The sequence below is a fragment of the Crinia signifera genome, chromosome 8, assembly GCF_055691185.1.
Source record: "Crinia signifera chromosome 8, ASM5569118v1, whole genome shotgun sequence".
NCBI lineage: Eukaryota > Metazoa > Chordata > Amphibia > Anura > Myobatrachidae > Crinia > Crinia signifera.
This window is the reverse complement of record NC_139224.1, coordinates 157,325,148-157,397,236: the sequence shown is the minus strand read 5'-3', so window position 1 is coordinate 157,397,236 and position 72,089 is coordinate 157,325,148. Positions and strand designations below refer to the sequence as shown.

The following is a 72,089-nucleotide window of genomic DNA, read 5'->3' as shown; positions in this document are numbered from 1 at the left end:
CAGTGAAGGAGTATATGGGTGCGCAGTGGAGGAGTGAGTATGAGGGTGTGCAGTAGAGGAGTATGTGGGGGCGCAGTGGAGGAGTGAGTATAATGATGCATGGTGAATGAGTGACTATGTGGGGGCGCAGTGGAGGAGTGAGTATAATGGTGAATGAGTGACTATGTGGGGGCACAATGGAGGAGTATGAGGGTGCCCGGTGAAGGAGTATCTTGGGGCGCAGTGGAGGAGTGAGTATAATGATGCATGGTGAATGAGTGACTATGTGGGGGCGCAGTGGAGGAGTATGTGGGGGCGCAGTGGAGGAGTGAGTATAATGGTGCATGGTGAATGAGTGACTATGTGGGGGCACAATGGAGGAGTATGAGGGTGCGCGGTGGGGAGTGATAATAAATGGGTGATCAGGTTATTAGTAGGATGAGATCCATGAAAGGTAATGCTTCACTGTATGTGTCATTTATAATCTCATCCATTATGTGGAATAAGAATACAGGTTGAGTATCCCGTATCCAAAATGCTCGGGACCAGGAGAATTTTGGATAACGGATTATTCCGTATTTCGGAATATTTTAATATTTCAATGATGTATTTTGAAGTATCTTGCATTTATGCTGTATAAACACATAATATACACACAAATATATTTTATTACCACATAAAATACACACAAACATATTTTAATTGTTCAAAAAACAAGGTTTCAAAACGTGAAACAAAATGTGTGTACTATCTTAGCACTGAATTTGAATGCCAAGCAATCATTGTCTTGCACATATATAGTGCCAGTTACATATCATGTCCCCAGTGATGCTGTTACATATGTCCCCAGTGAGTTTTTAGCAAAAAAAATTTTTTTTTTCACTTTCTGGAATGTCCGTATTTCGGAATAATTCGGATAACGGATATTCGGATACGGGATACTCGACCTGTAGTTGAATATTTGTTACCTATCAAGGAACAGGGGGGTCAGTTACCGAAGTAACTGGAGGGGCGCCTGTATGAGTGGCCTCGACCAGCAGCTGTCAAAAAAGGGATTGTCAGTCCCTATAGAAAATGGAAAAAAGGAAGGTAGACTGCGCTCATTGATGACAGAGTGAGGATATTTAAAACAGAGTATATTTTAATACTACAATAGCATGTATAAAATACAATATAAATTCACAGTAAAAAAAAGGGAGGGGGGAAGGAAAAGGAATAGGCTGCATCCACTGAATGATTGATATCACCTTTGTGTAAGTCCACAGTTCAATGGAAACCCAAAACTGGTTCGATCCTGTAGTGCTTGGCCACAGCGGTGCTCTGTAAAACTTTATCCAGATGTGTTATGGGGGTAGCGAGCCTCCCAATTCGGAGTGGAAAGTTAGGTCGAGACGTCCGCTGGGTGACACTGGGTGGGTGTTAGATAGGTGGCTTGCCTTCAGAAGGGGAGTGCCTCACTCCAGGTCAGGTGTGCCGGTGATGTTTTGCAGCTTTAGGATCTCCAGTTGGTTGTGGGTAGTAGATGGTGATGGTGAGGAGCAGCGTATTCAAGATGCAAATTGCAGCCTGGACCAACGCGTTTCGCTGCAAACAGCAGCTTTTTCAAGGTGGTTTGAGACAGGCAAGGAAAGGGGTATATATACCAGTAGTACTCAGGTGGATTGTATGCACCTGTGCGCAGAGTAATTAACTTTGCATAACATAAAAACATATAAAATGGCACCTCATAATGAGCAGGAGACATAACTTCATAAGCCCTATATATATAGGGTGGAAAACGAGTATTATTTTAGGCAGAAAACACTAAAAACATTCAAAAGGACATAGTATTAGAGCATAGCGTCATGTCACTTCCGGGTATGCACTTCCGGTTAGTGAATGAAACGCATGTGAAACGCATAGCGCTGTTAATACAGCGCTATGCGGAGGACAGTAACAAATGATTGCAAATGATCATTTGTTACTGTCCTCCGCATAGCGCTGTATTAACAGCGCTATGCGTTTCACATGCGTTTCATTCACTAACCGGAAGTGCATACCCGGAAGTGACATGACGCTATGCTCTAATACTATGTCCTTTTGAATGTTTTTAGTGTTTTCTGCCTAAAATAATACTCGTTTTCCACCCTATATATATAGGGCTTATGAAGTTATGTCTCCTGCTCATTATGAGGTGCCATTTTATATGTTTTTATGTTATGCAAAGTTAATTACTCTGCGCACAGGTGCATACAATGCACCTGAGTACTACTGGTATATATACCCCTTTCCTTGCCTGTCTCAAACCACCTTGAAAAAGCTGCTGTTTGCAGCGAAACGCGTTGGCCCAGGCTGCAATTTGCATCTTGAATACGCTGCTCCTCACCATCACCATCTACTACCCACAACCAACTGGAGATCCTAAAGCTGCAAAACATCACCGGCACACCTGACCTGGAGTGAGGCACTCTCCTTCTGAAGGCAAGCCGCCTATCTAACACCCACCCAGTGTCACCCAGCGGACGTCTCGACCTAACTTTCCACTCCGAATTGGGAGGCTCGCTACCCCCATAACACATCTGGATAAAGTTTTACAGAGCACCGCTGTGGCCAAGCACTACAGGATCGAACCAGTTTTGGGTTTCCATTGAACTGTGGACTTACACAAAGGTGATATCAATCATTCAGTGGATGCAGCCTATTCCTTTTCCTCCCCCCCCCCCCCTTTTTTTACTGTGAATTTATATTGTATTTTATACATGCTATTGTAGTATTAAAATATACTCTGTTTTAAATATCCTCACTCTGTCATCAATGAGCACAGTCTACCTTCCTTTTTTCCATTTGTTACCTATATCTGATCATTCCTAATACAGGGTATATAATAGCTCCTGACTTGTCCTCTTTTCCTGACAGTAATCTGATCGGAGATGTGTGCGTCCTGGAAGATATGACGTCTCACTTCCCGCTCATTGAGATCCGGATCACTGAGTGTTTTGGTGAGTGGCCATAAGAACCTTATCACAGTGACACATCAGCTGTGTGCAGGCTGCTGTCATTAGCTACTTGCACCTGTCACACAGCCTGTAGATGGGAACCTGCAGTACAGTAATAAAGTGCCAAACACACTTATCGAGTCCGGCCAATGCCAATATTGACAGGGTTGTGCGAAAAATGTCATAACAGAAAGTGAAAGCAATTTTTGCAGGGACACGGATCTTTTTTAAACTTGCTGGATATAGAGAAAGGGAGCTGTGAAGAGGAGGTAGGAGCAGATCGGGACAGGGGGTGGGGTGGAGAGTTTGTGGGCTAAAAACTGTCACAGCTCAAACAAAACATTGCAGAATCCGGGCTTTTAACTAGTAAATACATAATACTCTTGTGATTTATCCCTATGATCCAATACAACAGCACCACCTGGTGGCCATCATTGTTGACTATTTTAAATAAAAAATTTTTTTTATTTAGGAATGCATTTGTGTTAATCTGCATATAGATTTGCATATATTTAGAATAATAGGAAAGTCACGTTTTACAAAGCATGTTTCATTTGTGTTTGTTTTCTAGTTTTTATAATTTTTCAGTAAACAAATTAACGGCATTTATGTGTACGGTATTTTTTTTAGTTTTTTTTAATCGATTTATGCATTATGTTATTAGAGGACACAGGATACCATATTAGGGGGGCATTCAATGCAGGGTCACGACTGTCGGGTTGGCCTGTCAGCTGTGACCCTGTCCTATTCTCGGCCGGCTCGATGCTGAATCGGTAGGCGGGATTCAATGTCCGATGCCGAAAAGGGGGCGTGGCCTCGAGATGCGACCAGGAGCTCGTCAATTCCCGTCCGTTCTCGGCAGGAGGTGCCCGACTGCTTGTGAAGTCAGGCACGCTCTTCCGAGATCCCTGTTCTATGCTGTCGGGGAAGACAGCATTGAATAGGGCCCCGCCGCTATTTCCCCTGTCGAGACTGTCGGCAGGAGATTGAATACTCCCCCCTTAAGGTTATTACAGCTACAGTAATGGAACTCGACTTGGAAGGGAGTGGCCCCTGATCTGGAACTGAGGGATAAACCTACAATAAGAATTACAGCGTCTTGTAAAACGCTTTTCCTTCCGTTCCCGCACGGTCAGGCTATAACGTAACCTCAGGAATTTATTGCATAAGAACCAGTTACTTCTCCTGCAAGCTCTCCCCTATGTATCAGTATAGGTGTGATTCCTCACGCCTTCATGCCGATAATTCTTTGTTCTGTCTCTTTAACTTCTGTTTGTTTTAGATGAAGGAATTGATGTCAGAATACATGGGATAAAGATTAAGTCCTCCAAAGAGAGAGATTTAGGCCTGACGGCGGACATGTTTCACCCCCCCAACCTGGTACGATACCCACGTCTAGAAGCTGTTGATCCAGACATCCTCTACCGGAGAGCCACGGTAATCCAGAGGTCAGAATATACATAATGATACACTTGTTTGCCTCCCGTATGCTGCAATACCACTCAGCGCATCTGGTTGGGGGGGGGGGGGGGGGGGGGGGTAGTATGTTGGATGTGATTCTAAAATAGTATCTATAAGAAATCTGGATGTCATGTATAATCTAATGCATGGCGGGGCCTGGTCTAAATACAAGTGGGAATTGTGTATATGATCAGCGTTTTACTACTCTTAAGCTGGCCATACATCTACAGTTTAATTGTCCCATCTTGCTGGTTGGAACAAAATCCTGGTAATGGATGAGAGCAAATGACCGTTGACCATTTGCTTTGAAATGCTGGAAAACTGCCAAAAACTGTCATTCAGATATTACCAGGATTTTGTTCCAACCAGCCAGATCTGACAATTGATCTGTAGATGGATGGTCAGCTTAAGTGAGGTTGAAAATGTGTTTCTCTGCCACCATATATGCAAAATGGGTCCCACTATTGGGTACGGTATAACTCGCCATCAGTTGGGATTCCAACAATCGTTTCTCAGACATATGCTACCCATACACTTGTGCGATTGCTTTCGATGCGATATCGGGTTTGTTTTCCCTTGAAGCTCACCTTGCGATAAATCGCATTGACAATGGATTTTTTTGCTTTGTGTTGTGCATACAAATATGCGATTTATCACATGCCCCTTTCGATAAAAAAAAAAAAGTGGGTGGGGCCAACTGCCAGGAGCCTGACCAGTGGGTGACCACTTAGCTCCCCAAATATCAAAGCTCCAATGGAAATATTTTGCAAGTGGGCGAAAAGCTGCATTAACACCTCATAAATGATTCCTGAAAGCTGTACAGCGGCGTCCCCTATAGCTGATGTAGATGGCTTCCTAGGAGATTTGAGGATGAAACGTTTGACATTGATCATTGTCCCATTCTTCTGCCAGATTCGTCAAGCTGCTAGATAACGTTCTCCACCACCTCGTTCCCACCTGGGACCACAGTGTCGGCACGTTTAACCAACTAAAGGTAAGAGATTGGTGACCAGTGTTAGATGCTGAATTGGAATAATACCGCTAGTAGGAAGTATGTCCATCTAATATTCTGCTATATCCAAGTCTTATATATCTTGTTCTATACCGTATAACAAGGCTTCTGAAACTCGGTCCTCAGGACACCACACCATTTTCAGTTCACCCGGCAGATGCACTCATTACTCATTGACACATTTTAAAAGATCCACAGGTCGAGCTAATTATTACACTTGTGATTCTGTGAGGAGACTTGCAAAACAGGCATTGTGCAGGGTCCAGAGGACCGAGTTTAAGAACCTGTGCCTTATAATATTTGGTACCAGTTAGTAAAGAAGTGCTATCTTCTTCTTTCATCCTGAGCTGCTTGTAGACAAGTGATCTGCCAGATCCATCTGCTCTGCAAAAGGTTTCTGTTTCAGCATCATATTCATGATTCTGACCGGAAATTATTTATTTATATATATATATAGCTCAAATATTTTCTATATTCTGGGTATATATAGCACAGTATTATTCAGGAATGTGGCAGCCCAGTCTATAAAAGCAGCAGTATTGTATTTAGTAGCTAGGATACAACACATGTTTCTCCATCTGCAGTAGGGTAACAAACCAATGGATTGTGCTCCACCCTCTAAGAGGCGGGGCACTGGACAAAGCACTATCCCCTCCTCTTCCAGTCCGCCCTCCTCCCAAGGCCTTCAGACACTGTTTCCTTTATCTTGCTTAAATTTAGTTCAATTGTGAAGATTTCATTGTCTGAGAACGCAGTCTGATTACAACGTACTCACATATAGTTTATTACAATTAGGTAGTGACTGTGCACCTCTTTATCCTATTACAGTACATTAAACAGTTCCTGCTGCTATCCAAACGCCGCTCCCCGCTCATCACCCAGTGCCTGAAAGACTCAGAGACCAGTAAACCCAACTTCATGCCCCGTCTGTACATCAACCGGCGGTTGGCGGTGGAGCACCGGGATAATCCAACACTAGACCCCACCTACAAGAAGACCGTCTTCAGCCAGGTACTGTGCAGACCCCAGACAGAATAAGTTTATGCTTAGTTAACTATAATAATGGGGGTTATTCTGGTTGGTTCGCTCGGATGCAAATTCGCATACTTAAGAGTCAACCTAACGCCGCCTTGCGAATGGTGGTACGTCGGCGACCTTCGAATGATGTGGAACGTGCGTGCATATGTAAGCTTGCTCTGAGCATCCTACATATGCATGCACGTTCTGAAGGAAGTGGGTCGGGCAGCTGACATCCGTTGATGCATGCACCCAGCGAACAGACTATTTGCAGTATACACATGCGCAGTAAGACCACATTGGTCCCCATGCGTATGAAGGGCTACTGCGAACGGACCTGAATAAGGTCCAATGTTCCTTGTATAATGAGCTAACAATCCTGCAAAAGGTTTGCAGGAGAAATGTCACAGAATCAAATCAGCCGCCATACAAGAAAAGGGCGATACCAAATCTAGCCAACATTAAAAGGTTGTTCCCCTATAAACAAGGTCATACCCGCGTAGTACATACAGAAGCAATCACACTAGGCCACCCTAGGACATTTCCACAGAAGATGCCAGAGGTGAACAGTGGGAACAGGACATTTAGGACAGAAGTGGAAGACCCACCAACAGTCCTAAGATGTTTGCATCAATTTTCTGCCTCTAGGTGTACGAAGGCCTGAAACCAACAGATAAGGCAGAGAAGCCCCTGGACTACAGGTGAGTACTGCTCCTTATTATCTCTACTGTCCGCGGTATCACTGCTCTTTCTCACATCTACTGTCCGCGGTATCACTGCTCTCTCACATCTACTGTCCGCGGTATCACTGGTCCTCACCTCCTACTGTCTGCGGTATCACTGCTCCTTCTCACCTCTACTGTCCGTCGTGTCACGGCTCCTTATTATCTCTACTGTCCACGGTATCACTGCTCCTTATTATCTCTACTGTCCGCGGTATCACTGCTCCTTCTCACCTCTACTGTCCGCGGTATCACTGCTCCTTATTATCTCTGCTGTCCGCCGTGTCACTGCTCCTTCTCACCTCTACTGTCCGCCATGTCACTGCTCCTTATTATCTCTGCTGTCCACGGTATCACTGCTCCTTATTATCTCTACTGTCCGCGGTATCACTGCTCCTTCTCACCTCTACTGTCCGCGGTATCACTGCTCCTTATTATCTCTGCTGTCCGCCGTGTCACTGCTCCTTCTCACCTCTACTGTCCGCCATGTCACTGCTCCTTATTATCTCTGCTGTCCGCAGTGTCACTGCTCCTTCTCACCTCTACTGTCCGCGGTATCACTGCTCCTTCTCAACTCTACTGTCCGCGGTATCACTGGTCCTCACCTATTACTGTCCGCCATGTCACTGCTCCTTCTCACCTCTACTGTCCGCCATGTCACTGCTCCTTCTCACCTCTACTGTCCGCCATGTCACTGCTCCTTCTCACCTCTACTGTCCACTGTGTCACTGCTCCTCCTCACCTCTACTGTCCGCCATGTCACTGCTCCTTCTCACCTCTACTGTCCACTGTGTCACTGCTCCTCCTCACCTCTACTGTCCGCAGTGTCACTGCTCCTCCTCACCTCTACTGTCCGCCATGTCACTGCTCCTTCTAACCTCTACTGTCCAATGTGTCACTGCTCTTTCTCACATCTACTGTCCGCGGTATCACTGCTCTCTCACATCTACTGTCCGCGGTATCACTGGTCCTCACCTCCTACTGTCTGCGGTATCACTGCTCCTTCTCACCTCTACTGTCCGTCGTGTCACGGCTCCTTATTATCTCTACTGTCCACGGTATCACTGCTCCTTATTATCTCTACTGTCCGCGGTATCACTGCTCCTTCTCACCTCTACTGTCCGCGGTATCACTGCTCCTTATTATCTCTGCTGTCCGCCGTGTCACTGCTCCTTCTCACCTCTACTGTCCGCCATGTCACTGCTCCTTATTATCTCTGCTGTCCACGGTATCACTGCTCCTTATTATCTCTACTGTCCGCGGTATCACTGCTCCTTCTCACCTCTACTGTCCGCGGTATCACTGCTCCTTATTATCTCTGCTGTCCGCCGTGTCACTGCTCCTTCTCACCTCTACTGTCCGCCATGTCACTGCTCCTTATTATCTCTGCTGTCCGCCGTGTCACTGCTCCTTCTCACCTCTACTGTCCGCGGTATCACTGCTCCTTCTCAACTCTACTGTCCGCGGTATCACTGGTCCTCACCTATTACTGTCCGCCATGTCACTGCTCCTTCTCACCTCTACTGTCCGCCATGTCACTGCTCCTTCTCACCTCTACTGTCCGCCATGTCACTGCTCCTTCTCACCTCTACTGTCCACTGTGTCACTGCTCCTCCTCACCTCTACTGTCCGCCATGTCACTGCTCCTTCTCACCTCTACTGTCCACTGTGTCACTGCTCCTCCTCACCTCTACTGTCCGCAGTGTCACTGCTCCTCCTCACCTCTACTGTCCGCCATGTCACTGCTCCTTCTAACCTCTACTGTCCAATGTGTCACTGCTCCTTCTCACCTCTACTGTCCGCTGTGTCACTGCTTCTTCTCACCTCTACTGTCCGCCGTGTCACTGCTCCTCCTCACCTCTACTGTCCGCCGTGTCACTGTTCCTTCTCACCTCTACTGTCTGCCGTGTCACTGCTCCTTCTCACCTCTACTGTCCGCCGTGTCACTGCTCCTCCTCACCTCTACTGTCCGCCGTGTCACTGCTCCTCCTCACCTCTACTGTCCGCCGTGTCACTGCTCCTTCTCACCTCTACTGTCCGCCGTGTCACTGCTCCTCCTCACCTCTACTGTCCGCCGTGTCACTGCTCCTCCTCACCTCTACTGTCCGCCGTGTCACTGCTCCTTCTCACCTCTACTGTCTGCCGTGTCACTGCTCCTCCTCACCTCTACTGTCCGCCGTGTCACTGCTCCTTCTCACCTCTACTGTCCGTAGTGTCACTGCTCCTTCTCACCTCTACTGTCCGCCGTGTCACTGCTCCTCCTCACCTCTACTGTCCGCCGTGTCACTGCTCCTTCTCACCTCTACTGTCCGCCGTGTCACTGCTCCTTCTCACCTCTACTGTCCGCCGTGTCACTGCTCCTTCTCACCTCTACTGTCCGCCGTGTCACTGCTCCTTCTCACCTCTACTGTCCGCCGTGTCACTGCTCCTTCTCACCTCTACTGTCTGCCGTGTCACTGCTCCTCCTCACCTCTACTGTCCGCCGTGTCACTGCTCCTTCTCACACCTACTGTCCAATGTGTCACTGCTCCTTCTCACCTCTACTGTCCGCCGTGTCACTGTTCCTTCTCACCTCTACTGTCCGCCGTGTCACTGCTCCTCCTCACCTCTACTGTTTGCCGTGTCACTGCTCCTCCTCACCTCTACTGTCCGCCGTGTCACTGCTCCTTCTCACACCTACTGTCCAATGCGTTTCTTATGTAACCTACTGTATGGATGTCTGACTTAGGTGGCCAGTGCGATATGACCAGTGGTGGGAGTGTAAATTCATCGCTGAGGGAATCATTGATCAAGGTACATGGAAATGTTTATATGTGTAATGTATTATATACAGACTGATGGATTTATACAATATCTAGAACTGAGGATATTTGGAGTATACACATATGTCCTCATCAAAGTAAGGAAATGCATATATTTCTGCTACAAATCTAACGTACCCCAAGTTCTAGTTAGGCATCAAAAAGTCCTAGTACATTTGGAAGTCTTTGCTATTTCTCCTTGGTAGCCAGATTGCTGTAGAATTGTTACATGGAATTGCCAATGGCATTTCTTCAGATCTGCAGTCACATCACACAATTACACACCTGCCTGTGCATTATGTACTTATGAGGCAACGGTGGTGTCTCTTGGGCCCTTATTCTGATCGGTGCGGCCCGATCAGAAATATGCGGTGATGTCCGTCTTGGCGAATCCCCGCCTTCCATACGGATCGCCACCTCCGTCCGTATACGGATATGTGGCGGTCCGCATGAATGTGCACGGGGATACGCCTCCTCCATGGTGGGAGCAGCCCCTGCATTCGATGGTCGCCGAACATCGAATGCAGGGCCGCACGCTCCACCAGGTCCCGCAACACAAGACCACACGGACACTTGTCCGTGTGAAATCTTGTATGGGGGCGGGCAGCTGACATCCGGCGATGTCAGATGCCCGCCCCGTACCCACGCGTCACGGCCTCATTACCATGCATACGCCCCGCGTTTGCATGGGAACGCCCATGAAACGCGGGGCGTATGCATAGGGTAATGAGGATAAGTAGCCCCTCACGCCCCTCTACGCCCCCTGTGCGGCGTATAAAGAATCCATGCGGCGAAATCGCCTGCACATGCGCAGAGTGACCTCTGCACATGCGCAGACGATAAACATCGGCGGCCCGTACGCAAGCGGGAATATCCGCACCGATCAGAATAAGGGCCTTGGTCCCTGGTCACTTAGAAAAGAGAGTGCAATAGAATCTCTTCCTGTTGTGTCCATCCCACTAAAGGGTTAAGTCCGACCAGAGAGAGGGCGTATTGCTGCCTGGAGCCACAACACCAGCTTACAGAGCGCTGTATTATACACAGGTCAAAGAACTCTGTTTTCTTATTATTTTGCATCATAGTGTACAGTGCTCTTATTTATACAGCCATATGCTGGAAATGGAGAGATCTGGTGAAGACGGGTTTCCGCAGTGGCGTTTGGAGCGCTGCAGTGCGCTGTTGGTAATGATACGGTGACTGTTGTTATTTTGTGTGATCCTTGCACCTAGGTGGAGGTTTCCGAGACAGTCTTGCTGATATCTCAGAAGAGCTCTGTCCAAGCTCGGCCGACACGCCGGTGCCGCTGCCTTTCTTTGTGCGCACGTCCAACCAGGTGAGCTCGTGCTCCTCATCTCCATCCTTAAATCAAGGGCGGAATTCAATCCCGGGTCCCGACTGTCGGGACCCTGTCACGTCTTCGGCCCACGCACCTGTTTATCGGCATGCGGGATTCAATGTCCCATCTGTTGATCAGTGAAAAGGGGATGTGTCTGCGAAAATGGGCGTGGATTGTCGAAATGTGGGCGTGATCTTGACAATTCACACCCGTTTTCGGCAAAATGTGCCTGATTGCAGCCGGGTCCGTTCTGACGAGATGCCGCTGAATACTTTCGGGAAAGACTGCATTGAGTAGGCGCCCGCTGCTATTTCCACCATCGGAAATAGCGGCAGAGGATTGAATACCCCCCTCTATGCCCATAAGCGGATGTTTAAGTTGCTTGTAACGTGGAGGTTTAATATGACACGAGAGGTGAATTTGGAAAGATAATGGTCTGAGCTCTTACGTCACCGCCGTCACACGGGATTCAGCAGCTCTGTGGACCTAATAAATCATGGTGGCCCATGTGCGTGGTGTTATACCGTCACTGGTCGTGGTGGCGTAAATGTGTCTGTTTTGGCTAGAGATGCTTTTCTCTCTGTTACAGGGAAATGGCACCGGAGAGGCCCGGGATATGTACGTCCCAAACCCGTCCTGCAGGGACCTAGCCAAATACGAGTGGATCGGGCAGTTAATGGGCGCCGCACTCAGGGGAAAAGAATTCCTGGTATTAATGTTGTGTACATAGTGTCCTCGTCACTCTCTTCTTACTGCTTCACACATATACTGTATATGTATTATTATATAAGAAGTGCAGGCGCCATACTGACCTCACCAGATAGATTGTACTCGCCCTACAATCACGCTACACTACCCTGATTCACGTCTTTCTTAGATTTAACTCCTGCTTCTCTACATGGAAATATAACATGAATAACCACTGGCACATAGTGGGCACTTCCTGCTCAGTCTCCTCCTACTGCTGACACGGCAATCTGGTACAGAGTGGTCACTTCCTGCTCTGTCTCCTCCCACTGCCGGCACAGCACTGACCCTTTAACATAAATAACCACTGGCACATAGTGGGCACTTCCTGCTCAGTCTCCTCCTACTGCTGACTGCTGACATGGCAATCTGGCACAGAGTGGTCACTTCCAGCTTTGTCTCCTCCCACTGCCGACACAGCACTGACCCTTTAACATAAATAACCACTGGCACATAGTAGTCACTTCCTGCTCTGTCTCCTCCCACTTCCAGCACAGCACTGATCCTGTAACATAAATAACCACTGGCACAGAGTGGGCACTTCCTGCTCAGTCTCCTCCCACTGCCGGCACAGCACTGACCATGTAACATAAATAACCACTGGCACATAGTTGGCACTTCCTGCTCAGTCTCCTCCTACTGCTGACATGGCAATCTGGCACAGAGTGGTCACTTCCAGCTTTGTCTCCTCCCACTGCCGACACAGCACTGACCCTTTAACATAAATAACCACTGGCACATAGTGGTCACTTCCTGCTCTGTCTCCTCCCACTTCCAGCACAGCACTGATCCTGTAACATAAATAACCACTGGCACAGAGTGGGCACTTCCTGCTCAATCTCCTCCCACTGCCGGCACAGCGCTGACCCTTTAACATAAATAACCACTGGCACAGAGTGGCCACTTCCTGCTCAGTCTCCTCCCACTGCTGACATGGCAATCTGGCACAGAGTGATCACTTACAGCTTTATCTCCTCCCACTGCCGACACAGCACTGACCCTTTAACATAAATAACCACTGGCACATAGTGGTCACTTCCTGCTCTGTCTCCTCCCACTGCCGGCACAGCACTGATCCTGAAACATAAATAACCACTGGCACAGAGTGGGCACTTCCTGCTCAGTCTCCTCCCACTGCCGGCACAGCACTGACCCTGTAACATAAATAACCACTGGCACATAGTGGGCACTTCCTGCTCAGTCTCCTCCCACTGCTGACACGGCAATCTGGCACAGAGTGGTCACTTCCAGCTTTGTCTCCTTCCACTGCCTACACAGCACTGACCCTTTAACATAAATAACCACTGGCACATAGTGGTCACTTCCTGCTCTGTCTCCTCCCATTGCCGGCACAGCACTGATCCTGTAACATAAATAACCACTGGCACAGAGTGGGCACTTCCTGCTCAGTCTCCTCCCACTGCTGACACGGCAATCTGGCACAGAGTGGTCACTTCCAGCTTTGTTTCCTCCCACTGCCAGCACTGCACTGACCCTTTAACATAAATAACCATTGGCACATAGTGGTCACTTCCTGCTTTGTCTCCTCCCACTGCTGACACGGCTCTCACCCTGTAACATAAATAACCACTAGCACATAGTGGGTGCTTCCTACTGCCACTGCCAGCAAAGCACTGACCCTGGAACATAAATAATGACTTGCACAGTGTGGTCACTTCCCACTTTGTCTCCTCCCACTGCTGGCACAGCACTGACCCTCTAACATAAATAACCACTGGCACATAGTGGTCACTTCCTGCTCTGTCTCCTCCCAGCATGGCACTGACAACACTCTGCCCACAGGTCCTGGCGTTACCTGGCCTGGTGTGGAAGCAGCTGACTGGGGAGGAAGTCAGTTGGAGTAAAGATTTCCCTGCTGTGGACTCTCTGCTTGTGAGTTCTCCATACAATTACATTGTTATTATATTACATTTATTAGCATTGTGTATCTTTGTTATATAACTTCTGTACTGTCGTGTGCAGTGTGTTGTACATCTTAGGTAGCAATATGTGGTCCTGTTATGTAGCATTTTGTATAGCTTGTGTTGCACCGTGTATATTGGGCCTAATTCTGGTTCACTCGAAAAAGCTAATTCTTCCCCTAATGGACAAAACCATGTGCACTGCAGGTGGGGCAGATGTAACAGGTGCAGATAGAGTTAGATTTGGGTGAGTTTTGTTTCTGTGCAGGGTAAATACTGGCGGCTTTATTTTTACACTGCAATATAGATATCAGTCTATAGTACAAACCCCTCCCAAATCTAACTCTCTCTCTGCACCTGTTACATCAGCCCCCGCACAGTGCACATGGTTTTGTCCATTAAAGAGAGAATTTTCTTTTTGCAAGTGAATCAGAATCGGGGCCATTGTGTGATATGTCTTGTATATTGAAGTGTGTGTAGCAATATGAATATGTGATGATATTGTGGGATGTATATCTCTTGCGTAGAAGTGTGTATATCTTGCATAGTGTGCTTTTGTTACTTGTATGTAGGGGATGCGGTTAATTTACCGGCAGTTGGAATCCCAGCGGTCATAATCCCGACCTCCGAAATCCCGAAACTTTCTCCCTCCGCGGGTGTCCACGACACCCATAGAGGGAGAATAAATTAGCGTGCTGAGTGCAGCGAGGCCGCAAGGGGGGGCCATCCACGTAGCACCTACCCCCCCTTGTCGGGATTTTGAACGCCGGGATTCCATACTGAATCCATATGTAACATTGTGTATATTTGCATGTAGCATTGTGTATATATTTTGTGGTGTTCCTCTTGTATGTCACATTGTGTGTCGCTTGTATGTAGCTTTGTTGCATCTTGTGTGTAAATCAAGTGTAGTGTGTTTATCTTGTATAGTCTATTGTGTGTAGCTTGCAAAGTGTGGTGTGTGTATATTGTGTGTAGCATTGTTGCATCTTGCGTGTAGCAATGTGGATATTGTGTATAGTAGTGTATATCTTGTGTAGTGCATTGTGTGTAGCATTGCATATTGTGTGAATAAATCCCAGTAATGTCCGTGTATTCATGGTATCATACTCCTAGTCTGAGTAACTGGGTCTCATAGCTCATGTGTAGCTTAGACAGGGATTTCCTGAATCTCCTGTCCTGCTGTATCCTGTCAGGTTAAGCTGCTGGAAATGATGGAGGTGATGGATAAAGATACGTTTGAGTCAAAGTTTGGGGAGGAGCTGACGTACACAACGGTCCTGAGTGACCAGCGGATGGTGGAACTGGTGCCCTGCGGCAGCAGCATATCTGTACCCTATGAGGACCGGCTGGCGTTCATCAAAATGGTGCAAAAAGCTCGCCTGGAGGAGAGTAAGGAGCAGGTAGGACGCTGCACTATACGCACGCACACACATTTCTATAGTAGCTGCTTTATTAAATGTCACAGAGTCCTTATGGTGAAATGCTGAAGGACGGTTGGTCCTGTCACACTTTGGCTTGGCCTCTCACTGGGTGGCCATCTTGGTTTATCTCTCAGGTACAGGCCCTTCGGGCCGGGCTTCTGAAAGTCATTCCTCAGGCAGTGCTGGATCTCCTTACGTGGCAGGAACTGGAGAAAAAGGTCTCCGGGGACCCCGAAATCTCAGTGGCAGCCCTAAAAATGCTTAGTAAGTATGAGGATGGCTTATCGATAACAATACATGTACCGTATATGGGTACAAATGGTGACTTTATTCATTTTACTGCTCCCCCTGTTCTTCTCTCTCCTTACTAATGTGCGTCACATCCTCTACAGCTAGGTTTGAGGATTTGGAAGCAACAGATCTTCGAGTGCAATATTTCTGGGAAGCCCTGAATAACTTCACTAATGGTGAGCAGTGCCCTCGAATATATGGTGTGTCTGGGTATATATGTAATGGTGAGCAGTGCCCTCACATATATGGTGTGCCTGGTTATATATGTAATGGTGAGCAGTGCCATCACATACATGTAGTGTGTCTGGGGATATATGTAATGGTGAGCAGTGCCCTCACATATATGGTGTGTCTGGGGATATATGTAATGGTGAGCAGTGTCCTCACATATATGGTTTGTCTGGGTATATATGTAATGGTGAGCAGTGTCCTCACATATATGGTGTGTCTGGGTATATATGTAATGGTGAGCAGTGCCCTCACATATATGGTGTGCCTGGTTATATATGTAATGGTGAGCAGTGCCCTCACATATATGGTGTGCCTGGGTATATATGTAATGGTGAGCAGTGTCCTCACATATATGGTGTGTCTGGGTATATATGTAATGGTGAACAGTGCCCTTTCATATATGGTGTGTCTGGGTATATATGTAATGGTGAGCAGTGCCCTGACATATATGCAGTGTGTCTGGTTATATATGTAATGGTGAGCAGTGTCCTCACATATATGTAGTGTGTCTGGGTATATGTGTAATGGTGAGCAGTGCCCTCACATATATGGTGTGTCTGGTTATATATGTAATGGTGAGCAGTGTCCTCACATATATTGGGTGTCTGGGTATATATGTAATGGTGAGCAGTGCCCTCACATATATGCAGTGTGTCTGGGTATATATGTAATGGTGAGCAGTGCCCTCACATATATGGTGTGTCTGGGTATATATGTAATGGTGAGCAGTGAGCTCACATATATGGTGTGCCTGGTTATATATGTAATGGTGAGCAGTGCCCTCACATATATGTAGTGTGTCTGGGGATATATGTAATGGTGAGCAGTGCCCTCACATATATGGTGTGTCTGGGGATATATGTAATGGTGAGCAGTGTCCTCACATATATGGTGTGTCTGGGTATATATGTAATGGTGAGCAGTGTCCTCACATATATGGTGTGTCTGGGTATATATGTAATGGTGAGCAGTGCCCTCACATATATGGTGTGCCTGGTTATATATGTAATGGTGAGCAGTGCCCTCACATATATGGTGTGCCTGGGTATATATGTAATGGTGAGCAGTGTCCTCACATATATGGTGTGTCTGGGTATATATGTAATGGTGAGCAGTGCCCTTTCATATATGGTGTGTCTGGGTATATATGTAATGGTGAGCAGTGTCCTCACATATATGGTGTGTCTGGGTATATATGTAATGGTGAGCAGTGCCCTTTCATATATGGTGTGTCTGGGTATATATGTAATGGTGAGCAGTGTCCTCACATATATGGTGTGTCTGGGTATATATGTAATGGTGAGCAGTGCCCTCACATATATGGTGTGCCTGGTTATATATGTAATGGTGAGCAGTGCCCTCACATATATGGTGTGCCTGGGTATATATGTAATGGTAGTAGTAGTAGTAGTACGTTTATTTATAAGGCGCCGCAAAGTGTCCGCAGCGCCGTACATAGCAAACAAAAAAAAACAAATTACAAGGTAACGTACAGGGTGTGTTGAAAGATACAGTAAAAATAGGGGTATAGCTGGTAGAAATAAAATCAGCATCAGTTCAGAAGTAGGTGTCAAAATTGTCAAGGAGACTGAAGATGAAGTAGAGGAAGGGAAGAACAGGACAGGAGCACAGGTGAGGTAATGAGGTGAGCAGTGTCCTCACATATATGCAGTGTGTCTGGGTATATATGTAATGGTGAGCAGTGCCCTCACATATATGGTGTGCCTGGGTATATATGTAATGGTGAGCAGTGCCCTTTCATATATGGTGTGTCTGGTTATATATGTAATGGTGAGCAGTGCCCTCACATATATGTAGTGTGTCTGGGTATATGTGTAATGGTGACCAGTGCCCTCACATATTGGTGTGTCTGGTTATATATGTAATGGTGAGCAGTGCCCTCACATATTGGTGTGTCTGGTTATATATGTAATGGTGAGCAGTGCCCTCACATATTGGTGTGTCTGGTTATATATGTAATGGTGAGCAGTGCACTCACATATATGGTGTGTCTGGTTATATATATGTAATGGTGAGCAGTGCCCTCACATATATGGTGGGTCTGGTTATATATATATAATGGTGAGCAGTGCCCTCGAATATATGGTGTGTCTGGGTATATATGTAATGGTGAGCAGAGTCCTCACATATATGCAGTGTGTCTGGGTATATATGTAATGGTGAGCAGTGCCCTCACATATATGGTGTGCCTGGGTATATATGTAATGGTGAGCAGTGCCCTTTCATATATGGTGTGTCTGGTTATATATGTAATGGTGAGCAGTGCCCTCACATATATGTAGTGTGTCTGGGTATATGTGTAATGGTGACCAGTGCCCTCACATATTGGTGTGTCTGGTTATATATGTAATGGTGAACAGTGTCCTCACAAATATGGTGTGTCTGGGTATATGTGTAATGGTGAGCAGTGCCCTCACATATATGGTGTGTGTCTGGGTATATATGTAATGGTGAGCAGTGCCCTCCCATATATGGTGTGTCTGGTTATATATGTAATGGTGAGCAGTGCCCTCACATTCATGGTGTGTCTGGGTATATATGTAATGGTGAGCAGTGTCCTCACATATATGGTGTGTCTGGTTATATATGTAATGGTGAGCAGTGCCCTCATATATATGGTGTGTCTGGTTATATATGTAATGGTGAGCAGTGCCCTCACATATATGTAGTGTGTCTGGGTATATATGTAATGGTGTGCAGTGCCCTCACATATATGTAGTGTGTCTGGGTATATATGTAATGGTGAGCAGCGCCCTCACATATATGCAGTGTGTCTGGGTATATATGTAATGGTGAGCAGTGCCCTCACATATATGGTGTGTCTGGGTATATATGTAATGGTGAGCAGTGCCCTCAGATATATGTCAAAAGAAAAAGGTTTGGTACCGTGTTAGCCAGTTGATAAGAAAAGTTTTATTGTTCCTCAGTATTTTATTATTATTTTTGTTAGCCATTAAAAGGTATCATATTTACTAGATTGCTATTTTGTTTTTCTCACTGAGGAACAATAAAACTTTTCCTCAGATATATGTAATGGTGAGCAGTGTCCTTACATATATGGTGTGTCTGGGTATATATGTAATGGTGAGCAGTGCCCTCACATATATGCAGTGTGTCTGGGTATATATGTAATGGTGAGCAGTGTCCTCACATATATGGTGTGTCTGGTTATATATGTGATGGTGAGCAGTGTCCTCACATATATGGTGTGTCTGGGTATATATGTAATGGTGAGCAGTGCCCTCACATATATGGTGTCTGGGTATATATGTAATGGTGAGCAGTGTTCTCAGATATATGTAGTGTGTCTGGGTATATGTGTAATGGTGACCAGTGTCCTCAGATATATGTAGTGTGTCTGGGTATATGTGTAATGGTGAGCAGTGCCCTCACATATATGGTGTGTCTGGTTATATATGTGATGGTGAGCAGTGCCCTCAGATATATGTAATGGTGAGCAGTGTCCTCACATATATGGTGTGTCTGGGTATATATGTAATGGTGAGCAGTACCCTCACATATATGCGGTGTGTCTGGGTATATATGTAATGGTGAGCAGTGTCCTCAGATATATGTAGTGTGTCTGGGTATATGTGTAATGGTGACCAGTGTCCTCAGATATATGTAGTGTGTCTGGGTATATGTGTAATGGTGAGCAGTGCCCTCACATATATGGTGTGTCTGGTTATATATGTGATGGTGAGCAGTGCCCTCACATATATGGTGTCTGGGTATATATGTAATGGTGACCAGTGCCCTCACATATATGGTGTGTCTGGTTATATATGTAATGGTGACCAGTGTCCTCAGATGTATGTACTGTGTCGTGTGTATGTAGTGATAGGTGTTAATGGTGAGCAGCGATAATCCTGTGTCGTCAGCCGCCAAACCCGGCAGGCAGCTGCCCGCCTGCGTTTACATGGAGATGCCCAGTGTTTTCCTGAGCACGCCAACAGTGTTTGTGGGCACGCCCAGGAAACGCCCACCTTGCGAACGCCCACAGTTGCTGAAGGCGTCTGCACAGCGGCCCTGCACATGCGAAGAGCCAAAACAGGTCCCCAGTGCGAATATGCCGGCGACCGGTCAAACCAGAATCATTCCCATAGTGTGGTTGGAGGTGGGGGTCAGGCACAGAATAGAAAGGGGTCACACATGAAATCTCAGCCTCACTAACAACCGTTCTCCCAATTCAGAGGATCGCAGCCGTTTCCTGAGGTTTGTCACCGGGCGAAGCCGTCTTCCGGCCCCAATCAACATCTATCCGGATAGATCACGGTGAGTAGTGCAGTGCATGCTGGGACGCGGTCACTTGGCCGTTCTCTACGTGATGATATTAATCAGGTGGGACAGTCCTTTTATAACTGTGGCAACCAATAGGGGAATAACAGTGATAACCTGTCGAACAACAAGTCACAGCATGCCTAATTCAAAGATCTGATTTATTATGTGAATTAAATAAAGCTGTCCTTGTTGAACACAGGGCCCGGTTATATGATTATCACCATCCTGGTGCAGAGCGTCTCCACTTCCGTAACTGTGTTTTCTTGTCTGCAGCTCTGATAATACAGATTCTCTACCGGAGTCATCAACATGTTCTAGCACCTTGTATCTTCCACTTTACCCCAGGTAAGGGCCTGGCCCTCCTTCCGCTGCACAGCTTTCTGCTAATCTATCATTCTTACACGCCTTGTACTAGAAATACTTCCTTTCATTAAAATAATGTATACTTATGGTGTGTACACACGGTACAATCCAGCATACAATTTTGACTATATAGTCAAAAGCGCATCGGGATTGCATGCATATCGCACAGGTTTTTTACCTTGCGATCCCGATGCGCGCTCACAGGACAGCACAAATCGAAACCCAGATAGACAGGGCAGCAATGACTATATAGTGGAAATCGAATGTAGATAGCATGAATTGTATGTAAACAGTACAGAGTTAAGGGGTGTACACACAGAGAGATTTTGGCAGGAGATTTTGACTTGTAGGAGTTAGTCAAAAACTCCTAGAAGGTTAGCCAAAATCTCCTCCTTTTTTTTCTCCTGCTTAGTCAATTTTGTCTAGCATAGATTGACTGTGCAGGCAAGGCAATTTTGACTAGATCCTAGACTATCATTACTCAATACAATACAAAATCGCTTAGTCAAAATCTCCAGTGCATCTAGCCAAAATCTCTCAATCATCTACTCAAAGTTTCTTAGTAAAAATCGCTTAAGGCCCATACACACTGGGCAACTTCGAGCTGAAAGTCGCTCAAAACAGCAGGTTTGAGCGGCTTTCAGCACAAAGCCGCCCAGTATGTATGCCCCGGCGATGAGCGCTGCTGCGCACTTCCTTAACATCGCCAGGAAAGCCGTTCATCTGCTGGTTATACCAGCAGATGAGCGGCTTTCAGGACGGCTTTGCATAGCGCTCCACTATGCAACGCCGTCCTCCCCCCACTCCGTCGGCGCCGGGCAGGGGGAAAGCCACTCAGTTATACACTGATCGGCTTTCCCCACAGCGATGACAGCGGTCATCGCTGTCCATACACGCTGGGCATAGTCGCCCAGTGTGCATGGACCTTTAGTCAAAATTGTCCATTAGCCAATATCTCACCATGTGTACACCCCTTAGCAAGAGTTAAGTTGAATAGCAAAGGAGTCTCAATGTGTGTACACACCATAAGTGAAGTGTAGCTCGCAGATTGGTCGCAGCCTAATGGTGTGTACACACGGTGAGATTCCTTTGCTATTCGACTTAAGATTCGAGTGCTATACGATCTTTGCTAACTCTGTGCTATTTACATACAATCCATACAATCTGCATTACATTTCCACAATATGGTCATTGCTGCCCTGTCTATCTGGGCTTCGATTTGTGCTGTCACAGGAGCCTGCATCGGGATCACAAGGTAAAAAAACCTGTGTGATCTTCATGCGATCCCAATGCGATTTTGACCATATAGTCAAAATTGTATGCTGGATTGTACCGTGTGTACACCCCATTACAGACAAGGGGCTAGATGTGATGGGTTGCGCGTTCGGCGGCTGTGCCGGATTCCGGCCGAACTAATTTTTTGTATATATATTTTTTTTGTGAGGGGCAGTTTTTGCATGGTGAAACTATGCCCTACAAGTGATTGTGCTTTAAAAAAAAAAAAACTTCAGAGGTCATGTGACAGCCACTAGGCCACCAGCAACACGTTAACATCGTTGTCATGGTAACTGTCAATGTAGTCAACATCGACATGCTGCAAGTAGATATTCCGACTATGTCAACTTTCTCATGTTAATATTGTTAATGTTGACATAACATGTGGGGACATGACCCACACCCACAATAACACTTGTGGGTATGGGTCATTGGGTCGACCAGTGAATGTTGACATTTTAAATAGGTCGACACACACATAAGGTCGACAGCGAAAATGTCGACATTAGTTTTTCACGTGTTTTTTGTCCCGAATGTCCACATGCCCCGCGTCCCCTCGCATGGATCGCTGTGCTCGGCACACTATTTTATTCTCCCACCATGCCGTAGTGGATGGTAGGTCATGAAATACCGCCTGTCGGCACATGTCGGCTTAAAAAAACAAAAAAAAAAAAACTGAAAAACTCATTGTGTACGTAGTGAGGGACAGTACCCAGACCCCCGTCCCTTACACCATTGCTATTGTATTATCCGGCGCCGTGTGATTGATTGTTCTGTGTTTTAGTGCCAAGATCTGCGAGGAGAAGCTGCGCTACGCCGCCTACAACTGTGTGGCCATCGATACGGACATGAGCCCGTGGGAGGAATGAGACGATCGGGTCTAGAGCGGGAAAGAGTTAATTAATTTCTGCATCTGATATGAACTTTTAATGAGGCTGAATGCATGAAGAGCTGAGTCTGCAGCACCGTACAGACGTCCCGGGAGGACACCATTCATGACATTACATTTTTATATGGCTGTGGCACTAGGTCATGAAATGCAAGAACTGAATATACCTGCTAGTGATGAACGATGGCACCCGCTGTCAGGGATGGCACCACCATTGGCATACACATCGCTGGCACGCCCTGCTGTTTGGGCCAGCACAGCATTTACAGAGCATGTATCCTATATTTAAGCAACAAGTGTCTGTCTAGTTTATTTAATATAGACCAGGTTGGATCTCTTCACTGCGACGCTGGTGTTGGTGAGTCCCTAGGAGGAGCCACCTATTGCTCAATACCAGCTTGTGTGGCCGGGACTATTACTGAGTCTTCCAGATATAGGTCTAAACATACTGTAATTAGCCCAATAACATTAAAGTAACAGGAAAACCTCTCACCCGTGGTGCCAGTCACCGGACTGGTCAGAGCTGGGATACCAGTGAATGCTGAGGGTCATCTCTGGAATCATTAAATGGCAGATGAGATTTCAGATCACTGTGTTGATTTCTGTGTCATTCTACCCATAGACAAAACTGACTGTTAAATCGCTTTCTTATGTCTTATCAATGAAGATGGGTTGGACGATTTGGGCTCCGTGAGGCTGTAGCTGTAAGGGGGGGGGGGGGGGGTGATGATCAAGTGCCAAGGTATTTGTCCCTGGCACCGCCATGGCGGGCAGCCAGATCTGCTTGACTGTCTCTTTCCTGCTTGGCACATTATTGGTAAGATAAATTGGATGGACAAGGTTCAGATAAGGATTGTAAGAAGTTATAGGAATTATTATTTTCTTATATTTCACTTTCAACCTTTATTTTTCTTACCCTGTGTACAGTCTCCGAGTCTAGCGTAATCTCATTCCAGTCAGTGTAACAAATGTGTACCTTCAGTGTCTTGCCAGCAGGGGGGGACAGATGCTGAGATATGTTACAAGAGCCACTGCTTATAAGCAAATATATGTGTGAGTGCATACAGTGTAGACTTATGGTGGACTCTGCCAACACCCATGAGAATGCAGCCTATCAGCTTACTAGGAACCAGTGACATCACTGCACCTCACGCTACAGCAATGCAAAATCAGATTGGTGCATTTTGCTTTTACATTTTTTTTATTGGGGCACAAGTAGAAACAGTTTTCAAGGGCTTGAAAAAGGACAACATGTAAAGTAATCGTGACAAATACTAGTGAGTTATTGGAGTTTTACTTATTAGTGATTTATTTTACTGTTAAATCAAGGGCAGGAGCAGTAACAGCCAAGACAAAGTATTAGGGGTGTATTCAATGCCAGGGGTGAGCGGTGACAGCGAGCAGGGCTGCCTGCTCGCTGTCTCCACTCCCCCGGTCAGAATTCAACTGACCCCCCTGCATACGCTGATTCCCTCTCGCTCCGTTTTTGGAGCGAGGGGGAATCTGCATATGCTGCTGCAGAAACACAGAGACTCGCGTCTGAACGCAGCGGGCTCCCTGCATTAGCCGCGAGCGGCGTTGTTTGGGGGAATCCTCGCCATCCTATGACAGTGAGGATTCCCCCGGAACATTGAATACGGTGAGGGGGTTCAACAGCGAGGATTGCTTGTTTTCTGCAATCCACGCCGTTTAACCCCCTCGCCGGCCGCATTGAATATGGGCCTTAGTGTCCCGCTGTTGCTCGCCATGCTTCGGGAACGGTGCCTCGCGCACTATTCTCCCTCCATGCCCACTGAGATGGTAAAATATGAACACGTCGAGTTAAAAAAAAATCTTGAAAAAAAATCATGTTGACCTTTGACCTTTGACCTTTATCAACTGTGCACCTAATAACCACATTCTGCTTGCCATTATATTTGTTTCACCGGGACACCTATGATATACACAGGTTCTGACTAGCTTCAAGTCTACATTTCACCTGTTTTTATTCAGCCACAGAACCCGTGTAAATCCGCATTAAAGGGACATTAGCCTAAAGATACCTGTCCTCAGAGGCCTGTATCCAAAGCTACAGCTTCTTCTATTTCTCCCTGTATAACAGTGCAGGCGCGGTGACATCACAGGGAGACAGTTTGGTTTATGTCCTCTGTCCAGGTACTGCTTGTGGTGTCAGCCGTCTCTGCTGATGCGACTCATCATTCTGATTCCATCTCTGTTGGAATATTGATTATTTCAGTTGGTTGTGTGGATTTTGTGTTGTGTTGTATTTATTTAATTATTAATTATGATGGAGATAATGACGCAATGGGCATGTTTAGTAAACGGGTTGTGTGCTTGTATACTTAGTAATGTATGCTGGTGCTAATTGAAGTTGTGACGATGTTGGGGTTACTTGTTCTCGCTTTGAAGTCTTTGGGTTAGGGTTACATTTGTAATTTCTCATTTTGGACTATTGTATGTCCCGATAATTTCCAGCTATAGGGCTATTTCACACACTCCGGCTCCTGCCGGGCAGCAAAACCCCACACGGCCAAGAAGGTGTGCCTCACACAGCAGGTTAGAATGGAGGGGTTGGCCACAGCCTGGCAGCCATCCCTTTCAGTGGTGGGACCCGGCTGCAACTGGGCGGCCGGGCTGTGGCTGTCCCATGTGAATGGACACAATCCTGTCCATTATTCACTACCGTGTGCGGCACTACTGCGTGCGGCACAGGAGCCGGAGCGTGTGAAATAGCCCTTATTCATCTAGAGAGCAGATGATTCCAATACCTGACTATGGCATGGTTGTGTCACTACCACAAGGACCGGGTATACACTGTGTACTGGTCACCTTAATGGGATCTGTATTATACGCTGGTCACTGTTGTGTATTGGTCACCTGAAGGGAATATATATTATATGTTGCTCGCCTGAATGGGATCTGATCACCTGAATGGGATCTGTATTACATGCTTGTCAGCTGTTGTGTACTGGCCAATCCGAATGGGATCTATACTATATGCTGGTCACTGATATGTACTGGTCCCCTGAATGGGATCTATATTACATGCTGGTCACCTGAATGTGATATGTATTATACATTGGTCACACTTGTGTACTGATCACCTGAATGGGATCTATATTATATGCTGGTCACTGATGTGTAGTGGTCCCCTGAATGGGATCTATATTACATGCTGGTCACCTGAATGTGATCTGTATTATACATTGGTCGCGCTTGTGTACTGATCACCTGAATGGGATCTATATTATATGCTGGTCACTGATGTGTACTGGTCCCCTGAATGGCATCTATATTACATGCTGGTCACCTGAATGTGATCTGTATTATACATTGGTCACACTTGTGTACTGATCACCTGAATGGGATCTATATTAAATACTGGTCACTGATTTGTACTGGTCCCCTGAATGGCATCTATATTACATGCTGGTAACCTGAATGTGATCTGTATTATACATTGGTCACACTTGTGTACTGATCACCTGAATGGGATCTATATTATATGCTGGTCACTGATGTGTACTGGTCCCCTGAATGGCATCTATATTACATGCTGGTCACCTGAATGTGATCTGTATTATACATTGGTCGCGCTTGTGTACTGATCACCTGAATGGGATCTATATTATATGCTGGTCACTGATGTGTACTGGTCCCCTAAATGGCATCTATATTACATGCTGGTCACTGATGTGTACTGGTCCCCTGAATGGCATCTATATTACATGCTGGTCACCTGAATGTGATCTGTATTATACATTGGTCGCGCTTGTGTACTGATCACCTGAATGGGATCTATATTATATGCTGGTCACTGATGTGTACTTGTCCCCTGAATGGCATCTATATTACATGCTGGTCACCTGAATGTGATCTGTATTATACATTGGTCACACTTGTGTACTGATCACCTGAATGGGATCTATATTATATGCTGGTCACTGATGTGTACTGGTCCCCTGAATGGCATCTATATTACATGCTGGTCACTGATGTGTACTGGTCCCCTGAATGGCATCTATATCACATGCTGGTAACCTGAATGTGATCTGTATTATACATTGGTCACACTTGTGTACTGATCACCTGAATGGGATCTATATTATATGCTGGTCACTGATGTGTACTGGTCCCCTGAATGGCATCTATATTACATTCTGGTCACTTGAATATGATCTGTATTATACATTAGTCAGTCTTGTGTACTGATCACCTGAATGGGATCTACATTATATGCTGGTCACCATTGAGTACCGGTCATCTGATGATGACCAGTACTTATTTTATTTATTACCAATGATTTATACAGCAGACACACAGGAATCTGGTGGTATCAATATCTAACAGGTGGCCAGGCATGCTAGAATATCAATTGCTCTGCTTCTGTTAACATCGCTAGGGTGACTGAGCCAGAGAGTCATGGGTAACATAGTCACACCCTAGGGGGGATCCTGGTGTCCCGGTGTCAGGCAGATGACGCAGAGTCTGTGTGCTGTCAGCACTCTCTGTACACCTGCAAGTCATCCAGCTGTATAGAGGCGCACCATGGCCACACACAGCCAAAGCCAGACACAGATTCCTGACAGCAATTATATCTTCCGGAGCGCTGATGGGGATTCTGCATGCACAAGATAAGAGAACGCAAGACCCCTCAATGGTGATTGATGTTACCAATATGACACATGCTCACAGAAGGACGTGGGTTCTTCCAGCATTGGAAGGGCAATTTACAGCCGCGCATACATGATGCAATTATCAGTCCAATGTGCTGATTACTAGTGGATCGGGTCATTAATCACATACTGTCAGTGAAATGTAATAGGGTAATAGACTTTACTAGACGAGTGTGATGCCGTCTGAACTAGACTATTTTTTAAAGCGGCAATCCAAGGCATGGTTTTGCCTTGTAAATTTTTGCTGCTTAAAAAAAGTCTGAGTTCATCCGGCATCCCACTCCTCCAGCAAACTCTGTTACCCTATTACACTACGCCGTGTATGTTCGCAAACCGATTATCGATCACTGGATGGTCAAACATAAGACATCTTGATAGTAGCAAAATAGGGTGGCCAATCCCGGGATCGGCGGGATCCTGGGATTTTCAATCCCGGTATTGGAGTCTCCAATCCTGGGATTAGACTGAGCATGCATAGTCTAATGCCAGGCAGCGTCTGAGCACTCGCACAGAAGCTGCTCAGCTTCTACCGCACCTGGCAGCACGGCTCTGCGCATCGTGACTAGGTCAGAGGTTACGCCGCACAGCCCGCCTGAGCCGCCTTGATCCTGGTTACTGTTCTTTCATGTCGGCTCCCACCTGGCTCCCAGCAGCCGGCAGCATCAGCCCGCCCACCTGGCTCCCGGCAGCAACAGACTGCCCAACCACCCACCCTTATGTAAATATGCGGGTGGCCAGGGTGTGTTTTTTTTTTAATTAGGGGAGCCATTCCCGGGCTTGAGCATTTTTCAATCCTGCATCCAGGGGATTGGCTTCCCTATAGCAAAGCCAAACCTAGGCCCCGCAGCCAGGCTCTGGAAGCCATCCGTTTTTGGATCTTGATGCTTTTCCGCATGTTAGGCAGACATAGTCACCATGACGACTACTATACATATTAGTAATATATGTGCTGGCTGGTTCCCCCAGGAATCGGGTGTGCATGTTACATGATAACATGTACGTTTAGATGTGCCAAGCCCTCCCCCCCCCCCCCCCCCCTCCCCCTCCATGTTCGGCCCATCAGCTTTAATTAGAAAACATTACAATTCCAGGCCCTGGAATCTTCATGCCGACATTCTGAACGCTGGTTGAGAATGAATGACTGTGTTATATGTGCATTGTATAAATGTTAATAATCAAAATATATGTCACACGGGCATCTGTCCGTGCAGAAATGAACACACCCGTCATTTATACATCCGTGCTCTTTTTCCTTGCACAATGCGGCAATAGATGGGGAATTATACAGACATATATAAATAGACACCGTCTTCTGGGAAGTGCTTGGCAAGGGCCCAGGATGGCAGGATAGATAAAAGCTCAGCCCTACAGAAAAATGCCCACATAAACTCGAATCATTTCCCCCAGGGTGAGACCACCCACAGAACGTTGATTTTATGCTAAAGTCCAAGTGATTGTACATTTCAAACACTGACATAAATGTGAATGTTACATTGCAGCGACTTATACAGTATTACAAATCATCAGAGGGGAAAGGAAGCTATCAGATACGTTACTATTTTGGAGACATGTCCCTAGAATTGGACTGCATTATAATGGGAATTTGCAGTAAAACTATGGAGACACGTACAGTACAAACACAGCCTATTTATTGTAGTTCAGCTGTCTGCTTTATCCCTATTGCATCAGAAACATAAATATTTACTTATTAAGCCATAAACAGCCACACAGAACGCAGCCCGGATTAAGGCATCAATTTATTTGTTTTGTGAGACTTATCCCCGAGGGACTGAGTGAAAGGGACCATCTGTGACCTGTCATTTGCAGCCTTATCTCTGACCGATGGCACAATAATTTATACTTCCCACAAATACATCGGTGACAGTTTTGCCTGCGGTTGAGAGAGGTGACATATAAACTATTATTAAATCCTGTGTTACTGTGGATCGGTGCACATATGTCAGACAAATGAGGGTAGATCAGACATGTCTAAATGATGGCCCTCCAGCTGTTGTGAAACTACAAGTCCCATCATGCCTTGCCACAGTTTTGCTAGTAGGGAATGGTAAAACTATGGCAAGGCATGCTGGGATGTGTAGTTTCACAACAGCTGGAGGGTCACAGTTGGACATGCATGTGGTAGGTGGAGCCTTGCAACTACTGTAGTCCCAAAGTGACTAAAGTGGCCACGGACATGTTCTCCATTACTGTTTATGGAAGATGGTATCCAGATGGAGGACAATGTCTAGGTCAAAATCAAAAGGCCGACATTGTCACAGACATTGGGGTTGGTTCATGATTGCTCGATGCGATCTGGATTTGTCCCCAGCCCAGGTCAGGGTTTGTGCATGTGCAAACCACAGCATAGAATGGCTTCGGCAAGTTATACCCCTTTTACACCAAAACGCCGGGTCGCACCCAGCTTTTTGGACCCAGGATCAAGCCGGGTGCGACCCAGCGTTTTGTCACTTTTACACCGGCGCCCCCCTCAGAGTGCAGGTGGTTCCTGAGCCGCCGCCGCTTGGAGATGACATCATCTCCGATCGCCGCCGCCGGGACCCGGACCGCTGCGCTGGGGGCAAGCCCAGTACTAAGGTAATCTTCTGGGCAGCCCCCGTGCACCCCCCCCAGCCGTCGTCCAGGAGGTGAATGGATGCCGCACACAGGCATCCATTCACCTCCTCCGCTGTTGCAGTGCGTGCCCTCCCGTCCAGCCTGTGGATGCTGCGGTCCGCATGTTGCACGACCCTATTGATGTAAACGGGAGCCGGGTCGGATGACCCGGCATACCCATTTACATCGTCCTTTACCCAGGCCCTGGCCGTGATCTACCCAGGTCAGGACCTGGGTAGAAGTCCCTAAAGGGACACGGCGTGTCCCATTTACACCGCAGATGATCCAGGTCTGACCTGTTGCTGACCCGGATTTTTCGGCGGTGTAAAAGGGGTATTATATACCCGTGGGGTCGTTCACTGTGGGGAGGGAGGGTTGGGGGCTTTGGCAGGGGAACACTCAGCCTTTTATGGGCATCGCCATAAAAATGTTGGGTGTTACCCTGGTAATGGCTGAGCGGTGCTCCCAGTTCAGGTGGGCTGATGTCACATGATGTCATGGCCCGCCCCCTCTCCGGCGGACTCAAGTTGTTGTAGACTGACTTTTATTTCTGATGCGGAGGGGAATCATTTGATGGTGGGAGAACATCGTATGATTTCTTTCCCCATCGGCCGCATACGAGGGGATGTGTTCGCTTACATCCCCTCGCATGGCACCATGGGGATGCGGCGGCATTTATGGGCTCACTAAGTAGAGAACGACCGCTGCTTAGTAAGCCTTGCTGAATCAGGCCCATTGTTAGCTGGTCCACACCCATGGTAGATGGCTCTGAATACAAATCACATAGGGGGTTATTCAGACCTGACTGTTGCTGTGTGATTTTGCAAGGTGTATAATTATCGAACGACTGCGCATACATGCCGATCGCAACGCGCATGCGCGCAGCCACTCAGTAAAAAAAAAAATAACTAAGTTGATTGACAGGAAGCCAGCATTTTCGGGTGTCACCTAGCCATTTTCTGGGAGTGGCGGGGGAAAAAAACAGGCGTGCCAGGGCAATTTTTTGAGGGAGGTTGTGTGATGTCAGCTCCGGCCCTGATCGCCCTGGTTCTATCTCACAGGCAGAGTAGATTCTGGGTTACGCACAGACTACACACAACAAATTATTTGAGTTGCGTATGGAGTAGCAGATAGCGGACATTCGGCATGGTCAGAGATCACTCTGCACAGCCCGCCGGCCGCACTGCTGCCGACAACTCACTCCCGGCATCACCCCTGCATCGCTGCTGCCCGTTTGGGGGCTTTTTCTTTTTATTAGGATGGTCAATAGCATGATTGAGCCTTCTTCAATCCTAAATCCCGGGATTGGCTACCCTAACTGCAATTGCCCAGGTTACATTATTGACTGAAGCATCATTATCATAAATGAGTCTACCCCAGGCCACTGCAGCGGTAAATAACCTGATACTTTTGCTTTAGAGCAGAGATGGGGAACCTTCGGCCCTCCAGCTGTTGTTGAACTACACATCCCAGCATGCCCTGCAACAGTTTTAGTATGGCCAAATAACAAAACTGTAGCAGCGCATGCTGGGATGTGTAGTTCAACAACAGCTGGAGGGCCGAAGGTTCCCCATCCCTGCTTTAGGGGAAAGGATTCTAGTCTAGTCCAGTGTAGGAGCTAATTCCAGTGAAGGTGCCAATTCTGGTGCAGGGGCTGGTTCCAGTGGGATACGGTCATTGGGTCTACAGCAAGTTGGGCGACAATCGTTAGGTTGACAGTGTCTAGGTCGACAGTCAAAATGTCGACATGGGGGTTTTCACTGTTTTTTTAGCCAACAGGCGGTATTTCATGCCCTACTCCACTACGGCGTGGTGGGAGAATAAAATAGTGTGCCAAGTGCAGCGAGGCACCGTGCCCAAAGCATGGCGAGCGAATGCGGTGCACTGGAAACTGTGTCGACATGCAGGTAAAAAAAACTGTGAAAAACCCCATGTTGACCTACACACTGTCGACCTAATGCTTGTGTCGACCTAGAACCATGTTGACCTTTCCCCATGTCGACCTAAAGATTGTCGACCAACTTACTGTAGACCCAATGATCCCAACCCCTTCCAGTGCAGGGGCTGATTCCAGTGCAGGGGTTGACTTCAGTGTAGGGGCTGATTCCAGTGCAAGGGGTGACTGCCAATTGTTTGGAGGTTCTGCTGCTGGACTGGCTGAAGGATTTTCTTTCCCCGACATCACTGAGGAACGAGATAGCGATCACTTACATCACTATTTGCTCATTAGATTACCCAGTTCCATATTGTCAGCGTATGACATTCTCCCAAACACTGCAAGGATCCATACCATTTATCAGGCAAAGATACACAAATCCTGCCACCCAAAGCGATGGACACACATCTGGGTCTGATTGTGTAAATACACACACAATTACCCATGTGCGGAGAGGCATACAATTATACAGCGAAGGTACACAAATACATCTGTCTCTCGAACACATAAACACAGACACACAAATAACCGGCACGCAGAATCATACAAACATATAGGCAAAGATATACAAAGCCCCCCCACCCCCAGGGTGCACAGATACAAACACACAGACCCCAGCCCTCTGCACTGCCTGGGTGGTCCCATCCTTCTAATGCAGTTTCTATCCTAACAGCTGGCACAGATTAACCCCTTCCCCGCTGGGTGGAGGATAGAGCCCCCTAATACTGACAAGTGTAGTCTCTCAATCACACATAGCTATCAATATAACTGTGATGGGGATAATAGATAATCAAGCATATATGCAGTGATCCCTAGACCCCCAATCCTCGCTGTCTCACTGCTATAATCAGCAACTGTACAGACCAGGGGGGTTATTCTGGTTCACCCACAAAGGCTCAATCACTCTCTAATGGACAAAACCATATGCACTGCAGGTGGGGCAGATGTAACATGTGCAGAGAGAGTTACATTTGGGGGAGTTATTTTGTTTCTGTGCAGAATAAATACTGTCTGCTTTATTTTTACACTGCATTATATATAGATATCAGTTTGAAGTACAAACCCCACCCAAATCTAACTCTCTCTCTGCACATGTTAAATCAGCCCCACCTAAAGTGCACATGGGGGTTATTTTGTTTCTGTGCAGGGTAAATACTGGCTGCTTTATTTTAACACTGCAATATAGATCTCACTGAAGTAAAACACCACCCAAATTTAACTCTCTCTGCACAAGTTACATCTACCCCACCTGCAGTGCACATGGTTTTGTCCATCTTAGAAGGAATTTGCCTCTAAGAGTGAACCAGAAAAAGGCCCATGGTTTGCACATGTTTTTTTTTCTCACCCTCCCTGCACAAACGTTGCTCCTTGAAAACACGGGTACGATTCTACCCCTGATGGCTTCCCCGCCCACAACGCTGTACCTCCAGACATCCAGGGGGAACCAATTCAAATTATTTATGGTCAATGTAATAGGCAAAATCATTGCGTGTGGCTTCCAGTTTTAAAATATGTGGATAAACAGAAGTGAATTCTGTCCCTCACCACATAACTGGACCTAAGGATGACATATAAGCACAACTTATTTAAATTAATATTGTTTTCTGAAATTCTCGGTAGCAAACATTGCGACAACTAGGGGTGCCTTGACAAATATTCTGATAATCTAGTGTGCCGTGATGCACAAAAGTTTGGGAACCACTGTCTTATAGGGTCCCTTTAACTTTTGAAAAATTGCAGTTATATTTCCCCGAAAACCGCAAGTACCTTCCGAATGTAAGACCGAGGGACCACGGCAGGTATCTTTGATCCCTCCTGCCCTGCTCATAGCCACTTTCCCATAGGTTTCATGCATAGCACCTGGCAAAGGAGATCACAGGGGTGGGCTAATTTCGGAGCCCCTGTACCCGTGTCTGCAGGGACATACATCCTACCAATAAGATTGCATATTGCAATGTAATCCTGGGTGGCACTGAGCAGTGATCTATCAGAGCTGGTGGCCACACCCCAAGTTACAATGTCACGTCACGTGATTATAGGATCAGGGTGCACTACTTCTCTATTACGCTGCTGCTTGTAATGGCCGTTGTACTGTATAATGCAGATAATATTCTGGTCAACAATGGGCCTAATTCATGTTTGTACGCAGTGGGCGATGTTCCCACAACAGAGCGATTATCAGGAGACATGTGCTGTGATTGCAATGCACATGCGCTAAGGTGTCGCTGTGATCCTGCTCGTAATGAGGATTTCATGAGACAGGAAATGAAAGTGTTAACAGGGTTAAGATGGAGAAATGCAGGAGTGTAATGGCAGTTTTTGGGATGTATCTACGAGCACGTGCAAAAAAAAAAAAAGCACCTGCGTCGCTACTAGCGGGTAAGCTTGCAAGCAGGGCCCTTCTACCTTTTTTTTTTTTTTTTATAGATTTTATTGAACCTCATAAATTACAACCAGTACATGTCATACGAGTGAAATAAATGTTATAAATGAGGAACAAACAACAATTTTCAAATGTTCCAACAAAGTAGTAAACACAAATATAAACAACTAGGTGATTCATCGCGCCCTACGGGCGCTCTTCACACCGTCGTAAGGGGCTGCGCCCCCTTAATTTGTGAACATTTGTATATGAGAAAGATAGTTAGAATTAAAGAATGAAAGATGGCCTGTATTGCAACTTGAGTTATAGGTGAAATGTGTTAAATAGAGAGCATATGATGTGGAAGGGGGTGTGTATTGTTTTGTTTAATTAAAAAGCGGTTACAGAGTAAGATATACATTGATAGTGTGGATGGTACAGTGACATTTGTGGGTGTGGGGGCTGTGTGTGCATGTTGTTTAGGTGTGTGTGTGTGCAATAGTATAGTAGGGTGTTTCTGAGTCAGCGGCTCCCCACTGGCAGAGGTCACGACACAGGAAAACAGGAGGCTGGGTAGTGATAGGGGTGTGTGGGCATAAGGGGGACTAAAGAGGAGGGTGGGAGATACTGTGCAGCTTCTGCCAGTGGGTGAGGGTCCAGCGTGGCACTACAGGAGTACAGGATGGTGGCCCTTAGTCAGTGTCTCCTCCTACTGGGTGGGAGTTCGGGTGCATGAGAGCAGGAGGCTGGGCTATGAGGCATGATAGGGGCATGTGGGCAAAACAGCGTCAGCGACTCCCCAGTGGTGGAAGTTACGGTTCAGGAGAGCAGGAAGCTGGGTAGTGATAGGGGTGTGTGAGTATACGGGGGACTAAAAAGGGGCTTAGGGGTGCTGTGAATTGCGGGAGGGGCGCGGGGGGTGCCGTGAATCAAGGGAGGGAGGGGGCGCATGTGTCGGCGAATCGCGGGAGAGGGCGGGGGTCCGCAAAGCGTGGGAGGGGGCGTGAATTGCGCGAGGGGGGGTTGCGAATCGCGGGAGGGGGGTGCGCGGGGGTCTGTGAATTGCGGGAGGGGGGGGGGCACGGGGCGCGATGAATCACCTAGTTGGTTATATATTATTGTAGAAGGATGGTAGGATGTTGCTGTCATTCAGAATGCATTTACATAAACAGTAATAGTAGCAGTAAAAGATCTGACTTAAAACACCTACAGTAAAACAGAACAGGTGTTATATATTATACAAAGAATTGGTTGATGATGTCTAGGTTGACGTGCACATAGTTCATAGTTGTCACTGGAAAAAAATTGCTACACAAAAAAATCAACACAGAAAGTTCAACACATGTAAATGTTGACATAAGTGTGGCACTTCATCGGTGTCCATGTCGACACATGAGAATGAATATGAAAACATTCAAAAAAAGAAAAATAAATCTTCAAAAACTCATGTCAACCTTTTTCATTGTCGACCATAGCCGTGCATGTGCCATTTAATCCTGGGATTGCTTTGAATCGCGCGCGGGGGTGGGGGGGGAGGGAGGAGGTGAGGGGTGTCCGCGAATCACGGGAGGAGGGGTCGTGGGTGGATGCCGTGAATTGCGGGAGGGGGTGTCGCGGGGGGGGGGGGGGTGCCGCGAATCTTGGGAGGGGGGGGGCGCGGGGGTTGCAGTTAATCGCGGGAGGGTGGGTCGCGGGGGGTTGCCGCAATGACAGGAGGGGGGGTCAGGGGTGGGGAATCGCGGTTGGGGGGGTCGTGGGGGGCACCGTGAACCTCGCGAGGGGGGGCCCGGGGGGTTGGCGCGAATCGCGGGAGGGGGGGGGTCGCGGGGTGCCGCGAATCGCAGGAGGGGGGGGGGGGTGTAACGGGGTGGGGCCGCGAATTGCGGGAGTCACCGGGGGTGCCGCGAATTGCGGGGGGTGTGCTGTAGATCGCGGGAGGGGGGTCATGGGGGGTGCCGCGAATCGCCACAAGAAAAAAATCAACACAGAAAGGTCAACACATGTAAATGTTGACATAAGTGTGGCACTTCATTGGTGTCCATGTCGACACATGAGAATGAATATGAAAAGATTGAAAAATAAATCTTGTCAACCTTTTTTATTGTCGACCATAGCCATGTCAGTATTTTGCATGTGCCATTTAATCGTGGGAATGCCGTGAATGGGGGGGGGGGAGGGAGGGAGGTGCATACCTCCCAATATGACCCTCTCCAGGAGGGATGCATTGCTCTGTTTCTGGACTTTCTTCTTAATTTATGGATTACCATCACCTGTGCTTAAACACCTTTCTTATCAATTACCCTGTTTAAAACAGGTGATGACAATCATAAATTAAGATGGAAGTCCACAAACAGAGCATTCTGTCCCTCCTGGAGAGGGTCATGTTGGGAGGTACGGAGGTGTGGGGCGCTCACCTGGTGTGTCTGGTGAGTAGCTGTGTCTTTGCTGTGTAACATGGAGAGGCAGAGGGCTCACTGGGCTGGTTCTCTGTCATGTGAGTCAGTCATGTGAGTCAGAGGCTCCACCCAGCGTTATAGCTTCAGACACACTTTGAGTGACAGATGTAGCCAAATATATAAGAGATTACAATATGGTGGCTCCTGTAATGAGATAGTAACAAGGGTAGCATACCTCCCAACTGTCACGCTTACCGCGGGAACGTCCCGATATTCGGGGACATTCCTGCGTCCCGCCCGGGGCCGCCATTGTCCCGCGGTGGGGGGGACAGTTGGGAGCCCCCCCAGCTTGCCAAGAATAGACGCTGTGTGCATGCGCACAGCGTCTATTCAGCGCCGACGAGCGATGAAAACGGGGGCGTGGCCGGAGTTTGCGTCACCCCGTGAGGCCACGCCCCCTTTTCTCGAGGTCGTGCCCCCTTTTTGGGAGCGCGCGCGGCTTCGCCGCACGAACGTCCCGATACCCAGTTTGTCTACAATTGTAAAGCGCTGCGGAATTTGCTGCGCTGTATAAGAAACTTTTAATAAATAAATAAATAAATAATACTGTTATATCCAGTCTGCAGAGCCATAGACCTACAGCCTCAGAATGTGTACGCAACTGGGATGGCTCCGGTGGACGTCTCTTTTCATATCTGTGCTTCAGCTTCACTTGCAACCAGCAGCTCCGTAGCCTAGAGATCACAATTGTAATTCATTTGTGTACAAATATGATCTAGGCCCATACTAGCTCATACTTCCCAGCCGCAGCGCCCTGCAGTCAGTCCAGAGGTAGGGACAGGGCACAAGCAGCCTCTGCCGCTCTCTGCCCTGCGTTGCAGACAGTAGCAGTGCCAGGGTTCACCACACAGATGGAGGTTGAGGGCAGCCCAGCAGCAGCTTTCCCAAGTTCTGGGCTTGTCCCAGTCATGATGTAGATACCCCGGGGTCCCAATGGGTGGATTTTCCAGTGCTTGGAGATGATGGCCTTAAAATCAGTACACCACGGTTGCCGGATAGGAGACTTTCAGCAGGAGCTTGGGGGCGGGGCTTAAACGCGACATCATTAAGCCCCGCCCCCATGAAGGAAATTTTCTCAATTTGCCTATCTCCGTGGAGGGGGCGGGGCTAAATGGCGCGATTATGACGCTTTAGTCCTACCCCCTCCAGGGAGATCTGCAGACATAAGGTAATTTAGATGCCGCGGTCGGGGGGGGGGGGGGGAGGGAGCGGGGGTCCCCCAAAATCAGGGTTGGCCACTCTTCCGGGGGGCCGGGAGGGTGACCCCGATTTCCGGGACCCTCCCGGCCATTCCGAGAGGGTAGGCAACCATGCAGTACACCTGTGTGAAAGGTGCCAACCCGGGAATATCCCAGATTGGCATGCTGTGTACCCCTTTTCCACTATGCAACCAGGGTTGCTCCCAGGATTTTGTACTCGGGTGTGACACGGCTTGCAAACCTTTTCCACTGGTGTCCCGACCCAGCATAAAGCCAGGGGAGGGGCGGTGCTGACAGATAAGAGCATCTCCCAGCAGCAGCTTTGTATTGCAGTGAACGGGACCAGTGTCTACAAGTTTCCACTGCCCTGGACCTGGGAGCATCTACCTGGGTTGGAGTCTTGCCTTGGGTGGATGCGTGTCCCCACACAAAATCCTGGTAATTTTTGTTAGTGGAAAAGGGATATTTAGGGGCTAATATCCCTAGTCCGACCCAGACTAGAACCGTGTTCCAAATATGAGGTCCGACCCAGGATTTTGGTGTAAAAGGGGTATAATATTAAGGGCTGTGAACAAAACTGCACAATTTAGAGACTGCACAATTTAGCTTTACAATATCTTTGTAAGTATAGTGATACTTAAGGTGCATTTCCACCGTGCGATGCGTTTCGCGCTCCCGCGGGCATCTCATCGCACAGTACAAAAAGGATGTGCTGCACATGCGTTGCAATTCGATCCAGACCAGTGGCATGTGCACGGGAGCTCACATTTTATCGCACCAGGCACGTGTACCGTGTATGGGCACCTTAACAATAGTGATAACAATGAAACTAATAACTGACAATACCATACCCTTCAACTGTACCGATTTAGCCGGTACAGTACCGTTTTTTTTAACGGACTGTACCTGCTAAATAAAAAATTTACCGATTTTCTGAGCCGGTGGCCGCTCCTCCGACTCTGCAGGCGAATGCTCCGGGCTTCTATGGATGTGATTAGGCCCAGTGGGGGTTAATATGTTCCAATATGCGGCTGTTCCGTTCCCAGAGGTGCCTTGTGCGGCAGCCAGCATTCACGCGTCACATGACGTCAGCACGTTGCCTGCGCACCCGTCATGCACACTGCCTGCGCACCCACTTTGATCTGACTGGCACCACAGGATTCGGTGCAGTCCCATGCTCCATAGCAGCCACCCAGCCACACTCACTCAGAGGCAATGAGCAGCCTGGGCCGGGTCTGCTCTGCGACAGTGGCTACTGGTCCCCTCACATCAGCCAACGGCTGGGCGCCCACACTGCCTGCACGCCCGTGGATCTGACTGGCGCCACAGAATTTGGACAACGGAGCATTCTCAATGGGGTACAGTATTTGACACAATTTTTTATTAATGTCCGTTCTCAGGTGGGGGCATGGCCACGAATATATGAGGTGTTGCCACACCACCTCTGCATTTGACCACGCCCCCTGTATCCATGACCACGCCCAATGTACCGATTTGCATGACTAAAATGTTGGAGGGTATGCAATACTTCTAATAATATAAGTAAAATATTAATTTAAAGTGATACCATTGATAAAAATAATAGTCAAGATGATGATGATGATAATAATAATACCATTGATAAGAATAGTCATAGTGTCAATAATAAAGTAATAACAACACCAGTGATAACAATAATACATAGTGATGATGATGATGATGATAACAATAGTAATAAAAACAATACCATTATTAAGTAATTGTTACAATAATAGCACAGAAATAACAATACCAGTGATAACAATAATAGTGATACTGAGTTATAGTAATAAGACTGACTGTAATGGCCCCAGCATGCCCATGATGACACACACACACACAGCATAGATGGGGGTCACGTGGTATGAGACAGGCCGCGTACAGGCAGCAGCAGCAGCGACAACAACACATGGAGAACACGTGGTCGGGGGCTGCGCATTCGCGCTGCGCCGCGCCAGGTAGTTTACAAATATCCCCGAGCGGGGACCTGTAGCACGTGACCGGAAGTGAGCGCGTCTGTCTGCAGGACAGAGCCGGGGTTTTGCTGCTGCTGTCCAGCAGTGACAGATACCGGGTAAGTCACCCGATAGGCGCAGGCAGACTGCTACTTACTTCAGTACACAACTCTGCCCGGTCTGTCACCCTTTATATGTCTGCTCTTCATAGCGCCCTGCAGCTTGCGGGACTACATTTCCCAGCATGCCCTGATAACCAGGGGAAATGCAAGCCTGAAGTCAGCCAGCCACAGAACCTGTGTAATACATAAATGTCCTGTTTCCTAAGGATAGTTAGTAATCCTATGGCGTGGGACTACAATTATCTGCATGCCCAGGTAGCCATGGGTTGCCTCATTCTGTTCTGGTCTATTAGTTATTACAGTCTGGTGTGAGGCTACAACTCCCAGTATGCCCAGTAATACATAATAAACCAGAGATTTGTCTCCTGGACCTGGTCTCTTAACACAGTCTAGTGTGGGTCTAGAACTGCTCCCAGCATGCACAGGCAGCCAGGGATTGCCTCTTTCCTGTTCTGTGCAGCCTCTGCCCCTTTCCATGCAGTCGGGATATTGAAATGCTCTGTCCGTGGAGTAACATGTTTCCGATGCTTAGCAACTACCGACTGCTGCTCTCAGATGCCTTTATAATATCTGGCTGCTTCTATTCAGCAGCAGACACCACTCAGCATCCCCGCAGCTCCTGTTACATCTGCCCATGTGCACAGTATAACCATCGATGGTGGCAGGCTCCTTATGCAGTCTTTCTAGTGGATACTTGGTCATAGATCTTAGGTCCAACGCCAAAAAGTTCAACACAAGCAAACGTGTGAAAAGTTCCATGAGTTTTTCAGGTTTATTTGTTGTCAATGTTGACATCTGAGCCTCTCTCCCCCCCCTCCCTCCTGTGGGCCAATCAAAACAAGAGGGCGGGGCTTTGCGTGTGTCGGGGGCGGGGCTATACACGGTGTCCCGACACTTTGAAGAAGAAAAAAAGCAAAACATTGTTTTGCTCTTCCATCAATGGAGGGAAACCATCTGGTTCTCCCCCATTGATGGCAAAAGTATTCGACATCGGCCATGAACCATCGATGATTTCGAATCATCGATGGTCGATGGCCATCCCTAATGCTGTGTGCATGACTTCTCTTCAGTGATCACTGGCAGCTCTGCAGAGCATTGGTGATGACCATCTCCCCCCAACAGCCCCCCTGTCTGCGGGACGCTACCATCCGTTGGAGGGACAGTCTCCAAATAGTGGGACTGTCTCGCTGTAATCGGGCCAGTTGGGAGGTATGGTAATATGCCAAATTGGGAAAGTTACCCTTAGCAAACAATCACTGCTAATTAGCATTTTTAGGTTTGATACATTTGCCCCATCGCTCCAGGGACTTTGTCATGTACAGTCAGCGCTCAGTAGTGTTCATTCTAGCACCCACCAAATTTGAAAACCCATGCAGTTCCTCTTCCCTGCCTGGGGTGTCGCTGTCTGCTGTAGTGCTTCTAGCACAGTGTGGTCTGTATATCAGCACTGATATGCAAACCAGACCTGTGCTAGAAACAACAGACAGTGACACCCCAGGCAGAGAAGAGGAACTGCATGGGTTTTCAAATATGGCAGGTGCTAGAATGAACGCTACTCAGTACACCATAACTAGTAATAAATCAGTATTTATAGCCGCTCCTCCTTATGGCTAAGTGAGTGACAGATTTGGTAAACATGGCACCCTCAGTATTAGGATTCACTTTTTGTTCTCTCCCTTTTGTCTAGATATATACATTTATATATGGACTACATAGTGTTGCATACATCACACAAGAACAGCTAATGAAACATTTTTATTGGTCATTTTGTGGGTTTCTGTCCTGATTATCTACTTTTCCCTCACACTCCCAGCAGGATGGCGGTGGAATTACAGGCAGTGGTAATGGCCTATGGGGGTGGTTCCCGAATGATGGACCTCACCTCTAGTATCCCAAAGCCACTCCTACCTGTAGGTAACAAACCTCTCCTGTGGTATCAGCTGAATATGCTGGAACGAGCTGGATTTGAAGGTGAGTAGTGCAGTGTATGTAAAAGTATACACAAATAGTTTACTGTAGTTCTGTCATTTTCTCAGCCCTAACCCGATGTTGGAGCTGATCACAGAGTAGTGATGGTAGAGAAAAACTTTCTACATTTAGCAAATTACCTCTTACACCTGCTGCAATATTGGAAGTTAAAATTCAAGAAACTGGTCTTATGAAAGGACTGGATGCGTGCTATGTTCTCCTTTCTTCTGTTCTATTGTGTTGTATCTTTGTTCTCTCCACTTACTGCTCCTAGATAAATTCAGTTCAGTGAAATGAGTGCATGCGTTACGATACAGAGAGCATTCAGGTAACCTCTATACAATATACAGAGAGCATACATTACAATATTGATGTCATTGTAGTAAAGAGAGTCTAGTGAACACTTAACAATGCAAACCTCATTCTAGTGACCACTATACAATACAGAGTGCATTCTAATAATGGCCATACAATACAGAGAGCATCTAATGACTACTATACAAAACAGAGTATCTAGTAACCACTGTACAATGAGAACATTTGGTGATCAATATGCACTTCAGAGAGCATTATGGTGAGCAATATACATTACAGAAAGCATTCTGGGGACCAATGTAACAGAGAGAGCATTCAGCTGTCCATTTTACAATATTGAGATTGTATTGGCGTCTTATATACAGCACCGAGAACATTCTTGTGAACAATATACACACAGAGGGTCCCGTGGTATGTGCTAGGCGGACACATTGCGCATTGGTACTTCACAGAAGTGAGCTGAGATAATATTGTGAGTTAGTGACCATACATGCTGCAATATCACAGATGATGGTTGGCATTTCTATGCTTATTGGTCATTAGTGGGAGTTTTTTTTTTTTTAAATTATAATTATTTTAAAGGTGCCCATGCACTGAGCTGATTTGGGCCAATTTCTGACGAATCGGGCAGTGAAATCAGGCCAAATCGGCTCAGTTTGATGTTCCCTCAGGTCCAATGCATGGTCCCGTGCTCATTGGACCTGAGCTGGTGTTCGGGCCTGCCGGTCGTCTGACAGCCCGACCTGGGACCTCCCTCCCGGCTGTGGGGTGAGCAGGGGCACATGCGTCCCTTCCTGGGCAGCTTGTGGGGAATCGGGTAGCCGTGCACTGCTGAAAGACATTGCAGCAGTGTATGGCCACCTTTACTCTCATCATCCCTCTCTTCAGTACTCCCTATTCCTCTTACTTCATCTCTCTTGGTTTCATTGTATAGATGGGTATTGGTCTTTGGGTCCCAGGGGAACGCCTCGGCAAGTATGATACTTGACAAAGGCTTTTGCACAGGGGGTCTGCGCATATACTCATCAAAAACGCGTTCAAATTCAGACCCGTACAAACTGGTTTGAATCGGCCCCATAGTTAGATCCTGTCAGCTGAACGTAGTGGTGTCTGTATCCTCCTGACACGGTTTCTGTTTTCTCAGAGGTTATTGTAGTGACCACTCGGGAGGTACAGAAATATGTTCCAGACATGAAAATGAAGGTGGACGTGGTGTGTCTGCCTGAGGACAAGGCATCCGAGATGGGAACAGCAGATTCCTTGCGTCACATCTATTCAAAGATCAAGGTAACCAACAACCTGAGCGACATTTATGTGTGAATCTGCATTCATTCCGACAGTCAATAGAACATTCCCGAAGAACATTCTCTGACTCTGATAATGTGGTGATAATGGAGGAGTCAGAGACAAGTCCACAAGATACAGATTTAGCCTGGCACATCCTAAATGCAGTCAGCCGAAGCTTTTATGTCGCCAAACAAGGTGATTGCTGGACCCAATATGTATCTCTCAAATCAATGAGCTGTCTTGCCCCCTTTCTGTAGAGAACAGCACACCCCATCAATATCACCCCACGGTCCATTTAGTCTCCACGCAACCGTGTCCTGCCATCCTAGTGTTCATTCTACTACCCTAAACCTGTGCAGTTCCCCTTTTCTGCCTTTGGTGTCGTTCTCTGCTGTGGTGATTTTACCACAGTCTGGTCTGTATATCAGTGCTGAGAAACAGACCAGACTGTGCTAGAAGCACCACAACAGGGAGCGACGCCACAAGCAGGAAAGAGGAACTGCGCAGGTTTTGAAAGGTGCAGGGTTCTAGAATGAACTCTTAACATCCCCCTCACCCACCCAGTTGTGGCTTCATCCTGTCCTCAGCCCAAACTGTATCTCCATCCCAAACCCCACTTTGCTCACTGGCCGGACCTGCTATCCGGAAACTGTCCCGTATCTCTAGTAGTTGGAGCCCTTCACACTCTGTGGGATATTCTTATACATTTTATTATATAGATCTATAAATACTCTTTTGGTTCAGTGCCCTTTATTGATACAGAATTTAATATAAGGATAATGAAACTTTACCTTGTGTTGTTGCATTGTGTCTGTGCCAGACCTGCTACAGTCAAAAGCTGGACCCTACCATCCACTATGGCGTGGCGTGAGAATAAAATAGCGCCTGAAGCATGGCGAGCGGTACACTTTGACTGAATCCTTTTCGAATATGTTGACATTCAGTATGAAAAACTCATAGACATAGAAACATAGAATTTAACGGCAGATAAGAACCACTTGGCCCATCTAGTCTGCCCCTTTTTTAAACACCTTCCCATTGTCGACTTAATGCTTGTGCTGAACTTCAAACCCTGTCAACCTATTTCAGGTGTCGACCTTTAGTGGTCGACCCACTGACCCATACCCTGCAGAACACAGGTAATCCAAATATGCGTGTTAAAAGTTGGTGGATATAACGCACATCAAGCAATAGCAGGCATTGGTTCTATTGAGTAATCTGTGGAACGCAACATTTAAAATGAGAAAGTAGACAATCAGTATAATGGCGATGTGACCATTGTACATTTATGCAGACATTATAAAACCTATATATATATAAAAACAGGGTGCCCGCAAGGGGCTTGGTTGCGCTGACCACGCTGTCTGAGTCCGGGCAGTCGGGTTCCCAACGTCTGGCTAATGACTGTCGGGATCGGCATACCACACCCATAAAAATGCAGAAACTGATTTATACAACATCCTATAGAACAATAAGTGAATACTCTCCCGCTGCCCATTATTCTTTATGATGTATACAGCAGTTCATTTTTCTTGCATTATACTGTACATGAGCGATTGAAGCGGAGTTAGTGATATTCTAGGTGCTGCTTCATTGCCATTGGCTGTCGTTTTTGACAGTGTTGGGGGTGTGGTCTCTGTCATCACAGTTTGAGGAATTAGAAGAAAGAGTTGTTTGTCTTAGAAAACATATAATCAGTTTATTTTTGTCATGGAACATTAAAGTGATGTTGGGTATTGGGGAAGTTCTGTACGTGTGACCATTTTCCATGCACTGTATCTCCATCAGAGTGACGTTCTGATTGTCAGCTGCGACCTGATAACGGAGGTGGCGCTGCACGAGGTTGTTGACCTGTTCCGGGCGCACAATGCCACGCTCTCCATGCTGATGGGGAAAGCGTCAGAGCCCAGCGAACACATTCCTGGACAGAAAGGGAAACACAAAGCCGGTGAGTCCTTCTCCCACAGGTGTCTGTCACATGTTTGTACGTCAGTCGGATAAAGCGAAGACCAGAGCTTGGGAACTGGGGGGCTGTTATCAGTACGTGGCGGAGTGACATGTGCTAGTCTGTTATTTACTGTAAGTAGTGATGGGGAGATCTACAGATGGGAAAAGCATCTTTATTCTGATTGGAGGAGAGCTATAGTTATCCTACCAGCGCCGCGTCTTTGTACGCAGCTGATTGGATTGCCAATGCCGCCACTGGGTGTGTTAATCTAACTCCAGTATCTGCGTACAAGTGCCAGTCACATCACAATTAGCGAACATCTAGTATTCATTCTAGAACCCTGCACCTGACAAAGTCTGTGCAATTCCTCTTTCCTGCCTTGGGTGTCACTCTCAGCTGTCGTGCTTCTAGCACAGTTTAATCTGTGTTAGAAGCACCACAGCAGAGCGGAACGCCCCAGGCAGGAAAGAGGAACTGCAACGATTTTGAAAGGCGCAGGGTGCTAAAATGAACACTATACATCTGCGGCTCATCCCGCCTATTCGTCATACCGGTGGGTAATACCCCTTTCAGACACACTACCCGGGATTTTAGACCCGGTTCAAACCCGGGTTTTTAAAAATCCCAGGTCCATTGCAGGTGCGCAGGACCCGGGATTTTAGAGGGTAGAGCCGTTCAGACATACGCTAGTCCCGGGATTGTGCCGTATGTCTGAAAGGGGTATTAATCAGAATTCTTGACGAGCAAGCTGTTTGCTGACTTGTAAATAAAGTCACCATTTTTGGGGATATGCATTATTAATTAGAATTACTTAGTATTGTGAGGTGTTTGCCTTTTCAAATTATTTTTAATTGTGTCAATCTATTTCTAAATGTACAAACCTATCCTGTAAATACTTGGTGAAAATTGGCTCCCAAAGGGCCTGATTCAGATCCACTCGCAATGCAGCGTATATTCGCTGCCTATCGAGTGGGTAAATACCGCCACCCCCCTGTATTTTTGCCCATACGCATGCGCAGACCCGCAACATTCGTCCCCTTACCGAATTCACTAAGTTTCAAGCCAACCTGAATCAGCCCAAAAGTTTGATAAATTATTTCAGCTCCTTGCAGACATGAAAGGTTCTGTCTGCAGATTTCATTAATATTCCAATGTCAGCCTTTGCAGACGGGAAGCGGCCATGATTATGGACATTGGCTTCCATTGATGATGAGAAAATATGCTGTATTCTCTGCAGGGGCCCAATTATCATGGATTGCGCTTAGGTCCTCAAAATGACCGTTCCATATAGGCGCGGCTTAGAATGTGTTTTTGGGGCAGAAGCACATTAGCACCAACAAAAGTCTATCCCGATAAATGTATACATCCCTAACTATAACTTCTGGTTTCGGACCCTGCCGGTGTCTCTGATTCCTCCTTCTTTATGGTCGTTCTAAAAAGCGATGATACGTAATTCTGCGTACATGTGTGGAAACATCAATGGCCGCTTGTCTAAAGGATAGAATGACTTAAATACATTTTCCCCTGAGCAATTGCAGCTTCGGAATATTTGTTAATAATGATTGATCAGAGCGGGTAATTGTTTTCATTGTAACGATCACTCCCCACTCTGTTGCCAGTGGAAGAGCGAGATTTCATTGGGGTGGATGACAGTGGATCCCGACTCCTGCTACTGGCCAATGAGGAGGACCTGGACGATGGTCTGAATTTAAAGAGGTCCATCTTCCAGAGGTGGGTTGGAGAGGGATTTTTATGGAATATTTTTTATATTTCAATTACGTATCCTGTAGTAGTGCCAGTTACAGATGTCCCAGTAGTGATTTTAGCAAAAAGGGCTAATGAAATACGCTGTCATTTATTATTTATTAACAGGTTTTTTTTTATATAGCGCAGCATATTCCGTTGCGCTGAACAATTGGAGACAGTGATAGAACAAACGTGGTATTTACAGACAGTCAAAGGTAGGAGGGCCCTGCTCGCAAGCTTACAATCTATAAGGAAATAGGCATTGATACACAGGATAGATGTTTATTGCATCAAGTCCAGTGAATGTTTAACGCCTTCACTGCTGTTTTACCAAATAAATACAGGCTTGAGTCCCCATATCCAAAATTCCAAAATATGTAATATTCTGAAATATGGAATTTTTTGAGCATGACTGAGATAGATTGTAAGCTTGCAGCAGGGCCCTCTAACCCCCAAGTCTGTCTGTTGTTACCCAGTTTGTTTTATCACTGTCTACTATTGTAAAGCGCAACGGAATCTGCTGCGCTATATAAGAAACTGTAAATAAATAATAATAAAATAATAGCAAAACCTTTTGATATTTGATGGCTTAAAATTAAATAAAATATTGTATACAATTACCTTAATGCTGTATATACTTGAAACATAAATTAAATCTGGTTTTAGATTTGCTATTCCAAGCTATTTCGTAATGAGATGCAAATATTCCAAAAAACACCGACCCTTGTGCATCAATGCCTATTTCCTTATAGATTGTAAGCTTTCGAGCAGGGTCCTCCTACCACTATGATTTTCCGTTATTACCCAGTTTTGTCTTATCACTGTCTCCAATTTAAAAGTTCATCGGGAGAAACGGTTAATAAATCACGTGACCAGGAGTTAGCCAATCAAGGGTTTATAGTACCAAATAATACTACTTACCACTTATGATTTTTTTTAGCCCAAGTTGGGGCCTGAAACTGGAGACCTAACCTGCAGGCCAGGGAAGGCCCACACCTGCAAAAGATATCTGACCCATGACCTTTGAACTAATTGACCTGTGACCTCTGGCCATCATGATTGCAGTGGAGGTCAATCTGTCAGGTCCTTTGTATATTTCTCTGTGTGAGTCCAGTGTTCTATCCAGAAATATCCGCACGGACACAGCCACCCCAACTCACGCTGGTGATTATGTTAGAGGGGTTAATAAACAAAAAAATCGATATGTTTAATATATATAGTGGAAGACATCCTTACACACATGTGATAAACAGATGAGCTTAGCTTTCCGGAATTGGGGGACTGTGATATGCGAACAAGAGAACAGGATACATTCAGGACTCATTTAGCTTGTAAGTTTGAATAATATCTACGTTTATAAATCAGTTTGTGTGTTATAGCAGAAAAAATAGTTATTATATTCATTAATTAATTATTTATTTACAGTTTCTTATATAGTGCAGCAGTTTCTGTTGCACTTTACAATTGGAAATACCAGTGATAAAACAAACTGGGAAGTAACAAACCGACATAGAGGTAGGAGGGCCCTGCTCGCAAGCTTACAATCAATAGGATAGTTAATGTGGAAAATAAAAGTTCATGTAATGAGGAATGGGTACTAGACAGACAGGCGTTTGAAGAAACTCAGGGAGCCCGAGGTGTGCTCCCACCACCACCAGTGCTGTGCCTAAACACGTGCAAAGGGGGCAGCCGTACGAACGTTTGGACCCTCTCCCAAAGGAGAAAGGCCCCATGGTTCCCCTAACCCCCCTCAACCATAAGGCCGAAGGAAGGGAAAAAAAGGGATCGGTGGGTCCTCTTCGCCGAAGCTCAGAGAGACCCGCGTTTCCTCCACCCCCGAAAGGGTTTTGGACGGTAGTTCCTCCGCACCCGAAGGTTTGGAGAGACCCGCTTAGGCTTCCCTCCGCCTTGCGGCTCGGGGTTGCCCTCGAGGGGACCGGGACTCTCCCCAAAAGGTGAAGAGTCCCAGCCACGTTTGGGGAACGGAAGGCCCGTTAGGGACAGCCGCACTACCCAAATCAAAAAAACGTGACAAACTAACGAAAAACGTGAAGTGCTCAAAAGTGCAAATCAAAGAAATAAATAAAAAGAGGCCCTAGCCAGAAGGCCGGGGTGGGGGTGTGAAAAATTGTCCTACCCCATCCAAAAGGACGAGGTAAGGACGTGTAGCCTAACCTAGAGGGAAGTGCGCGGTGCAGGTGCCATTCAGTGCATGGTGCTGGACATCACCAGTGCAAATCAGGCACCCCCGGGTTACCCCGGGGGCACAGTGCAGCCTCGGGCTCCAGGCAGCCGACCAGTCAACGTCCGACCAAGTGTTTCTCCGTCTCCGTTTCTCCGACTAGACAGACAGGCAGCTTCCCCCAGGAGATCGCTCAAAACCGTTATTTCTTTGACACCGTGGGCTGTAGAGGGCGCTGTTCGTAGAGCAGACACAAGAGCTAACTTATTATATTGTGGAGATTCAAAGTATGGAATACATAAGCAAGACCTGCCGAACGGGGTGGTCAGAAGGCTGACGGTCCTGTTTGCAGGACAACATGAGATATTGACACGAGATGATATACTGATCAGTATTATGAGCAGACACTGCCTTGTTTGGAAGGTGATAATTGCACAATAACAGCTGCTGCAGAACCATCTAAACCCATTACATGAGCAGGCGTGTCTTTGCTCTCTTACACTCTCGTTACTGGAAAAGGGGGGGGGGGTAATTACTCTGTTCTGTTGTTTGTTGTTCCCTCACACCATGGTTCTGTACTTATTATATTTTTGCAAAGTCATTATGGCGATTGTTAATTACAGATGTGTTCTCCGCCTCAATATGTTACGCAGTGCAAGTTGCTTGGCACGAGTGAGCCTTGCATCGCTGCAGTTGTTTCTTTAAATTTGCATGTTACTTGCGCCAAAGACATAGCGAAACATTAGTCTGTGTTTTGGAGGCGCTGGGCTGCCAGAGGAATTAATTTTACATATATACAAAGTTGCACAGATGATGCACAATTGAAATTGGCGTGAAAAAAAGCTGCGGCAGTAGCAAACAAATACATTTGTAGCACTTTTATTTATGGGGTCCAAATTATTCACACCCAGATGTGCAAATTCGCAAATCAAATCAATGAGGCGGCCCAGTGGCAGGGGACCTGGCGCGCCTTTTGGTGCAGTTGCAGTACGGGTTAGGTGATAACATTTACAGCCAGATTAGAAAGAAGGGGCCGATTTAAATGCCTTTATGGGGGTAGTGGACGCACTGGGAGGAGTTTTGAACTTTCTGGTAACACTTTTGTCGAAATTCAGTGATATCAAATAATCTTCACACTCACTAAATGCAGCAAAGTCAGTTCCCATGTCCCCCGCACTCTCCTTAAAAATCAGGACAGATTTTATGGGGCTGTGCCCAAGGGCTGGAAAATAGGGATGTAGTTTGACATCCCTATACATACATACATACATACATACATACATACATACATATATATATATATATATATATATATATATATATATATATAAATATTTATACATACATACATACATACAAAATATACTCAGTGCTTCACCTGTTAACTATTATAATCCTGAAAGCTGTACAGTATACAGGTTGAGTATCCCGTATCCGAGTATCCGTTATCCAAATTATTCCGAAAACCATACATTCCTGAAAGTTTTGCAAAAAACTCACTGGGGACATTTGTACCAGCACTACTGGTGACATGATATGTAACTGGCACTATATATGTACAAGACAATGATTGCTTGGCATTCAAATTCAATATCTGAGATAGTACACAAACTTTGTTTCATGTTTTGAAACCTTGTTTTTTGAACAAATAAAATATATTTGTGTGTATTTTATGTGGTAATAAAATATATTTGTGTGTATTTTATGTGTTTATACAGCATACATGCAAGATACTTCAAAATACATAATTGAAATATTAAAATATTCCAAAATACGGAATAATCCGTTATCCAAAATTCTCCTGGTCCCGAGCATTTTGGATACGGGATACTCAACCTGTACTATAATAGTTTACAGGTGACGCTTCTGTGGTTGTAGTCATTCTCCCATTAGTAAGTGAATCCTCTGATCTGTCTGCAAACCTCACAGAATGGGCCTAGAACGGAGCTAGTTCGCCGTTTGTCGTTACCACGGTGATCGGGGTCTCTATTAATGAATGATGGGATCGGGTAATTGCAGTGATCTTGCTGGCGGGAGCCCTTGTCCGCGTGTCTGTACAATGCATTCACCATTATTTCCTACAACTTCTGTTCTCTGTATCACCTCACAGATACCCCCGGATTCGCATCAAGATGGGAATGGTGGACGCTCACCTGTACTGCCTGCGCAAATACGTGGTGGACTTCTTAGCAGTCAATGAGTAGGTTTATGATGATGAGATAGTGGTTGCCTTTGGTAACGTGACCCTGTCAACTTTTAGTGGTCGACCTAACGTATGTCTACATTCATACTGTCGACCCAGTGACCCAAACAAATATTCAGAAGGTTCCAGCTTCTTGGTTCACTAGGTGATGTGTCTGACGGAGAGGTCACAGAAAAGCCCTAATTCATGGTGAGCCTTATATACAGTCAGTGTCCACTTTATTAGGTCACCTCCAGGCCTACTCATTAATGCAAATATCTAATCAGCCAATCACACGGCAGCAAGTGAATGCATAGGTTTGTGTTCTCAGGAGTAGATGTAAGATGGGTCATTATGGGGAAGAAGAGAGATCGGTGCCGTTATGTGCACTGATACTGCTTCTGCTCCATGTATGAATGCGGGGAAGTGTGTGCTCAGTGATAGGGGTGCTGCGCACCTGCAGGTATAGATTTTGGCAGTTGCCCATATAGCGAAGCAGAGACAGCTGTGTCCCTGGCCGCGGGATACACCTGAGATCTCACAAGAGTAGCGAGATATTGGGGTTTATTCTAGTTCATTCTTTCTGACAAAATCCTTCTTAGATGGACAAAACCATGTGCACTGCAGGGGGGGGCAGATGTAACATGTGCAGATAGAATTAGATTTGGGTGAGTTATTTTGTTTCTGTGCAGGGAAAATACTGACTGCTTTATTTTACACTGCAATATAGATCTCACTTTGAAGAAAAACCCCACCCAAATCTAATTCTCTCTGCACATGTTACATCTGCCCCACCCGCAGTGCACATGGTTTTGTCCAGCTAAGAAGGATTTTGTCAGAAAGAATGAACTAGAATAACCCCCATTGTGCATGCCCAGTGAGCTGGCTAGGGGTGAGATACTGATGCGATGTGTGGGGCTGTCAGAGATCGCCATAGGGGGGAGTTTTCACTACCCCACTCCATCATCTGAGATGTTAATACATCACTGTGCTCCTCTTCATGCTTCTCCTCGGTAAAGAGGCCAAGTGAAGCATATTTTAGTATTTCTACTCTACAGCCTCATGTCCCCACACAGTTCATGTTTTCTAGGTCTCCTCACACAATCACAAGGGAAATAATTATCTCCATTCGTGGGAACTTTTAAAATATGTCCGTGAGTAACGAATGCACCTGTTGGGTGGAAAATGTTAACAGTTTGGGGTCCTGGGCACGAGTTTGAGAGACACTATAATTAATGCAACATGATCAAGAGGTTCAGTTGTTGCTCGCACCAAGCACCAGAATTGTGAAGAACTGTGATTTAAGTGGGGAATTCAGTTCTGTGGGATGTTCCGTGGCTCGGCCCGTTTTGGCCAACGATGGGAGTGCTGACATCGCAAGTTTTTGAGTGTACGTATAAATTGGGACAGTGGTTCGCATTATATATTTTTGTTAACCCATCTTAGAAAACCCCCTCAAAAATACTAGTTACTATGGGTTACAGCACATTTTCCTGTGCACCAGTGTTCTCACATTTCACAGAGGTCCCCTGTTGTATTCTTCTCCTTGCAGGTCCTTCTCCTCCATCCGGCGGGAGCTGGTGCCGTACCTGGTCAGGAAGCAGTTCTCCTCCTCAGACAAGAAGAAGGAGCAGGAATTGGGGAAAGAAACAAGAACACCAGGTGAGGGAACCTGCCCGATTCTGCACCGATGTGTGCAAGCTTTATGTAGATGTAGTTTTGGTTCATCTATATCTCTGCCCATCTCCTGGTCCTCACCCCCTCTGCCTACTGACAGACATCTACAGCTTTATTCCACAAGACGACCTACTGGACATGGCATTAAGCAATTCAAGCTACAATAACAACCGGGTCGACCTGCAGGAGCCATACCACGGGAGCCGCCTGCGCTGTTACGTCCATACGGCAAAGAGCGAGCTGTGCTTCAGGGTGAACAGCCTGGCCATGTACATTGAGGCCAACAAGCAGGTGAGGCCCCAGGACACAATGGGGTGTAGTCAATGTTTTTGAGAGCAGTGACAGCGAGCAGTGCTGACTGCTCGCTGTCACAGCTCGCAGGGTCAGTATTCAACTGACCTCCCTGCACACGTTGTTTCCCCCTCGCTTGGTTTTTGTAGCGTTGGGGAAAAGACGCGCAAGGCCGCTAAAACAGTGATGCTCGCGGCTAAATGCAGTGGGCTCCCTGCATTAGCTGCGAGCCTCGCTGTTTGGGGGAATTATCCTGTCCCCCGGAATGTAGGTTGAGCCGCCGGCGCAGGGGTTAAACGGCCAGGATCGTTTGGTTTCGGCAATCCCCACCATTTAACCCCCTCGCCAGCCGCATTGAATATGGCCCTATATGTGGGGGAGTATTTGTCCTTATAGCTCCAGGGAAGAATAACTGAAGAGCTTACAGCAGTCAGGTAAAAGAATCATTAAATACAAAGATTTATCTTCGAATTTCAAGCTGTCATTGCCAAATGTGTACCTTCCTGTATGTACATAATATTACATGTCACTTATATGTTGACTTTACCGTTTCACTGCAACTGAAAACCATATTGTGAATATGCTCAATCCTTAATAAAAAGTAAAAAAAAAAGACTAACACAAAGATTTCTAGAACAAAATCGGTACTTGTTTCCTATCTGGGCGCCCGCTAAGTTAATTGCGCACCATGCTATTCTCCGTATAAAAATCGGATCGCATCGCATCGGATACCACAAATGCACATACACGATATTGAACGATGCGATGCGATCCGATTTCATTTTTAGTGGACTGATAATGTCAATTTACCGCCCCATTACCAACGACACCACCACTATCCACGTGATCCCGAAGCGTGGCGAGCGGCGGCGGTACGCGTCCTCCGACTTTTTCTTACCCCCACTATCCACGTCGGCGTGGAGTTGAGAATAGAATAGTGTGGCGAGCGCAGCGAGCCACCGAGCCCGAAGCGTGGCGAGCGCACGCGGATACCTTCACAGGTAAACGCGTCCCCTCGCGGGCTTCACAGGTGTCCGCGTTGCCACGGACACCTGTGAAGCCCGCGAGGGGACGCGTATAACTGTGAAGGTGTCCGCGTACCCTCGCGGGGCTCGCCACGCTTCGGGCTCGGTGGCTCGCTGCGCTCGCCACACTATTCTATTCTCAACTCCACGCCGACGTGGATAGTGGGGGTAAGAAAAAGTCGGAGGACGCGTACCGCCGCCCCTCGCGGGGCTCGCTGCGCTCGCCACGCTTCGGGATCACGTGGATAGTGGTGGTGTCGTTGGTAATGGGGCGGTAAATTGCCATTATCAGTCCACTAAAAATTAAATCGCATCGCATCGTGCACCGCATGCGATGCGATCCGATTTAAAATGAAATCGGATCGGATCGCATCGTATGCCATCGTACATCATCGAGTACCGAATCCGATTTCATTACGGTGCCGTACGTAGAAAACCTGGGCGCCCAGATAGGAAACAAGTACCACAAAATCATAGTCTCCCTGACAGCTGCAATTGGTACCTGTGTACTGGACTGGGAAAATGCGTTTTAACATAAGTGCCAAACCGGTCCTCGAACCAATGGTCCATGTTTTACAGATCACCTAGCTGGTGCACAGCTGTAGTCAATTCTAACGGTCACATTTTCAAACATGCTGCATTCATTCCTACTATAGATCCACAGGTTGCCTGGAAAACATGCACCGTTGGTAGATCTTGAGGACAGGTTTGGCCACCCCTGGTCTAAGCACTGCAATGGGCAGACATATACCAGACAGTTTTCTTATGCAGTCAAATCTTTGTATGCTGCAAATTGGCTGCATTGCATGAAATAAGCTAAATAGGCCATTACTAGCGTTCTCTACTGAGTCCCTTCCAGTGATCCTGTTCCTTGTGTTCCCAGGTGCCACAGTGCTCCGTTTGTAGTGAAGAGCCCCGGGTCCACGCGTCTGCTGTCATCACCGACAAGCTTATGGTAAGACGACGTTACCGTAGCGATGGACACTAGGTCCGCTCCTGCATGTACGTATGCTTCATGGAACAATACAGCTTTAGCTTTGGGAGAGCATAAGCTGTTTATCTCTATGGGGACATTTGGTCTGGTTCCACACCATAGTTTCCGAGTATCATCCTATAGCACTGTTACATTGTTCTCCGCAACCAGCATGATTGACTATTATTCCCCTTTTACATCGCCGCAAAAACCCGGGTTTTTTTCCTTGTGGACCCGGGTCAGCGGCGGTGTAAAAGGGGTTAACCCGTGTCCCTTTACACAGGACTTCTACCCAGGTCCAGACCAGGGTAGAACACAGACAGGACCTGGGTAGCAGGCAGTGTAAACAGGTATGCCGGGTCATCCAACCCGGCTCCCGTTTACAGCATTGGGGGCGCGCACAGCCTCCGCTGCAGTGGAGGCAGGGAGGAGGTGAATGGTTGCCTGTGTGCGGCATCCATTCACCTACGGGCAGAGGCCTGAGGGGGTCACGGAGGCTGGGGGCAGCCCAGCAGCTTACCTTGGTGCTGGGTTTGCCCCCAGCGCTGCGGTCCGGGGCCTGGTGCGGCGATCCCGGCGCTTGGAGATGATGTCATCTCCAAGAACCACCCCCGTTTACACTGCGGGTCGGCATCGCAGTGTGAACGGACCAAAATCCCGGATACTTGGGTCGGATCCGGGATTTTGATGTAAAAGGGGTATTAGTTTATTCCGGTTGGCTGATGATCTGTATTGTCATTCGTTGGTAATAGCACAAATTATTTTAAGGTGGTAAAAAAAGACCCTGTAAAATCAGTGTAAGCTGCTGAGCTTGCAGTGTGCAGTGTACAGACATTTAAGTGTACATTACAGTTTTATGGCTGTTTGCAGTGTCGATAATCACACCGGAGACATAAGTGTCTCCCTTGGTCAATATCAAATTATTGGACCCTAGAAATATTTGGCAGTAAAGCAGAGAGTGTGACCCCCAAACTAATCCCCCATCATTCGTACTGGAAAATGTGAATGGAATGGGGAGGTAACTTTACGAAATCTGAGGGCGATCACTTATCTACCCATTTCCAAATTGAACAGACTCCCGCGCAGAGTGGCCGGTTGTCCTGTGTGTAATCCCATTAGATCCACTGTGAACTGGAAAGTAACCAACTTTGTACCTCCCCCCAGGTGGGTCCAGACAGCATGATTGGGGCCCAAACCCAGGTCGGAGAGAAGACCTCTATAAAGCATTCCCTTCTTGGCTCTAATTGCATCATCAAAGACAGAGTGAAGATCACAAACTGCATTATCATGAATGGAGTAACAGTACATGACAGGTAACCTATCTGCTGATAATGTCTCCTACCACTAGGTGTCACTGTCTGCTGAATACAAAATGCCAGTCTACTAACCGTCGCACCACCCCTGGGCCTGACAGCGAATAGCCACTAATTCATTTCTATACAGTAACTGGTAAGAACTGACACTAAGGTGGAATACACTACATGTCCCTGATCCAGCTGTGACCTATAATCATATATTACATATATGTATATAAAATATACATTTGCTATTGCCAAAGCCTCTAAACACAGCAGGGATCCCATCCCTGCTGCGATCCCCCCTGCACTGCCGCCGGCCGCATCCCCTGTAGGTTTCTATGGGGGATACGAAGCTGCCTAATGTATCAACATCGGGCAGCCCGTCTTCGCATCCCTGGGCTACTGCCATTCTGAGATGGCGATAGCCCATTGTAGCCTATGGGCTACACACCGCACTGCTGCCGGGGCAGTGCAGACAGCGGGGTCGGTGGGGGGGGGGGGGGCTAAGCGCTAGCTGCGCATGCACAGGCCCCGCTGGCTTCCGGCTGAGCAGATCGCAGGGATGGGCTTTTTTGGGAGCCCTGTCCATGAGCCTCAGGGATGATACATCCCGTCGATGGGATCGCATTTTACAATACAATCCTGGGCGGTAATATTCGGCCCAGGCGATCAATGATAAATGGGCCACTTGATCTTGCCTCACAGCACTGAGGTCATGGGCTCAATTCCAACCAAAACTGTATCTGTGTGTAGAGAGAGTTTGTATGTTCTCTCCTTGGTTTTCTTTCATGGGCTCCGGTTAAAAAAACAAAAAAAACACATTGGTAAATTGGCTTCTGATAAGATCGGGAATATAGATTTTAAGCTCCTCTGTGGCAATAACTGATGTTTCTGCCATGTAGAAACATCTGTTTAATAAAAGGATTAAAATAAAAACACACTTCCTATTATGAAGCGGAGCCACAAGTGTTTATATGCTGATAACAGTATCTAATGACCTGGTCATTGCCAGGCAGTACGGATGGTGTAATGGTTAGCATTACTGACTCACAGCACTGAGGTCATGGGTTCCATTCCCACCATGACCCTAACTGTGTGGAGTTTGTATATTCTCCCCATGCTTGCGTGGGTTTCCTCAGGGTACTCTGTTTTCCTTTCTCAATCCAAAAATATACTGGTAGGTTAATTGACTCTAGAATGTCTGTGTGCGTGTACATGTGGTAGGGAATATAGATTGTAAGCTCCACTGGGGCAGGGACTGATGTGAGTGTTCAAATATTCGCTGCGGAATATGTGTGCGCTATAGAAGAAACCGTTAATAAATAAATAGATCTCAGATTTAGAAGATCTTAAATATCCTGTATTATTCAGTGTTATAATGTTTTATTTATAAGGCGCCACTAGTGGTTGGCAGCGCCGTACATATGACACACATTAGAACAATACAGAACGTGACATTACAGTAACTGAGCAATAAATAGTGACTGTTCCTATTAATATTCATTATTAGCCATTTTTGACCCCTGCTATTACATGGGGTCCTGTGATTGTTATGTACAAGGCGTGCGTGCCAGGGGGGTTAGACCCATGCTGATAGCAGAGGTGTTCGTTCTTTTCTTGTTAGGTGGTCCGGCTGTCTTAACACATAGATCTGTGTAATCTTCTCTCTCCCCCATTTCCTCTCCTCCCAGCATCTCACTATGCTTATAATTCCTCTTTTCTTCCTTGTGCCCCTAGCCCCCCCCCCCTCCAGTGAGGACACACACATACACAAGACCCCCCCCCCCACCCCAGCCCTATCTGAAAGATCTCTGTCCTAGCTGCCTTGTGGGGAGGTGGTCAGTCAGCATTGTCCCATCTTCACATTCTAATCTGCTTCCCTTTCACATCCCTTATATGTTTATTTGTCTCACCTCCTGGCGTACAGTCCCGTGGGTTCTCTGTACTGTGATTTGCGTCTGGTTCGGTTCTCCTGGGTTTACACAGCGGGGTCCAACTGAATTGTCCAGTTCTAAGGTGGTTCAGCGACTGAAAAATCCCAACATAAAATAGATAAAAAAAAAAAGTACTGTAACAAATTGTATTCCGACATTTTTGGGGGTTTAATAAAGTCCACCTGCATTTATGGAGCAGTGAAATCCTTATTAGGTGGATATTGGTGGGTAAATGTAATCGGGCCTGAGTTTCCAAAGCTCCAGAATTTCATCGGAGAATGACCACATATTTTTACCAGACAAAATCAGGTAAATTTTACTTTGGTGTAAGTGATTGCCGCTTTAAAATGTTGCCTGATTCCCGGACCTCCAGCAACTTCAACTCTATATAGCATTTACCCCCGGATCTCTGCAGATGATATAACATGGCAGCTCCCACGTCACCCCCTCTTCTGTCTCTCTTTGCAGCTGCACTATCCAGGGGAGTGTTATCTGTAACAGCGCAGTCATAGAGAGTGGCGCTGATATTAAGGATTGTTTGCTGGGGCCTGATCTGCACATCCACAGTAAAGGTGAGTCTGTAACATATGGTGCTATATCCTGTCTGTACACACGGACTGTGGCTTCCGAAGCATTAGCCCATAACTAGTGCTGCATTCTCTTATAAACATGTGTTTTAGTGTTCTTCCGTCCTGGTTCTAGAACTCCATGGGACAAGTCTTGATGCAGAATTAACGGTGATAGTGAGGGGATGCAGTTACAATCCCGGCGGTCGGGATCCCGGCGTTCAGAATCCCGACGCCGGAATCCCGACCGCCGAAATGCCGACACATTTAGTGTGCCGAGCGTAGCGAGGCACCGGGCCCGCAAGGGGGGGGGGGGGGGCGATCCACGTCCCCCCCCTTGTCGGCATTTCGGCTGTCGGGATTCCGGCGTCGGGATTCTGAACGCCGGGATCCCGACCGCCGGGATTCAATACTGAATCCATAGTGAGATTTGGTCATTGTAAAGCTGGTGTTATATAATTAAATGTTAATTATTCCCGCCCCAAAACAAGCTTCGAGCCATGATAATTTGGTCATATCATTCCCGGGTGGGTCGGTAAAGCGTGGTTAATGATTGGCTAGTGTGTGCGTCCGTCTGCTGACATAATGAGCGATCCGTCACGTCTGCAGGGAGCAAGGATGGGTGCAAGTCTCTGATTCTGATGGATTGGGCCCAAAAATCTGTTGAAATCAGCCCAAATCGTATGCATTTGACATGCCAATCAATCGAATGCGCGGTCCCATGCCCATCTGAGTCCAACCTCCAACCCGGACCCTCGGCGGCGGGGAACAGGATCGCATGTGATACATCACATGCAGAAGGACTGTATTCGAGCTGGCCTCAAGGGGGATCAGATGGCCATACACTGCTGCGAAATGTCTCAGTAGTGTATGGCCACCTTAACGGTAATCTTTGCCTTAGCAAAAATATATAAAGTTTCAATCTGTAGAGCGATCTGCACTCATACCCCTTAATAATACCTCTTTCACACCAGAAAATGCAGAGACCTACCCGGGAATGCGGCCCAGGGATCATGCCGGAGCATTCCCTGGTTGTCCCCTTTCACACCAGAAAAATCCCTGCATTTTCTGGTGTGGGATGGCGGCAGAGGCGGGCGGGAGGTGGGATTGTGGCAGAGAGTACTCACCCCGGTCCTCGGTTCAGGCCGGGGATTCACACAGGCGGCGGGAGCGGATGACAGGTCAGACGGTGGGTGCAGATGACGCAGCTCACCGGCTGCAGTGGGGGCGCCGGAGAGCTGCGTCATCTTCATCCACTGCCTGCATGGATCATCATCTGCGCCGACCGCCTGAGTGGATCACCGGCCTGACAGCACACACGAGGACCGGCAACCCGGTGAGTACCCATACACCTTTCACACCGGCCAGGGCCCCGGGTTGAAATCGGGAACAAACCTGCTCCATAGCAGGGTTTAAATCCCGGGAAGTTTTCCAAGGATTTTGGCCTGGGAACCTTACACACCAGTGATAGTCGTGGGTCCAACCCAGGAATTTAGGCTGGTGTGAAAGAGGGTATCAGACGGATTTCACCTTCCATAAGTAAATGGTATCACAGCAGCTCACAGGTGCTACCGTGCACATGATTGTCGATTTAAAAATAACTGGTAGACTCGCAAAACATCCCTATTACATTTCACCCCATATGTGTTGTCTTTCCATGTTGTGTAAAACCATATATGTACTGGTCAATTAATTCTTGCTGAAAACGTAGCATTGTTTACTTATTTACAAATACATTGGACAATGATGTATTCTATTTTTCATAGTTATTTGGCCACAGGGGGGCACTGTTCCATTAAACGGTTTGAAAGAAATGTACATTTAAAGTAGAATGTGTTCGAGATCTCTCTGGTAATAAATGTGTCAAAATCCTATCTTTCAGTTCTCTCAGAAAAAGATTTTATAATAGATTTTTTTTTTTTTTTTTAAATCTTAAAATGAAATGAAAGGTCTTTCTGCGTAGGGGTTTAGTGTAATAGCCCCCCTCAGCTACAGCTGAGACCCCGCATCCAGTACATCAGGGTGGGGAGGTGTCATTGTAAATTGGGATTTGTTTCCTCATTAGTCAGGGTGGTCTCCAGCCCAGCGGGGGTTAAGTGTCGCTGCAGAATTTAAACAGATAAAATACACTGTTTCCGATTTCACCACCCAAAGACCTGCATGAATGCCACACAAATGGAAGCAAGTGCTCTGCCTTTGTGGAACGTCATGTAAATACTCGCTCGGCTATTGTAAGCATCTGAAGGTTTGTGTCAACACAGTCATTGCTGAGCTGGAAGACCACCTCGAAGGCCAGACTCAACAGTGTGAGCGGGGGTCACACGCCGATCATCTGCCCTTACAGGTGTATAAAGGGGGGGGCGAGTATAGGAGGGGACCGAGCAGACTTGTAGCAAGTTACAACGATCCTAGCGTGCAGAAATCTGTACACAGGCTCCCGACATTCCTGATGCGTCTAAATGAGCAGGTGGCAGGAGACACCAATAATTGGTTTAGGAGCACGCCCGTCCGTCCCAATTGTGTTGCCGAAATCTACTTATGCACATGAAGGGCTGGGGGGGGGGACCCATGTGCCTCGGTTATAGTGAAAGACACTATGTATGTATATATATCTATATATATATATATATATATATATATATATATATATATATATATATATATGTGTGTGTATCCTCAGGATCCTCTTCAGCTGCATCTTCAGTCCCAGGGGTGCATTGCGCGGGCCTGCCTGTGACATCACCGGAACCCTCGCGCAATGCACCCCTGGGACCAGAGATTCTGCTGAAGAGGATCCTGAAGCCCGCAGTGGACGTCAGGGGACAAGGTAAGTATGAGCCCCCCTCTAACAGGATAACCGAAATACCATGGTTTTCGGAATATTTCGATTTCTGGAATACACGGATAAGGGAGACCCGACCTGTATATATATATTTACTCCTTGTATTTAGACCACGGTGGCAGTTAATAGGCTTATCTGTGTGTGACCCACATTATTCATCTCTTCTCTCTGCAGCAAAACGTGTTAACGAGATCATTGTTGGAAACGAGCAATTAATGGAGTTCTGATCACCGACGGTCCATGTTCCGGACTTCCCCTCCCCAAGCCTGATTTATTTATATGAGAATAAACGATTTGGAGCTTTCGGTGAGAGTGTTTTTTTGGGTTCACCCTCGTCCTATTATTTCTGGGGTTAGTTTAGAAATGATTTCAGTGATGCAAACTGTGGATGACCCAGATGTATCTCCTATGCCCAAATCTAAGCAGAATCCTGTCTGGGAGCAATTGATGCAGGACTTGCACTGGTTGTAGGGGTAACGTTGGAGAGTTATGTGGTAATATTGCTTTACTCTGCAGTTCAGGCATTCTGGGATTTAACCCAGTATAACTCTGTGAGTAGGTAGCGCTATTCCACATTTTATCTTCATCCAACTCCTTGTTACAGTGCGGAGAACATTTTATAAATAATATATATAAAAAAAACAATTGATCCTGTTTTGCATATTTTATACTAGTGCATAAAATACCACATACATATCATACGCATTATATACTGAAACATAAATATAAGGTTTAACCATGGGTTCAAGAGCCCGTGACATCACTGAGAATGCAGCCTATCCATTCTCTTGGAGCCAGTGACATCACTGAGAATGCAGCCTATCCAGTCACTATGAACCAGTCACATCACTGACAGTGTGCTCTATACATTTACTAGGAACCACTGACATCACTGAGAATGCAGCTTAGCCTTGGATAAGGCCCTGTGACATCAGTGAGAATGCAGCTTATCCATTCACTTGGGGCGGGTGCCAGACGGCTCCCCGACAGTCGAGATTCCGACAGTCATTACTCCGACGTTGGAATACGACTCCCATAGAGGGAGAATAAAATAGGTGGCGAGCTCGTGCCCGCAGCGAGCCCACAAGGGGCTTCATTGCGCTCCCCCCACTGTGCAGTCGGGATTCCGACGTCTGAGTAATGATTGTCGGAATCCCGACTGTCAGTGAATTATACCACACCCCTTGTGGCTAGTGACATCACTTTTAACACTGCTATACATTGTTTAGCAGCCAGTGACATCACTGAGAATGCAGTCTAGCCTTGGATAAGGCCCCGTGACATCAGTGAGAATGCAGCTTATCCATTCACTTGGAGCCAGTGACATCACTGAAAATACAGACTATTTGTTCGCTAGGAAACAGTGATGCAGCCTATCCATTCTCTTGGAACTGAGAATGTAAGCTGAAAATGAATACTCCCGCATTTAATATTGTAGAGCGACTGTTTTAGTCCCCCGTGAGGGGACGGGGATTACTTTACAAGTATTCCGCGTCCCCTCGCTTCGGGCTCGGTGGCTCGCTGCGCTTGCCACACTATATAAAGTCAACTCCACGCCAACGTGGATAGTGGTGGTGTGAAAAGGTCAAGAGGACGCGTACCGCCGCCCCTTGCGGGGCAATCCCCTTGGGCCAACAGAGCAGTGAATAAATTACATAAAAAAATGGCATCCCATCGCATGGCACTATAATGGCCCATGAGATGAGATGAGATGCAATGCAATGCGATTTTGCTACGGTAGCGTACGTAAGAAAACTGTGCGCCCTGCTAGGAAACAAGTACCAATATTTATAACTCCATTCTGAAGAGATTCTATATTTTGTGTTGATGTTGGGTGGTCATGAAAACCCTAATTAATCTTAAGAGTTTTATCTCTTCCCTCACTTTATAATCTGTGGTCCCCAATACAGTCCATTAATAGGTCTGGAAGTGACAAGAACGTGTCTAGCCGGTCAGTGATTGTTACTACAGTAGTTATTGTGTGAGTGATGTTTCCCGTGTATGTGCGATATGTCTCCCTCCCCTAATCAGTCATCCTCTCAGGTGCGCTGCGCACCAATCCTCCCACTGACTGGCCATAAATGCTGCGTATACAGTATATGAAGGTCACACCATTAATTTAACCTGAAGACAAGCCATTAGCACCTGCCCGGAAATTGTGGGTTATGTTACACTGTTAAACCTAACTTGCAATTATCCGCTCGTCGCCTTCACAGGAGGAGTTGGTTCCATTCAAATGATAGGGCTCCTGTGCCAAAATAAGTGATAACTTGCTTTCAAAGGGAAATTGTAGGTGTTACTTCAAGGTTTACTATGTGCGACAAAGCCATTTTGGACTTGCGCGTTCTATGTAGCATGATCCGTAGGCAGCCATGTTTTTTTGCAACTACAAGTCATTGATTGCAGCGGTCACTGCTTGCGGCAAATGCACCAATGCGTGCGCGTGTAGCGTTTTGTTCAGGGATACATTTTTGTGCGAAAGACCGGCACAATGACCATACATAGGGCCAGTGGTCACATATTATTGGCTATATGGTCGTACTTTTCAGATTTGGAATGGCGCGGGGCCTCTGAGCATGTTACCCAGGCTGTTGCTGTACGTTGATGGTTTTATGTGGTTGAGCGCGGGTAGGCGACAATGGCAACACGGATTTTACGCCAGCTTATTCTGTTCTACAAAGAAAAACATTGAGGTCAATTCACTGCAGACCAACATGGTTCCAAAATCATTAAAGTATTTTATAATAATTCTGAACGAAGACAGCGGACAGAACCAATAATTCTGAAGGAAGACAGCGGACAGAACCAGAGTCCTCGCTCTCTCTTCCCTATCTTTGGGACCCCTTCTGCCACTTCTCGCCTCCCCCACTTCCTCTGCGCAGTGACACAATGTAGTCCGTGCTTTCTCTTGTGTTTAAATGGTTAATTGTGTTTGAGGAAGGAGGGGGGGTGGGGGGGGACCACCCAGCGAGTTACAAATTGGGAGGGTGCAGGGAACACAGGGGAGAAAGGAGACAGGACAGAGGGCAAGCTAATTGTTCATTTATTATCCGGTTTATCCTGTGTTTGGATATTTCTGTCCCCTGACACAAGCACTTTCCATCCCACCAAGGTGGAGATTGCTAGTCTGAATCTATTATTACAGTCCTGGCAGAATCTATGGCGGCCTCCAGTAGTAAAGGAGTGGACGGGCTACTGGGGAGCGGCGATGGAGAGCTGTGTGGGTGGTCAGCAGAGGATCACTGTGGGGCTGATTAGTCTGGTGTGAGGGGCAGTTGCTAAGTTATTGTATGATCTGCTGGGGGCACTGTGGAGGAAATGAAGGGACAGTTAGGGGCAGGCTGGCAGGTTCTCTGCTGCGAATGAGCCCCTCACAGTGCACAGTCTGGGGTCTGGTTGCTTTAAGATGGGAGTTCTATTGAAGATACTATCTATTATCTTCTAGATCTAGAAGGTGTTAAATAAATAAGTAGAATATGATTGGTTGCTATGGGCAACAGCCCATCTTCAATATAATTCCCATCTTAGTAAATTCACCTCTACTTGGTGATCTACGTGCGCATGGGTCGACATTGACACCAAAAGAAAAGGTGAAAAACGCTCACGTGTTGACCTCTTGCCAATTTCGACCATGTGTGCTGATTGTGACATTGATGGTGATTGGCCAATCCAACCTTATATAGTAACATGGCGGCGAGGGTTACGGTATAGTGGGTCGACCACTAAGGGGCGACAATGACTAGGTAGGCACCTGAAAATGGTTCACATACCATAGGTCAACATTGCCATAAGGTCGACATGGATATAACCGACACTCAAAAGGTTGACGCAAGGTTTAAATTTTTGGGTTGCCTGGGTCGCAGCGTTCCACGTGCTGCGGGCACATTATACTATTCTCACTTTATGCCTACTTACAGTAGATAGTTAAGTATGAACCAAGTCGGTCTACACAATAAAAGTGAAAAACCAGTGTCGACCTTTTAAGTGTTGACATGTCCATAACGACCTTCTGTTAATGCCGACCTACGATATGTCGACCATTTCCAGATGTCGACCATTAGTGGTTGACCTCGTGACTGCCGACCTAGACATTGTTGACCCAGGGACCGCCCACCGGTAGAGAGGTTCCCCCTCGAGACGGAGCCGGTGATCGGGAAAATCGGCCCCATCACTCAGCGTCCTGAGTCGCAGGGGAATGGAGTGTTTGCATTGAACGCTCCCCCATCACTCAGAGAACCGAGGAACGCAGGTCTGGCAAGTCTCACTCGCTGCACTGCGTCTAACACTTGGCTGGAGAAGGCGGCCATCTTGCACCCCCACTGCTCCTGGTGCTTGGATAGACATCGTCACCTACAGCACATTGTGCTTCTGGTAATATTCCTCTTCCTTCCATTGCTTTACATGGAGAATCTCTATTAGCAGGAATGAGGCTGGAAGCCAACCTTGCTGCTTATCTGCATATATTCATATTCCAGCATGAGTATATTATATGGTGTCTCTAGGTCAGTGATGAGCAGCGGGTGCCCTCTGAACCCTAACATGCAGCCACAGCTCACTCTTGCTTTCTAGTCACATGTATTTGTTACAGCTTGTAATGATTATTTAATAGGTTTGCTGATGCGTTATTACAGACAGGTGTCTCTTTCGTTAATCAAATTTATTTATTTATTTATCTGCTGAGGTGAAGGGGCCTATTTATCAAGGAATATCTGCGGCTAATTCAACCGGCTTTGGGTTCCACAGGGAACCCTCCCTGGCAGTGCCTGCCATGCATGTGCGGTCAGCGGGATTGTGCAGTGTTCCTGGCAGCACCCATGACACATTGCAGGGGCAGCATTGATGGTGTAATGGTTAGCATTACCTTCTCACAGCACTGAGGTCATGGGTTTGATTCCCTTTATGGCTCTAACTGTGTGGAGTTTGTATATTCTCCCCATACTTGCGTGGGTTACCTCCGGGTACTCCGGTTTCCTCCCAAAATCCCAAAAATATACAGGTAGGCTAATTGGCTCCCAACAAAATGAACCCTAGAATGACTGTGTGTGCATGTACATGTGGTAGGAAATATAGATTGTAAGCTCCACCGGGGCAGGGACTTATGTGAACGTTGAACTATGCTCTGTACAGCGCTGCGGAATATGTGTGCGCTATATAATAACTGGTAATACAAAATTGCAGGGACCTGCTTGGAGGCCCTGTTCCCACTCCATTGCACAGCCCGCTGTAACAATTGTGTATATGCTGTGTGATGCTAATTGCGTCACATTGCGTATCCAGTTCTTGATAAATGAGCCCCCAACAGAGAGATTTGGCTGATAGAGAAAATCCGTGAAGAGAAAGTTACAGGAGGCCAAGTGGGGAAGTTGTCAATGGCAACCAATCTGCTGCTACAGTACCTATCATTTTATAACCTGTACCTGAGAAATGCTAGCTCGGATCTGATTGGTTGCAGCTTGTCCACACAGAGGTTTTTATACATCTCCCTCTGAATCGCGTCTGTTGCTCTCAGGGGTGTTTCAGATGTGGACTTAGGATGCATCGGGCATAAGTGTCCAATGTTTTACCTCAGTGCATGCACCCCAATGCCTACTGCCGGAGGATGCAGATCGAAATTTCCTGGAGATCCATGCAAATGCGATGGATGTTTCTGAACGGTAATGGAGGGAGAGGGGGCTAACAGTGGCTGGTATGCTGCGGATGTTTAGTTTGGTCACAATGATATTCTGCACCTGCGATGTCAGATGGGGATATCGTATCTTTGCACGTACATTGCTGGAATAGCGCTGTAGCCAATGGGAATCACAATAGGATGTCATGTAATCAGACATAGTAGTTTTAACTGCATCCATTTCTGATTCAGTCCTGTCCAATGGATCTTAAAGCAGAATCATTCCAGTCACTTGTTCCTGACAATTTCTCTGTCCATGTGGTAACCAGGCGGCTGTAACATACTGTACAGTACCAAAAACACCATGTGCATGAGGATAACATTTGTTGGGCTTGGGGATTTCCCATCTGCTTTTTAAATAAAATTCCCAGGCCTCAAGTTAATAAATTCAGCCTGACATATATATAATTTGATTAATTGGGTCTGGCTTAATACGTTCAAAGGGGTATATGTAATAGAGTGCAAGTTCTGTGGTTCAGTGGGATCTCTGATCATAATGCTGTAGATTTGAGGCAGCGATAATGGAAAAGGGACTGACGCATCTTTTCAGGGAAACGCTGCAACCCCAATAGCGGAGAAACGCGTCAACCACCTCTTTATACGTGCACGGACTGAGCGCCCTCTCTCTGGGGGATTGGTGAATGACTGACAGCTGCATATTCCTTCAGGTGGCCGGGATACTGTCTCCTGTAAAGACATATTTGTCCACTCCACTGCTGCCTTGTACCGCAGCTGTTTGCTGCACTCAACAGCCTGATACCAGCTACGAATCGGCGCCAGACACTTGCTTGTGCGGACGGACATATCTGGTATTGGCTTCTATGCCTGAATCACCCATAAGCGGGATTGATATTGCTGGACTCTCAAACATAGCGCTCAGGATTAAACATAACTAACTTATCCATCAAGTGGAACCAGTGGAACACATAATGGTACTTGTTTCCTAGCACGGCGCCACCGATTATAATTGGAAGCCATCGCCACGCTTTCCAATGTAAAAATCAGGAAGGTCGTGTCACATCGCATGCAATTTGGTCGCATGCGATGCAACCAAATTGCATGTGATGCGACGCGACCGACCCGATTTTTACATTGGAACCAATGTAAAATGGTCCCTGAGATTTTTACATTGGCCCCAATGTTAAATGCCCCCCAGACCCCATTTTTCATTGTATGCCCCCCAATTGTTAACGATACTCCACGATCAACGTCAACCCGAAGCGTGGCGAGCGCAGCGGTACACGTCCTCCGACTTTTTTATACCCCCACTATCCAAATCGGCGTGGAGTTGATTCTATATAGAGTGGCGAGCCACCGAGCCCGAAGCGTGGCGAGAGCACGCGCATTACTTCACAAGTATTACGCATCCCCTCGCGGGGCTCTCTGCGCTCGCCACGCTATATAGAATCAACTCCACGCCGATGTGGATAGTGGGGGTATGAAAAGTTCGGAGGACGCGTCCCACTATCGCCCCTCACGGGCTCGCTGTGCTCGCCATGCTTCACGTTGATCGCGGCGTTGCATTAACAATGGGGGGTGGGGCGTTTCACATAATTAAGCATCACGGGTTTAAAATAAAAAATTGGGTCTGGGGGGCATTTAACATTGGTTCCAATGTAAAAATCGGGTCCATCGTATCGGTCACATTGCATGCCATTATAATTGCATGCGATGCGACCGATTTTCAAAGTGCTTTAAAAACGTCTTTAAAGCTCGAAAATCGGGTCGGTCGGGTCCCATCGCATACCTTAACTTAAGGTATGCGATGGGACCTGATGGGCGCCGTGCTAGGAAACAAGTACCCACATAATTTATCAGAATCTAATATTCCTACAGATTTCATATATTTTATAATCGAAGACTGCATAAAATAAGTACATAGTTATCAACTAAACCAGGCATGTCCAAACTGTGGCCCTCCAGCTGTTGTGAAACTACACATCCCAGCATGCTTTGCCATAGTTTGACAATACCCTAATAGCAAAACTGGGGCAAGGCATCTTGGAACTTGCAGTTTCACAACAGCTGGAGGGCCATATTTTGGACATGCCTGAACTAAGGGGACATGGTTTTAATTGTTATATTGTTGCATTTTTATGTAATTTTATTGTGTGTATTAAAGTGTTATTTTTGACTTATCATCACCTGAATTCTTGTACTGTGGTAACTTTCCAGGTTACAACATAGGAGAGCAGCACAATAGTAAAACATTTGGTGTCATTGGATAATCGCTCAATTTGCAAATTCGCTCACCAGTAATCACCTTTGAATCAGGCCCTAACTGCAGAGCCAGGTATGCTTAACATTTAATGCAAGTGACACTTTAAATTCTCACCACTTGGCCGCCTCTGCTTTGTAAATATAGCGCCAAGTCTGCTTAGATGCTAGTGTGTAACCGGCACTAAGATTGCTGAAGTGATGATATCACAACTCACGCTGTACATATAAGGGCTGTCACCGGTTACACAGATACTACATACAAAGGGTTAATTCGCAGCCTTGCGAGTCCACCGAACCCCGCCTTGTGAATGGTTGGTTGTCGCCACCCATTCGCAGGGCAAGGGGGAACCTCCCACATCTTTCGATGGTCGACCTTACATATGCGTTCAGGGGGAAGTGAGCGGGCAGCTGGCATCCGGTGATGTCAGCCGGCCGCCCCCTGCCTGTCCGTCATGCCGCATTAGCTTGAGAAGGGCCAGCGTTCTCATGGGAACGCCCATGAAACGATGGGCGTTACCATATGCTAATGGCGCTGGCCGGCGTCCCACACCCCTCTCTGCCTGCTGTGTTGGGTGCATGCGCACTAGCAAAACATTGGTTGCCGTGCGAATGCAGGCAAACTGAAAATGGGCATGAATAACCCCCCACAAGTGTATACATCACTAGTATACCATATATTGCCCCTTTTAAAAGTGTATATAAAATAAAAGTGCTTGCCTACAACTTCTTTGCAGCGCATGTGGGAATGAGCCCCAGATGATAAGTTGGAGGGTGGGCCGTCACTCTTGTCTCATACGCTCGGACTGGATGTGATCCCCGCGGGTCTCTTGTACGCAGATTTGCTGGGTTCAGTGTTACCAAACATTGTACCGGGCTATTTTGTAACTTTCTGTGAGAAATCACCCAACTGGCATGTTTCCCTGCTGGATGACATAAAAGATTGTGAGTGGTACAAACAGCCCTCTTACCGACTTGCCACCTGCTACTCTCTGCCCTCCTCTCCAATTCCCCCCCCCCTGCCCCCCCCCCCCCCCCCCCCTCCCCGTTACACAAAACAAAAAGCACCAACAAAAGACCTCAAAAAATCCTAAAGGAGCCATTCATCTGGGCAACAAAGGAGGAACGTAATACGTTATTATAATTAGTCTTGGGTGGTACAACTTGCTTCTTTAACCGTTCTTCTGCCAGAAGTGTGTAATGCCGGAGTTAGAGACCCTCTGGTGGTGTTCTATGCTTGGGGGGTACCAACTGTAGTAATTGCAGACTGAGATGCCCACATTCAGTATACCAATTGCCAGTCATCAGACGTGGGGCGATGACCTTCCAGGTGAGGATTTTGGCAGTGGCGGAAGTTCGTCCCAGTTGCCCGGAGGCAAGATAAATATTGGTGCCCCCCTCCCCAACACACACACACCATCTTATATAAATATATGTATGTATGTTATGGATATTATGTTTAGAATAAAGAGTGTGTGACATCTATGGTCCTGCTAGGAGGAGGAGACAGCCACAGAAGCGATATCAATGGCTTTCAATTAACTGATTCAAACTCACAGTGGAGTAGAGGTGCCCTCTTTGGAGCAGGAGCCCGGCGGCAGATGAATCCATTGTCTCCCAGAGTTCTGCCTCTGGATTTTGGCCAGTTCTCTGGAACCGTAAGGTTGGGAATGGAATGTGTTTGGCCGCTGGCATAAACTGTGTGGAATAGGGTTAATGACACAGTAGAGGCAGGAATGGACATTTATTTATTACCAGTTATTTATATAGCACAAGCATGAGGAGAAAATACAAACACCACACAGGGCTGTGATGGGAATCAAACCCTAAGGCCCCAGCGCTCTGAGGTGAAACCGTAACACCACACAGGGCTGTGATGGGAATCA

The 72,089-nt window shown here is 46.9% G+C and overlaps 2 protein-coding genes across 4 annotated transcripts in view; both read left to right on the top strand.

The window, feature by feature from the left end:
• HECTD3 (HECT domain E3 ubiquitin protein ligase 3) overlaps positions 1 to 23,332 on the top strand; it is a 34,378-nt gene extending 11,046 nt beyond the window's left edge. The window contains exons 8-22 of one of the 2 annotated variants that reach the window (XM_083157492.1): positions 2,875 to 2,957; positions 4,237 to 4,402; positions 5,328 to 5,409; positions 6,256 to 6,438; positions 7,093 to 7,145; positions 9,895 to 9,959; positions 11,197 to 11,300; positions 11,893 to 12,012; positions 13,854 to 13,943; positions 15,169 to 15,375; positions 15,531 to 15,660; positions 15,789 to 15,863; positions 20,133 to 20,214; positions 20,494 to 20,565; positions 22,643 to 23,332. In XM_083157492.1, coding sequence (XP_083013618.1) covers positions 2,875 to 2,957; positions 4,237 to 4,402; positions 5,328 to 5,409; positions 6,256 to 6,438; positions 7,093 to 7,145; positions 9,895 to 9,959; positions 11,197 to 11,300; positions 11,893 to 12,012; positions 13,854 to 13,943; positions 15,169 to 15,375; positions 15,531 to 15,660; positions 15,789 to 15,863; positions 20,133 to 20,214; positions 20,494 to 20,565; positions 22,643 to 22,727 — 1,597 coding nt within the window. In that variant the 3' untranslated portion in view covers positions 22,728 to 23,332. Of the gene's footprint in view, positions 1 to 2,874; positions 2,958 to 4,236; positions 4,403 to 5,327; positions 5,410 to 6,255; positions 6,439 to 7,092; positions 7,146 to 9,894; positions 9,960 to 11,196; positions 11,301 to 11,892; positions 12,013 to 13,853; positions 13,944 to 15,168; positions 15,376 to 15,530; positions 15,665 to 15,788; positions 15,864 to 20,132; positions 20,215 to 20,493; positions 20,566 to 22,642 lie in introns of both variants that reach the window. The other variant, XM_083157491.1, reaches the window with a different exon arrangement.
• A 16,610-nt stretch (positions 23,333 to 39,942) lies between these two features.
• Positions 39,943 to 62,622, top strand: EIF2B3 (eukaryotic translation initiation factor 2B subunit gamma). 2 transcript variants are annotated; one of them, XM_083157489.1, is made up of 12 exons: positions 39,943 to 40,081; positions 41,898 to 42,055; positions 43,512 to 43,654; positions 45,443 to 45,602; positions 47,222 to 47,333; positions 51,641 to 51,730; positions 53,265 to 53,374; positions 53,490 to 53,680; positions 55,589 to 55,660; positions 56,843 to 56,991; positions 59,379 to 59,482; positions 62,493 to 62,622. In XM_083157489.1, exons 2-12 carry the CDS (start codon positions 41,902 to 41,904, stop codon positions 62,543 to 62,545), a joined length of 1,338 nt encoding a protein of 445 aa, XP_083013615.1. In that variant the 5' UTR covers positions 39,943 to 40,081; positions 41,898 to 41,901; the 3' UTR covers positions 62,546 to 62,622. The 2 variants fall into 2 exon arrangements, with proteins under 2 accessions (XP_083013615.1, XP_083013616.1); XM_083157490.1 differs by having other exon boundaries at positions 39,961 to 40,081; positions 41,901 to 42,055.
• The last annotated feature ends 9,467 nt before the right edge of the window (positions 62,623 to 72,089 follow it).

Bases quoted from the DNA above. Each gene is read 5' to 3' on its own strand.
- EIF2B3 (XM_083157489.1), top strand. From the start codon at position 41,902: ATGGCGGTGGAATTACAGGCAGTGGTAATGGCCTATGGGGGTGGTTCC. The intron at 55,661-56,842 runs GTAAGACGACGT...ACCTCCCCCCAG, and splicing joins TCATCACCGACAAGCTTATG to GTGGGTCCAGACAGCATGAT. The intron at 56,992-59,378 runs GTAACCTATCTG...CTCTCTTTGCAG, and splicing joins GGAGTAACAGTACATGACAG to CTGCACTATCCAGGGGAGTG.